General features: G+C 42.4%; 1 protein-coding gene across 3 annotated transcripts; it reads left to right on the top strand.

The window, feature by feature from the left end:
* Nucleotides 1–17659: 17659 nt before the first annotated feature.
* Nucleotides 17660–52269, top strand: PIK3CG (phosphatidylinositol-4,5-bisphosphate 3-kinase catalytic subunit gamma). Of its 3 annotated transcripts, none has more exons than XM_027123895.1 (11): nucleotides 17660–17726; nucleotides 19888–21894; nucleotides 24967–25032; nucleotides 25145–25370; nucleotides 26865–26968; nucleotides 29417–29563; nucleotides 30964–31054; nucleotides 31977–32107; nucleotides 33087–33198; nucleotides 34394–34551; nucleotides 50291–52269. In XM_027123895.1, the coding sequence occupies exons 1-11, from the start codon at nucleotides 17682–17684 to the stop codon at nucleotides 50567–50569; spliced, it is 3366 nt and encodes a 1121-aa protein (XP_026979696.1). In that variant the 5' UTR covers nucleotides 17660–17681; the 3' UTR covers nucleotides 50570–52269. The 3 variants fall into 3 exon arrangements, with proteins under 3 accessions (XP_026979696.1, XP_026979697.1, XP_026979698.1); XM_027123896.1 differs by having other exon boundaries at nucleotides 17672–17802; XM_027123897.1 differs by lacking the exon at nucleotides 17660–17726 and adding an exon at nucleotides 17861–18168.
* The last annotated feature ends 19820 nt before the right edge of the window (nucleotides 52270–72089 follow it).

Consider the following 72089-nt stretch of genomic DNA (forward strand, 5'->3'; position numbering starts at 1 on the left):
CTCATCCCCTGCATCGGCAGGCGGACTCTCAGCCACTGTGCCACCAGGGAAGCCCCTCCCTATTGTTTTGTAAGATTATAAAACTACACATGGTGCACACACACAGAGGTTGAAACCAAGCAGGACCCGCGGGGCCTTCCCTGGGACAAACCCCTGTGTCCCCTGCCTCTTGTCTGTTGAAAAGCTTTAGCCTCCTAAAGCTTTTCTTCCCTGATTTCTAAAAGTACGTTATCAGAGAAGTAAGAAAATGCGGAAACAAAGGAAAATAAGCAGGACAAAATAATAATAATTTAGCCATAAAAAAAGAGTCAAGGGCTTCCCTGGTGGCACAGTGGTTGAGAGTCCGCCTGCTGATGCAGGGGACACGGTTTGTGCCCCGGTCCGGGAAGATCCCACATGCCGCAGAGCGGCGGGGCCCGTGAGCCGTGGCCGCTGAGCCTGCCCGTCCGGAGCCTGTGCTCCGCAACGGGAGAGGCCACAACAGTGAGAGGCCCGCGTATCGCAAAAAAAAAAAGCAAAAAAGTCAAGGACCTTTAGTTCCTCCTCAAGGACTATAGATAATATTCTGAGCCACGTTCTTTGAGCTGTTAGGCAGGTACTGAAGCCCCCACCAGGTGGAAGAAGTTAACTGTATGCTGCCCACAAGCATGTAGACCCCAGACTGGTTTGAGCCAGAAAACTGATAATTGAGATTTGCTAAACATCCCCCTGTTACCTCATACCAGTCAATCAGAGGAATGTCCACGAGCTGATCAGGCACCCTGTGACCCTCTCCCTCACACTGTGTTGAAAACTCTTCCCTGAAAGCCATCAGAGAGTTCTGCTCCTTTGAGCATAAGCTGCCCGTTCTCCTTTTGGCCCCAGTTTGGACGCCTTGCAATAAATGCTGTACTTTCCTTCATCCCAACCTGGTATCAGTAGATTGGCTTTATTGTGCGTGGGCAAGTGGACCCAAGTTTGAGTCAACAACAGGAAGATGCAAAATAATGTGGGGCAACATTTCCCAAAATGTACTGCCGAGAACAGTAGTTTCTGCAGAATTTTAATAAATTTTACTTGAAAAAACATTTTAATGTCAAATATATTTTGGAAATTCTGGGTTGTTTACAAGGTACGGGAATATATTTATAGACCATGATTCTGTTGTGCAAAGAAAAAAAGGTATCTCGTTCCTATAACTGAATTATTTTGCCTTTGAGCGTCTACTTCCACCAACAGGGAAAAACTAACTTGCCAATTAAAGTCCCTCAGTCTTATCAATTGTAAAAAGTCTCCTTTGGGTAAATATTTAGTTAACTCGAAGCTCAAACTCCCTATCAGAGAGTCTCTCCTCTTGAAGAGTCTCACCATCTCTCACATCCCAAATGGTTTATGGGCACATGGAAGTGCCCTTATCCTCACCACAGAGGAAGGGCAGGGAGGGCATGCTGCCCTGTGCTGGCCTCTGGGGTCCCCTCTGGCCTTTGCTGAGATGGACCCAGCTGTCCACCAGAATCAACTGGAGAGATTGTTAGAAATGCACATTCCCAGGTCCTTTCTCTGGAAGTTTGGGTTCACGGAGACTGGAGTGAAACTAAGAACCCACATTTTGAACAAGTCTCCCAGAGGGTTCTGATGTTTTCTGACCCTTGGAAAACACTAGCATAGCCCTGTTTCCTGCCAAGTTTTGAACTTCCTGCTGTCCTGTAAAATAGGAAGGTCTCATAACCTACTGCCTCACACTAAGGTGGATGCAGATGGTTTAGTATTGTCATCATCTCTGCTATCGTGAGGCATTTTGGAGCAGAGGATATAAGGCATCCATGGTGAATCTTGGCACTGGTGGCTAATAGACTGATATTGCAATTTAAATATGGTAATCATAGAATTTTTAAAGTAGAATTGAGGAAACAAAAGAAGAAGAAGAGCCTCTGGTATGAATTCCAGTTATTTCAATACCATTAAGAAGGAGGAGGTTCTAAGAAAAGCCACACAAAATCTCTGAGGAGAAAGAGGAACAGTAGCTTAAAAAAAGACAGAATTATATGAAATCTACTTTTACTAAAATCTACATTGAAACCTCTGATGATTATATCTTATTTTAAAACAGCTAGAAATAGAAATCAGCTACTTTTTGTCTATAACTGTGTAGCTTAAACATTAGATAAAATGTTTGCTCTTTCTCTGATATTTTATATAATAAAGAAGTTTAGGGGGACCTCCCTGGTGGCGCAGTGGTTAAGAATCCTCCTGCCAATGCAGGGGACACGGGTTCGAGCCCTGGTCCGGGAAGATCCCACATGCTGCGGAGCAACTAAGCCCATGTCCCACAACTACTGAGCCCACGCTCTAGAGCCTGTGACCCACAACTACTGAGTCCGCGTGCCACAACTGCTGAAGCCTGCACACCTAGAGCCCACGCCCCGCAACAAGAAAAGCCACTTCACTGAGAAGCCCGTGCACTGCAACAAAGAGTAGCCCTCGCTCGCTGCAACTAGAGAAAGCCCATGTGCAGCAACAAGGACCCAACGCAGCCAAAAATAAATAAATTAGTTAATTAAAAAAAAAAAATTGGGGGACTTCCCTGGTGGTGCAGTGGTAAAGAATCGCCTTCCAATGTAGGGCACGTGGGTTCGATCCCTGGTCGGGGAACTAAGATCCCACATGCCGCGGGGCAGCTAAGCCCCTGCTCCACAACTATCGAGCTCGTGTGCCTCAACGAGACAGCCCACACGTGCCGCAAAATACAGAGTCCACGCGCTCTGAAGCCCGTGTGCCATAACAAAAGATTCTGCATGCCTCAAAGAAGATCCCGTGTGCCGCAACTAAGACCCAACACAGCCAAAAAAATAAGGAAAATAAATAAATAAAAACTAAAAAATGAAGTTTATAGCATCACTTTTGAAGCATTTTAAAATTAAATATTGTATTTTAATGAATAGGACTGGTTCATACCACTTAATGTTGATATCAACAAAGTCTTCCACCCAAAGCAAGTTTAGATTTCAAACCCCATAGGGTGATGTTTAACCTTTTAAAATCTGATGCAAAATCTTATGTCAGCCTATTTTTTCAAGAAGAGCCTTTACCTGATGTAACAGTCAGAACATACTAGGTTGGACTACAGTTACAAACCACTCCGAGATTTCAGCAGCTTGACTCACCACGAGGGAACTGGAGAGTTCTGCTGATCCCAGTCTTTCAGGGGCCGGGTTGACAAGGTTCCATCTCGACATGGGCTTCCAAGTTCTCCACAGCACAGGGAAGGAAACATGGCAACCTGTGACACACTTCTGCCCACATTCCATTGGTCAAAGCAAATCAGTGATCATCCTAACTTCAAAGGGGGTGGGGAATATCATCTTACCGGCCGCCTCCTAGGAGACTGGAGCGTTTGTCACCAGCCCGACTGACTATCACATCTGCTTTTGCCTTTTACCTCCTTTGGACCTTTGTGCCGCATAACAATCTACACTATCTATCCCCCTGTTTGGGACCCATATTATCAATCCAACAAATTTATATTGTCAATCCAATGACAACAGAGCATTTCATTCTTTTAGAACCACAGTATTCAAGCAAGGTCTCTGTTGTTTCTTGAAACCACCATCCTTAGTACAGCTCATTTTGTCAGGGCAAGGGTGCTGCGTGTAAGTTTAAAGAAAGAGAAGCTGGTAGCCCCACTGTGGCAGAGGTGACTTGTTCACCAAAGACTGATGACCCTCCCTCCACCACATAGGATAGAGTTGCTGAGTTGCAACAGGGCCTGTATTTCTCAGACCCTTGCAATAGGTGGGGTTACATGACTGAGTTCTGACCAATGAAATGGAGATGGAAATGCCATTTACCACTTTCAGGTCCAACCCATAAACATGCCCCATCCACTGCTCTCATCTTCTGGCTGGATGTTGATGCTTGAGGCGACCTAGAAAGCCCCATGTTGGAGATGGCAGAGCCTTCAGCCTGGTCTTCAAATGACTACACGACCCAGACCTTCCACCAATCACCCACCCTGTTGACGATACATATAAACTTTTTATTAAAAATAGTTTTCTTTTTCAAGTTTATGAAAATGAACTTTTATTATGAGAAGTAAACTCTAATAGTGATGGGGTAGTAGGATAAATGGACAAAACGCTACTCCAAAAATGTGAATTTTTTGCTTGGCCTTGACAATGACAAAGTCAGCTAATATAATTCCTTAGCTTTCTACTAATCTCTCCCCAGTCACCTCTGTGTATCCTCTGGATTACTGCCCTGTCTGATTAGAAGAGAATTTCCCAGCGAGTGAAGAAGGAACTGAATTATTATAGAGGAATTTGGAGACAGCAAGAGAGAGAATTGCCAGTTTCTGGTTCTGTAAAAGCCTTTAGTTATCACTAACCACTCAACATAGAAACAAGATATAATCACAACATCAATGACTGCCTAAGGCTGATGGGTCATATCCTAAGTGTCTCATGATAGAAATCATTCATAATGCATGAAATTAGATATACGATAGCACTTAAATTTTATCATGCTCATCAAAGCCCTATCATCTCCAATATATTGTGGCAAACATAGTGCTATGGCTTGGCCAAACCTACTTTCTTTCCCCCCGGGCACACGGATAGGCTGTATGTCCCAGCCACCCTTCGTGTTAGGTGGCTCACATGACAGAGTGCTGGCCCATGGAACGTGGGCACAAGAGATGCGGGCCATTCTCAGACCCAGTGGAGGACTCAAGACCCAAGGCGAGAGCACAGCCATGAGCTGGAAGGAGCTGGGTCCTGAACGAATACTTAGAATAGCACCTGCCCCACCCAGCCAGCTTGGGGCTATGATGTGAGAAAGAAAGAAACCACTGAGATTTTGTTATAGCGACTAGCACAGTTATCATACCCACATGGATACATCAGGACTGCTGCATTTGCATCAGAGAACCATGGGAAAGGTTAAAACTGAACGGGATGCTGTGTAATCAAGTAATCCTCAATAAAGCTGTTAATCGAAAGAAGAAAGACCAGGGGCCCCTAAAGATGTACTCTAACCCTGCCCCTCCCCCGACCCTGTTAAATATGGCTCTTCCCAATTGTTTTAACACCTTCTCCAGAATGTTTCTTGCCAGGGCCAGGGCAAGAGTACCATGACTTGGCCACAACTCACCCTCTCTTGGCCTCTTCTCCCATTCTGGACTACTTGAAGAAATGTCATTCTTCTGAGCTTTGACTGCCATATATTATTCCTTCTGCCGGACGGCTCTCACCCCCCACCTCTGCCTGTGAGCTCTACCCATTCTGCCTACCACCCCGAATGAGGCCTTCCCTTTGGAAGGCTTGGTTGGAAAAGACAGGCTCCTGCTGCCAACTGCTATTACCCTTTTCCTGTGCAGCTCTGAGGGTCCAGCTCATGTTCCCCGCTGCAGGATGATGACAGGTGGACATCCTGTCTGCCTGCTAGGTTGCAAGCTCCTTGCAGACAGAAATCCACGTGCCAGCATTTGGTTAACATTCGATAATAAATGTTGAATGAACGCATGAACAAATGGCAATGAACGCACAAGTCAATGAATAATTAAGTGGAATTCCACACAGCAGCTTGGATCAGAGACCCCTTTCCCTCCAAATGAGTCCACATGGGACCATGTTTCCTTTATGACATTCTGCCCCGCCCGAGGGCCCTCCACTATATAAAAAGATGGAGTGTTTGGGCAGAGGTCACTGCTTTGAGAGGCAGACACGATGGTCCAGCACCGGCCTCCAGCTGAAATATCAAGATTCAGATAGAGAGGAGTCTGCAAGAATGTGGAGAAAAAAGAAGGAAATAAACCCCCAGTAATTAAGAAAACAGGAGAAGTCACTTAAACTTTATACATTTTTAAGTAAAAATAATTTTGGTAAGTACTAATTTTTGAACTTTTACTGATGTATAACACACATACAGAGAAGTGACCAGCTTGGGGACAGTTTACAAATTGGTCACACCATGCATCCAGCACCTCATCAAGAAACAGACCATTATCAGCAGCACAGAAGCCCCTCCCCCTCGAGTCAGTAAATACTATTTTAAAAGAAAAGGAAGGAAGGAAGGAAGGAAGGAGAGAGGGGAGGGGTGGCCAGGCATCCACTTTAAAAGAAAAGGAGAAATGCTGCGGCGGGCAGGCGGGGAGCCTAGGGGACGCTCGGCGGGGGGTGGGGGGGCGGCGGGACTCACGGCCTCACTGAGATACACCCATCAGGGCTTCTCCCAATCTGCTGAAAACTGTCGTGGCATTAAACATACCCACAACATGGGTAACTGCAGCAAAAGCTGGCTGAGCTTTGGAAGGAAGAGGATTCCTCCCAGGTACAGAGCAATGGAACGCGTGCCACCGTGTCCCTAGCCAGGAAGAAGCTGGCTCGGGACCCACGCCCCCAAACCCTTCCCACCCCCAGTCCGTGCCCCTGCACCCTTTCTCTAAACCTGGAGAGGCAGGGCACCCTCTGTGCTTCCTTCCAGCGGGATGTGACCCCTGCCAGACTCTATGCCAGGATCCAGGGCTTTGGAAGGAACAACATCCTGTATAATGGCCAGAGAAGCAGCTTCTATTGATAGTTGGTCACCTCTGGAGCCTCAGGACCAGGGCTTTGAGAGCAGGCTCCAACCAAGCCGGTCTACTAAGTCTTCCCCTCTCCTAGGACTCTGTGCTCTGCCCTTGAACAGGAAAAATCCCAGGAATGAAGGAACCGTCCCTGGCTTAGAAACTTCACTCCCTGTTTATTGCAAACAGCTTTGTCTCTGTCAGGATCATGGGACGTGTCTAAGAGGTAGACAGAGAAGAGGTAGGTGATTGGACAGGTGTGTAGGCAGACAGATTAAAATTATAGACAGTCTGCTGGTAATTCAGAAGGCAGAGTCCCAGGGATGGGTCTGGGTATCCATTATATGGGAGGATTTCTTGCTCACAAGGATGTGGTACAGGCAGTTTTCAGTCTTATATTTCTGTCACAATTAATAAGGGAACAACAAAGAGAACTAATAAACTGGATCAGGCAAAGGGGCTATAAAGGGAATATTTCTCAAGCATTGTATTGAACAGTTCCTTATAATTAACATTAGTCAAACTGGGGTCCTTCCCAAGTTCCATACTCTACACACCATTATCCTCGCAAGTTTTCTGTGCTGAGGTTTTAAGAGCAGGTAGATTACAGGGCTTTGGGTTAGGAGTTTCCATGGGAGGGAGGGGATGCCTGGGTTTCTGCTGATCTGGGAGGCTTCAGGGGTATCATCCAATATCCCTGTTTCTTCCTGCAAATTCAAGGGAATCCACTGACTTTCCAAGAAGAGATATTCTGTGCAGATTATCTAATCCACAAATAGTTACTGAGGCCATCACTTTGCATGTGCCAAGCACTATGTTAGGCCTGGGGAATTCCGTGGTGAACAGAGCGCTCACAGACCCCAAGAACTCACAACCTCATGGAGGAGGCAGCCCGGTAAACAGCTGTCACCCCGGAGAAGCGCTATGACAATGACCTCTTAGCAGCTGTGGGACCTGCGGCAAGCCACTGAACTCCCCTGTGCCTTACTTTCAACATCTGCCCGTGGGCGTCATAGTAATGCCCTTTTCCTTGGAATGTTGTGAGAATTAAATGAATTAATATTAAAGTGCTTAGAATAATATAAGACACGTGGAAAGAGCTACGGAAGAGTTTGTTCTTGGTAGTGTTGATGTTACTGTTACTTCTGTGGTGATCACAAATGGAGGAAAGCTTTCCTAACCCTAATCTAGAAAGCCCTCCCAGGGGAGGTTATGCAAACTGCATACAGTGGTCTGTCGGTATCCTCAGGGCACTGGTTCCAGGACCCCAGCAGATACCGCACTCCAGGGATGCTCAAGTCCCTTAGAGAAAATGGCGTAGAACAGTCGATAGACTCTAAGGGATGGATCATAAAGGGTCTGATGCATCACGCCAAGGAATGTGGGCTTCTAAAAATCAATTTACAGAAAAATCTTTTCTGGAAATTTGTCAAGCGCTTACTAAACTTTATCAGCCAAGTTGAGCTGAACAAGGAAACCGAGAAAAGTGCCCTCAGTGGTCGATTTCTGATAATAAGAATGGAATGTCCCCACAAGCACCAGGATCTGACTGTAGATCCCTGGGGTTGCACTGACTGTGACTGATTTCCTGTGGCTTCTTTTCTCTAAACTTTTACTATGATTTTTAATCACAGTCTCAATTTCAGTGCTTGTGATTGGTCTGTTCCTATTTTCTCTTTCTTCCTGGTTCAGTCTCAGAAGGTTGTGCTTTTCTAAGAATTTGTCCATTTCTTCCAGGTTGTCCATTTTATTGGCATATAGTTGCTTGTAGTAATCTCTCAGGATCCTTTGTATTTCTGCAGTGTCAGTTGTTACTTCTCCTTTTTCATTTCTAATTCTGTTGATTCGTCTTCCCCCTTTTTTTCTTGATGAGCCTGGCTAACGGTTTATCAGTTTTGTTTATCTTCTCAAAGAATCATCTTTTAGTTTTATTGATCTTTGCTATCATTTCCTTCATTTCAAACATCTGAGGCTGAACTAAAAAATATGAAAAGATGGATTCCAATCCTTTGTCAAGCTGCACGATACCCACATGTCTGAGTCAGATAGCTACTCTACCCAGGAACAATAACCAATAACAGCTTCCCAACAAGTGTGCCTCAAAGGCAACCCAGGCCCTTGGAGATACAGGCATTGTCTCATGCTTTGAGAAACCTCTTCACTTTATCCCAGTGTCACAGTCAGTTCTGGCTGCTATAACAAAGTCCCACAGACTGAGTGGCTATCAACAACAAATTTATTTCTCACAGTCCTGAAGGCTAAGAATCTGAGATGAGGGCACCAAAATGGCTGGGTTCTAGTGAGGGTCCTCTTCTGGGTTGCAGACTGCTATATTCTCCTTGTGTCCTCACAGGGCAGCAACACAGCAAGAGAGCTCTTTGGGGACCCTTTTATAAGGGCACAACCCTCATGACCTAATCACCTCCCAAAGGCCCCCCCCCTCCTAATAGCACCACATTGCGGGGTTAGGATTTCAGCATACAAATTGGGAGTTGGGGGGACACAAACATTTAATCCACTGCACCCAGTGTACCACACAAATGTTGTTACTATTTACATGTGCCAAGACATGAAATAAGTTTGAGAACACAGGCCTGCCTTCCTATGTCTTTCCCATATCTCCCAATGCTGTCTTTCAAAAACCCTCCAGCTCAGGGAACTGATCAGTTCACTGTCCCTCAAATACTTTTTGGCTTGAAGACTTTCCCCGCTGATTCCTCTTGCCTTAAATCCTGGACCTCCCCTTGCATATTTAAAATGCTTGAAATCCCACCCCAAGTGACCTCCTCCAGTAAACTATTGTATTATGTAAGGACCGTTACATAATACACTTTCAAAACCACTAGGCCTATACATACTATCACATTGTACATTATTGTTTTCATCTGCATATGTTGTCTCTCTAACTAGACCACAAATACTTTCTCTGAAGGCTGTCACAAAGCAGACTTCCTCATAGCAAATAATTCATTCTTCATCTGTTTCTAGACTGTTGTCACCTCTTACTCTGTTCTTATTTTCTAATCTGTTTTATCTCATTGTTCCCATGATGGTTGGATGTGATAAAGATGGTCAGGCTATTTGATTGCATTATTTTCAGTCAAAATGTTGTGTATGTCTACTACATGGAAAACATGGTGCTGGATGTATGGAGATTTCCAGAAGAGAAAAAAAGAAGAAAAGAGAAAAACACAGCAATAAAACAAGATAGTGATAAGGCTGAGGGGGTTTCTAACCTGAAAAATCTGGGGATACAAGAGGCCCCAACTAGTAAAGAATTCTTCTGCATGGAGGAAACATCCACATACAGGAATGAGAATCTGGCCATTATTTCTCCCCTGAAACATTTACTACATATAGTCAAATTTTAGTGGCTATATTAGGATTTGGGGAAGAGCAGGGTACTTAATCTCAAACCACCAAAAAAGCATGAAGTATCTGCAAGCTTAGTCATAGAACAGACAATCTTTGCATAATTGGACTTAGCTAAGTAGTTCCTACAGAGGCAAGGAGACCCAAGAGCTGGAGTCTAGCATTTCTGAAATAATTAGTGTGTGTGTGTATGTGGTGTCTGGTTGGGACTTGGCCTCCTGGGTGTGACAGAGCCAGGGCAGGGAAGGAATCTGTTGAATGATCTGTGGAACAGAGCTGGCCAAGCTCATGGTCCTGTGGTCAGCCCTACCAGCCCCAAACTCCCACCCAGCCCACCTATCCCTCCCATTCTGGGTGAAGTACAGCTTGGCAAACTTCTAAGGTGTGGCTCCCTAGTCCCTCCCTTGAATCAACCAAGAATGCCAACTCTGAGGCTTCTAAAGCCGCCAGTTTCCTGAGCGTGTATTCCTATATACTTTGGGAAACTGGTAAGATCGCTCTAAATATTTGGGAGGGAGGCAGCCTTTGAGTTAAATAGTTTGCCTGCTGATGTCAACTATTACAGCACTGTTTGTAGAAGGCTAAAATCCAAGAGGACTACTGTGAAAGGAAATAGATCAGATGAGACAATCATTTATCTTGATGTCAGAATAACTGAGAGGAACTCTTAATTATCCATCTCCAAGAAACCAGTGAGGCCAAGGCCATTCTCCCTGTTGTCCCTGGGCCTCAGCCGGAGTTCATAAGAGCCTAGGTTGGAGGATGAACTCTAGTATAGGAAATCCTGGGATGGAGGAGAGGGGATACTGGTTCAGGATCCAGAAGGAACAGAGGTCACCTGGGAGATACAGAGCTGCTGTAAAAGTGATGGAGGATGGCTTTTCTATGGATTCTCTACTCGCCTGGGAATCAGGATCCCATCTCCCAGTGACCCTCTGGCTGACAGTGGGGCAGTGCTCAGCCCCCAATCCCCGGGACACCAAGAAACCTCCTTCTATTTTGTCTGCAGTCAATCATTGCTCTCAGTAAGTCTCCACCCCTGGCAGACACACAAACACATGCACACTGTACTTTCAGTCTGAGCCAGTGATATTTTGGAGACCAAATGCTTTGAAAAAATAGAGAACTGTCTCACCAGCCTAAGGAAGTGAACTTCCAGACTTTGTATTTGAAAACGTTCAGCTTCATAACTCAATCCCCTGGATCACTAGGTTTCTCTTCCCTTATCCCTCTGTTACAGGGATGAATAAGGAGTCACGTGCACTCCCATGAGGGAAAATTAATTGATGGGCTTTGCAGGACTAATGGGTTTAATTTGGCTCTTTAAAAATCTTCCCACACCCTCCCCATAAGGATAACAGCTGATCTTTCAGCAAAAACTCTGCAAGCCAGAAGGGAGTGGCATGACATATTTAAACTGATGAAAGGAAAAAACCTACAACCAAGATCACCGTACCCAGCAAGGATCTCATTCAGATTCAACGGAGAAATTAAAATCTTTACAGACAAGCAAAAGTGAAGAGAATTCAGCACCACCAAACCAGTTTTACAACAAATGCTAAAGGAACTTCTCTAGGCAGGAAACAAGAGAAGGAAAAGACCTACAAAAACAAACCTCAAACAATAAAGAGAATGGTAATAGGAACGATATATCAATAACTACCTTAAATGTAAATGGATTAAATGCTCCATCCAAAAGACATAGACTGGCTCAATGGATACAAACCAAGACCCATATATACGCTGTCTACAAGAGACCCACTTCAGACGTAGGGACACATACAGACTGAAAGTGAGGGGATGGAAAAAGATAGTCCATGAAAATGGAAATCAAGAGAAAGCTGGAGTAGCTATACTCATATCAGATAAAATAGACTTTAAAACAAAGATTGTTACAAGAGACAAAGAAGGACACTACATAATGATCAAGGGATCAATCCAAGAAGAAGATATAACAATGGTAAATATTTATGCACCCAACATACGAGCACTTCAATATATAAGGCAAATGCTAACAGCCATAAAATGGCAAATCGACAGAAACACAATAATAGTAAGGGACTTTAACACCCCACTTTTGCCAATGGACAGATCATACAAAATGAAAATAAATAAGGAAACACAAGCTTTAAATGACAAATTAAACAAGATGGACTTAACTGATATTTATAGGACATTCCATCCAAAAACAACAGAATACACTTTCTTCTCAAGTGCTCAAGGAACATTCTCCAGAGTAGATCATATCTTGGGTCACAAATCAAGCCTCAGTAAATTTAAGAATATTGAAGTCGTATCAAGTATCTTTTCCAACTACAACTCTATGAGACTAGATATCAATTACAGGAAAAAAAAACTGTAAAAAATACAAACACATGGAGGCTAAACAATACACTACTTAATAACCAAGAGATCGCTGAAGAAATCAAAGAGGAAATAAAAAAATACCTAGAAACAAATGACAAAGAAAACACAATGACCCAAAACCTATGGGATGCAGCAAAAACAGTTCTAAGAGGGAAGTTTACAGCAATACAATCCTACCTCAAGAAACAAGAAAACTCTCAAACAACCTAACCTTACCCCTAAAGCAATTAGAGAAAGAACAACAACAACAAAAAAAACCCCAATGTTAGCAGAAGGAAAGAAATCATAAAGATGAGATCAGAAATAAATGAAAACAAAATGAAGGAAACAAGAGCAAAGATCAATAAAAATAAAAGCTGGTTCTCTGAGAAGATAAACAAAATTGATTTTCTTGACTCATCAAGAAAAAAAGGGAGAAGACTCAAATCACCAGAATTAGAAATGAAAAAGGAGAAGTAACAACTGACACTGCAGAAATACAAGGCATCATGAGAGATTACTACAAGCAACTATATGCCAATAAAATGGACAACCTGGAAGAAATGGACAAATTCTTAGAAAAGCACAACCTTCTGAGACTGAACCAGGAAGAAAGAGAAAATAGGAACAGACCAATCACAAGCACTGACGTCGAGACTGTGATTAAAAATCTTCCAACAAACCAAAGCCAAGGACCAGATGGCTTCACAGGTGAATTCTATCAAACATTTAGAGAAGAGCTAACACCTATCCTTCTCAAACTCTTCCAAAATACAGCAGAAGGAGGAACACTCCCAAACTTATTCTAAGAGGCCACCATCACCCTGATACCAAAACCAGACAAAGATGTCACAAAGAAAGAGAACTACAGGTCAATATCACTGATGAACATAGATGCAAAAATCCTCAACAAAACAGCAGCAAACAGAATCTAAGAGCACATTAAAAGGATCATACACCATGATCAAGTGGGGTTTATCCCAGGAATGCAAGGATTCTTCAATACACGCAAATCAATCAATGTGATACACCATATTAACAAACTGAAGGAGAAAAACCATATGATCATCTCAATAGATGCAGAGAAAGCTTTCGACAAAATTCAACACCCATTTATGATAAAAACCCTCCAGAAAGTAGGCATAGAGGGAAATTTCCTCAACATAATAAAGGCCATATATGACAAACCTACAGCCAACATCGTTCTCAATGGTGAAAAACTGAAACCATTTCCTCTAAGATCAGGAACAAGACAAGGTTCTCCACTCTCAGAACTATTATTCAACATAGTTTTGGAAGTTTTAGTCACCGCAATCAGAGAAGAAAAGGAAATAAAAGGAATCCAAATCGGAAAAGAAGAAGTAAAACTGTCACTGTTTGCAGATGACATGATACTATACGCAGAGAAGCCTAAAGAGGCTACCAGAAAACTACTAGGACTAATCAATGAATTTGGTAAAGTAGCAGGATACAAAACTAATTCACAGAAATCTCTTGCATTCCTAAACACTAACGATGAAAAATATGAAAGAGAAGTTAAGGAAACACTCCCATTTACCACTGCAACTAAACGAATAAAATACCTAGGAATAAACCTACCTAAGGAGACAAACGATCTGTATGCAGAAAACTGTAAGACACTGATGAAAGAAATTAAAGATGATACAAACAGATGGAGAGATATACCATGTTCTTGGATTGGAAGAATCAACATTATGAAAATGACTCTACTACCCAAAGCAATCTACAGATTCAATGCAATCCCTATCAAACTCCCACTGGCATTTTTCACAGAAGTAGAACAAAAAATTTCACAATTTTTATAGAAACACAAAAGATCCCAAATAGCCAAAGCAATCTTGAGAACGAAAAACGGAGCTGGAGGAATCAGGCTCCCTGACTTCAGACTATACTACAAAGCTACAGTAATCAAGACAGTATGGTACTGGCACAAAAACAGAAATACAGTCAATGGAACAAGATAGAAAGCGAAGAGATAAACCCACGCACATTCGGTCACCTTTTTTTTTTTTTTTTAAACAAAACAAAACATTTTTATCTGGTCCATTGGAGCCTGAGTCTGGAAACACCCATGGAGAATCATCCTACAGGGATGGTACTGACAATTGATAAAATAGCCTCTGTGTCAGAAGAGCTGCCATATGTACAGGGTTAAAAATACCCACAGCTCAGAGTAGAAGGAGGAATATAAAGAAGGCCCAAAGGGGAGTCTAGTGCTCTTGGGTGCTTCTTCAGGTGTAAACCCACCCCCCCGCAAGCCCCATGGGAAGCAAGAGGCCATAGATTTGGCCACCTGCTGCCTAGGGGCTGCAGGGCAGTGAGGCCAGGTGGCCCAGGAAGCCGGCCTCAGTCATCCTGGGGCAGACACAGAACTCAGGGCTGAGCAGCCACAGGGAGGACGCTGGGCTTCTGAGGTGGGGCAGGGCTGGGAGGGGCTACACCCTGCATGTGCCTGGACAGGGCTGGCCAAGGAGTTCTCCTGGACTCTGTTTCTCCCAGCAGAGGTCAGGTGATGCTGAGGACAAACCCCCTCACCAAGCACAGGGCTGGGCCCAGGCTCAGGTCCACCTGACCCGCTGCCACAACCCCAGCCTGGGGCATGGCTTCGATCCTGGCTGGCGCTCCAGGAATAGCAGAGTGTCCCTCCCCACCCCTGCTTGAGCCCACAGTCACCAGGCACCTGCCTCCTGGGACACTGCTGGGACTCCAGGAACCCCTGCTTGCCTCATGAGGGCTTGGGGGGAGATGGGACCTAGGGGCAAACTGGGGAGAAAAGGCCCCTGACCTCGTGCCCCACAAAGGGGGCGTTCCCTGTTCTCACCTGGAGTTCTGGCCTCTGACCTTCCCAAGAGGGTGGTCCTTGCTCTCATTCTGGGGTCCTGGCCTCTGACCCCCCAAAAAAGGGATTGTCCCTGTTCTCACCTGGGGTCCTGGCCTGACCCCACAAGGTGCGGGGGTGGTCCCTGCTCACCTCAGGGGCCTGGCCTCTGACCCCCCAGATTTGGTTTTGTGAATGGAGCTCTTGGCTGCCTCACCCAGGCAGGAGGCCCCAGGCCATGGGAAGGGGCCGTCTTACCTTGGCCCTGGCAGTCTGAGCCAGACCTCAAGGTGGGCTGGTCAGAGGAGCTGGCACACAGCTCCCTCGAGCTAGAGGCCGCTTCGAGGTATTCTGCTTGGTGGCTACGAGGCCCTGGGTAGGAGGGAGGGCCGGAAGGAAGGCCCAGGAGAAGCTGCGCCATGCCGCTGGCACTCCCGGGGTGGGGATCCTGAGATTCTGGTTCAAGCATCCTGTGTTGGGGTCTCCCTCGTAAAGTGTGTATGGGGGCAGGCAGGGTGGTCACAGCGGCCAGGGCCCATGGAGGCCAGTGACCTTGGGCGTGAATGGGGGGCTGTGGCTGCCCTCGGAGGCCGTCCAGTCACTGAGGGAGACCTGGGCCGCCTTGCAGTGCACCAGGCGGTGGGTGATGGAGAAGCCGGCACACTGTCCTGGGTGCACAGGCTGCCACGCGTGGACACCACGTTGAAGCTGTCTGAGCAGTAGCATTGCACGTGCAGGTAAGACTTGGGGTGCTGGTTCTCCACCACCATGATGAGCCCCACCGAGCCGTGCGTCAGGTCACCTTATCTTTGATAAAGGAGGCAAGACTATACAATGGAGAAAAGACAGCCTCTTCAATAAGTGGTGCTGGGAAAACTGGACAGCTACATGTAAAAGAATGAAATTAGAACACTCCCTAACACTATACACAAAAATAAACTCAAAATGGATTAGAGACCTAAAAGTAAGGCCAGACACTATAAAACTCTTAGAGGGAAACATAGGCAGAACACTCTATGACATACATCACAACAGGATCCTTTTTGACCCACCTCCTACAGAAATGGAAATAAAAACAAACAAATGGGACCTAATGAAATGTAAAAGCTTTTGCACAGCAAAGGAAACCATAAAGAAGACGTAAAGACAACCCTCAGAATGGGAGAAAACAGTTGCAGACGGAGCAACTGACAAAGGATTCATCTCCAAAATATACAAGCAGCTCGTGCAGCTCAATATCAAACAAACAAACCAACCAACCAATACAAGTTTGGGCAGAAGACCTAAATAGACATTTCTCCAAAGAAGATATACAGATTGCCAACAAACACATGAAAGAATGCTCAACATCACTAATCATTAGAGAAATGCAAATCAAAACTACAAAGAGGTATCACCTCACACCAATCAGAATGGCCATCATTAAAAAATCTAGAAACAATAAATGCTACAGAGGGTGTGGAGAAAAGGGAACCCTCTTGCACTGTTGGTGGGAATGTAAATTGATACAGCCACTATGGAGAACAGTATGGAGGTTCCTTAAAAGACTAAAAATACGACCCAGCAATCCCACTACTGGGCATATATCCTGAGAAAACCATAATTCAAAAAGAGTCATGTACTACAATGTTCATTGCAGCACTATTTAAAGTAGCCAGGACATGGAAGCAACCCAAGTGTCCATCAGCAGATGAATGGATAAAGAAGATGTGGCACATATATACAATGGAATATTACTCAGCCATAAAAAGAAACGAAATTGAGTTATTTGTGGTGAGGTGGATGGACCTAGAGTCTGTCATACAGAGTGAAGTTAAGTCAGAAAGAGAAAAAGAAATACCGTACGCTAACACATATATGGAATGTTAAAAAAAAAAAAAGGTTTTGATGAACCTGGGGCAGGACAGGAATAAAGATGCAGACATAGAGAATGGACTTGAGGTCACGGGGTGAGGAAGGGTAAGCTGGGATGAAGTGAGAGAGTGTCATGGACATATGTACACTACCAAATGTAAAATAGATAGCTAGTGGGAAGCAGCTGCATCACACGGGGAATCAGCTCGGTGCTTTGTGAGCACCTAGAGGCGTGGGTTAGGGAGGGTGGGAAGGAGATGCAAGAGGGAGGGGATATGGGGATATACGTATGCATATAGCTGATTGACTTTGTTATACAGCAGAGACTAACACAACATTGTAAAGCAATTATACTCCAATAAAGATGTTTTAAAAAAATAAAAATATAAGTAAAAATCTTCCCACCGGGTTGTTTCTCTAATATTGTGGCTATGAGGCCTTTCCTTCTACTGTGAACCAGCCAGAAAGACATTTTGTGTGTTTGTGTCTCATGAATGTATTTTTGATTTAGCTCTACATCATTTTAATTCATTTCCACTCTCACACTTTTTACAAAATTAGTTCAAAGAGTAAAAAATATATAGTCAACTTAGCTCATGTTCGTGCTGGGCTGTGTGTGCTTCAACAGGAAGTGCATTTCTGACACTTTTTAAATGAGCAATCACACGTATAATCAACTTGGTTAAAACTTCCTTCCTGGTAACTGCAACACTTCCTCTGCATCTGGATATGAAGGGAGACCCAGAAAAGCGGAAGAGTTTAGAAGCACACTGGGTAGGTTTGAATTTGTTTTGTTTTCAGAAATTAAACAAATGATCCTTCAACATCATCACCTCCGCTGCTTTATCAGGTATTGCTTCCTTCTATTTTTTGCCCTTTGTTGGGTCTGACTCGGCATAGTGACACTTCCTTCTCAGCCAGAAGATTTGTATCTGGAACTGTTGTCGTTCATCTGATGATACTGCCACTGAATGTCTGTTTCATTGTCTAGTCCAACCCTTGTGTGTGGATATCCACAAGGTTCCGGCAATAGCTTTGCAGGTGCATCGGTCCTTTTTTGTTTTTGTTTGGGAGGAAGAGGGAGGGCACGGGGGGCTGTGTCAGCAGCCTTCACGTTCTTACAAGTGCACTCTTCGCGATTAGTGTACTGAACAGTGTTTCTAACATCTTCTCGTAAAAGGAGAAAGCTTCACAGCCTCAACCATGAAGGAAAGCAGTGAGTATTGAGTCAGCCAGTTTTCTTCTGCACCTCGTATCTTGTAAGTCTACTTGATGTCATGGAGGCAGAAGTGATTGCTGTGTATTTGCATGTTGCCTAAATTTGGACCTATTTTATTTCAAGTTAGTGCCAATATTCACATAACTTACAGTTCTCTTCTTTGTTATTATGTAAAGTAGCAAAAGAGCAAATAGTGAAGGTCTTAAGCTGTAAGAGACAGTCCTTTGGGACAGTTGATTTCATGTGTTTACTAAGTGTAACTTCATAATATTTTAAGAGAGGGACTACTGACTTTAAAAGTAAGTTTAAGCCAAGTACAGAAGTCTGGATCTAATGAAACCTGCCTTTCTTACCCTTTAATCAAACTCTCCTTTCTGGTATGTGTCAAATGGTCCACTATTTCTTAAGGAAATAAGTATATATGAGTGTCACTAACATTAGTCCTTTAAGAAGTAAATAATATTTTCTGAAACATTAATTTTTGTTTCACTAGTTGATTCTTATTTAGAACATCTTACAAAATATTAAAGGATACTAAATAGTAAAGTCAAAATACCTTACTCATATGTCAATTTTAAGATGTTTAGCATTTCAATCATTATTTGAAGAGTTTCTTACTGCAATAAGTCACATTTATACTTAAATGCTTTGTGAAGGTACAGTGGATAAATTGTTGAGAATAAATTGGTGAATTCTCGTTATAGAGATGAAAATATTAGAGCAAAAAGAAGTTAAATAATCGATTGGGGCCCAAAAGCAGGTCCTTCCTTCCATCCTGTGGTTTCTCCAGAGGCAGATGGGATGAACTGGTTACAAAGTTAAAATTATCTGAATGTTCATATTTGGAAAGTACAGCCCTGGGGACTCCCCTAAGATACTGCCCTAACGGAGCAGTGACAGCCACGATGCTTACACATTTCATGATTCACAGTTTTAAATATCTGCAAATGTTCTTGAGCGCAACTTCACCAATTCTGATCTTTCTGAGTTTTATCAATGAAATGACTACCTCTCCTAACAAGAAAGAAAAAAACGAAAAGAAAACAAAAGCAGGAAGTTGACTAGGGAGCAGATACCTGATCCAGAAAGTTTGAAAAGGGACTGAGAGGCCAGTTGGGTAAGGTGTCTGGGTCCCCTAGGAGACAAATGAGACTAAACGAAGAGGAAATAAGTCAAAGGCCTCTTTTCAGAGGGGGGTTTTCAGCACCTCACATTGCACCTTATAAACCAGGACATGATCCTTTAACTGGATAATCTGACTCATCCATGCAATTCAGTATGCTTAACAACAGTTACCACTGAGAACTACTACAGCAGGTCAGACACAGTGCTAGATCAGTGCTTTACCTCGCTCTTTTAAAATTCAATTTTCAAACGCAATGAAAGCAGAGAGAATGATTAATGAATCCACATCTACCCATGGCCCATACTCAACAAGTATATTACCTCATTTAACTGTCACCTTACTTACCCCTCTGAGGTACTGCTAACCCCATTTGACAGACAGGAAACAGGCTCAGAGATTATTTAAAGGGCTCATCCCCCAGATTCTAAGTGTTGGGGACCAGGATTCCTGGGCCCCGACTCCAAAGCCCCGGTATCCTCGTGCGCACGTCCTTGTCATTCGTCTACACCTTCTCCTTCTGCCAGCTTGCGGGAAACCATAAAGGGCAAGTACCTGCCCTGTGACCGAGCCCTCTGTTTCTCTGCTCCCAGGTCGCAGAGGGCATGGAGCTGGAGAACCATGAACAGCACGTGGTGCTGAGAGAGGACAACCGCCGCAGGCGCCGGAGGATGAAGCCACGCAGCGCGGCGGCCAGCCTGTCCTCCATGGAGCTCATCCCCATTGAGTTTGTGCTGCCCACCAGCCAGCGCAACACCAAGACCCCCGAAACGGCGCTGCTGCACGTGGCTGGCCACGGCAACGTGGAGCAGATGAAGGCCCAGGTGTGGCTGCGCGCGCTGGAGACCAGCGTGGCCGCCGACTTCTACCACCGGCTCAGCCCCGACCACTTCCTCCTGCTCTACCAGAAGAAGGGGCAGTGGTACGAGATCTACGACAAGTACCAGGTGGTGCAGACCCTGGACTGCCTGCGCTACTGGAAGGTGCTGCACCGGAGCCCCGGGCAGATCCACGTGGTGCAGAGGCTCGCGCCCTCGGAGGAGACACTGGCCTTCCAGCGCCAGCTCACGGCCCTCATTGGCTACGACGTCACCGACGTCAGCAACGTGCACGACGACGAGCTGGAGTTCACACGCCGCCGCCTGGTGAGCCCGCGCATGGCCGAGGTGGCCGGCCGCGACACCAAGCTCTACGCCATGCACCCCTGGGTGACGTCCAAGCCCCTCCCCGAGTACCTGCTGAAGAAGATCACCAACAACTACATCTTCATTGTCATTCATCGCAGCACCACCAGCCAGACCATCAAGGTCTCAGCCGATGACACCCCGGGCACCATCCTCCAGAGCTTCTTTACCAAGATGGCCAAGAAGAAGTCCCTGATGGATATCCCTGAAAGCCAGAACGAACAGGACTTTGTGCTGCGCGTCTGTGGCCGGGATGAGTACCTGGTGGGTGAGACGCCCATCAGAAACTTCCAGTGGGTGAGGCAGTGCCTCAAGAACGGGGAAGAGATTCACCTGGTGCTTGACACTCCGCCGGACCCAGCCCTGGACGAGGTGAGGAAGGAAGAGTGGCCGCTGGTGGACGACTGCACAGGAGTCACCGGCTACCACGAGCAGCTGACCATCCACGGGAAGGACCACGAGAGCGTGTTCACCGTGTCCCTGTGGGACTGTGACCGCAAGTTCAGGGTAAAAGTCAGAGGCATTGATATCCCTGTCCTGCCCCGGAACGCGGACCTCACGGTTTTTGTGGAGGCAAACATCCAGTATGGGCAGCAAGTCCTTTGCCAAAGGAGAACCAGCCCCAAACCCTTCACGGAGGAGGTGCTGTGGAATGTGTGGCTTGAGTTCAGTATCAAGATCAAAGACTTACCCAAAGGGGCTCTGCTGAACCTCCAGATCTACTGCGGCAAAGCTCCAGCTCTGTCTGGTAAGGCCTCTGCGGAGACTCCCAGTCCCGAGTCCAGAGGCAAAGCTCAGCTTCTGTATTACGTGAACCTGCTGCTCATAGACCACCGGTTCCTCCTGCGCCACGGGGAGTACGTGCTCCACATGTGGCAGCTATCCGGGAAGGCGGAAGACCATGGCAGCATCAATGCTGACAAGCTCACGTCTGCCACCAACCCGGACAAGGAGAACTCAATGTCCATCTCCATTCTTCTGGACAATTACTGTCACCCCATAGCCTTGCCTAAGCATCGGCCCACCCCTGACCCGGAAGGGGACCGGGTTCGAGCAGAAATGCCCAATCAGCTTCGGAAGCAACTAGAGGCGATCATAGCCACTGATCCCCTTAACCCTCTCACAGCCGAAGACAAAGAGTTGCTCTGGCATTTCAGATATGAAAGTCTGAAGGATCCCAAAGCGTATCCTAAGCTCTTTAGCTCAGTGAAATGGGGACAGCAAGAAATTGTGGCCAAAACATATCAACTGTTAGCCAGAAGGGAGGTCTGGGATCAAAGTGCTTTGGATGTTGGATTAACAATGCAACTCCTGGACTGCAACTTTTCAGATGAAAACGTAAGAGCCATTGCAGTTCAGAAACTGGAGAGCTTGGAAGACGATGACGTGCTACATTACCTGCTGCAGCTGGTCCAGGTAGGGGGATGCACTCATCTCAAGGGGTTTATCTGCATATGCACAGGTGCCCCATTCAGCTGTCTTCCAATGCCCCTTGTCTAGAGAGTCACGATCAGTCAAAGGAGATCTAATGAAACTACCTCAAAAAGTAGTAAACTGTTCCACTTACTTTTTTACTGTCTTTGAGGGCTTGTTGACAAGCATTTTGATGACATTAATATTTCTGCTTTTTAGGAGAACCGTTCCTGTGGGAATACTTTGTTCTCATTTACTGTATCAATGATAGACTTGACTTATCGAATGCTCCCTTGTGCCAAGGCTGCAGGTGACCTACATGCTTTTCGTGTATTATCACATTTAACTCTCCCAACAACGATGATAGAGGTCAAGTTAATATTTGCATTTTATATATCAGGAAACTGAGGCACAGAGAGGCTAAGTAATGTGCCCAAGGTCACGTACTTTGAAAGTCAAATTCAAACCCAGGAGGTCTGACTCCCGGCCCTGCTCTTTTCACTGCGTCCCACTATCTGGCATCAACCCAGCAGTGTCAGGATAGTGTGTCCTAGAGGGAAAACGTCATACTCTCTGATTGTCTTTGTCACAATTCATAGAGTAACATCTCATATCTGCATGGGACCTTGAAAGCCCCTCTCTTTAGATAGGTCTGGTACTGTGTGTCCACTGCTCTCCACATGCCTTTCCCTGGGGTCCAGAGAGACTAAATCATTTGCTAAACCCTCGACTAAATTATCAAGGGTTTCCTTAAAGAAAGGAGGAAGAGTTCTCTTGCTCACGATAGCCATTCTCAAATTATATTGTGCTGCTTGACAAGAGGAAGGAAAGGACTTGGAAGGGAATTCAATTTTAGAGAGCAGAAGTGTTCATTCATGAATTCAACAGCACAGACTGAATGCTTCCTCAGTTCTGGTTGCTGGATATAGAGCAGTGATCAAAACAGGGCTGGACTCTGCCCTAGTGTAGCTTGTGGTGCATGAAGACCGACACCAAATGAGTACACATACAGGCAGATATTGAGTAACACGTTGTGACAGACACTTTGGGGAAAAGCTACAGAGTGTTATGAGAAAAGAGTCAGGGGTTCTGGGGACACTTGATTGAGACTGAGGAAGCCAGGGACAGTTCTGAGTAGGTGATGTTTGATCTGAGATGGTTAGGATTAGCCAGGCTGACTGGTGGACACCAAACTGTCTAATCATTATCTATATTTATAGGAAGTTTCTGAAGTTTTCTGATGCGAATTTTGGATACTCTCAACTTTGAATCTTCACCTTCCCCTTAGGCAGATACTTGAAACGTTATATTTGGCCTTTGCTTTCATCTATCAAATAGAACCGATATTTTTATCTTCCATGAGTTCAGAGGCTGGCATAAACGCTACTGAAAATTTTAGAAAAATCAAAGTCTCCTCAGTTTTCTAGCTCTCCATGACAAAAAGAACATGAAACAAATTTGCACGAGATCTGTTCCAAGTCCCAAGGCGATCATGAATTATTTTCCACTGTCATTTTCACAAGTAAACTTTGCAGAGTTGGAAAATGAATAGTGTTCTTCTTGGAAATGTTTAAATGAAAGAGGTCAATAAGTAATATTAACATTGAATCTGTGGTCCTAAATTTGAAGAAGTAGTCATTTGTAAAACTATTTGAGACACTGCAGATATGGCCAAATGACTCATTCGTTCCTAATTAAAATGGTCTCCTGGTTGAGATCTTCATCATCTTTACAGAAGTGAAACACAAAGAATGTCAGAAAGACTCACGTTTGGGTTAGAAACTTAACATTTCTGAAGTGACTACTGGTGGCTAACTAGCCACAGGCTCAGAATGAAGAGCTTAGCTGCAGCTACCGCGGCACCAATGAGAGCACACCTCACCTTTGAAAGCATGGGGATAACTGAAATATTATCCAGTTAGGATTGTTCTGATCATTTCCAAACTGAAAAACCAGAGTAAGGATTGGAAATCATACCCAAACGCCCCCAGGCCCTAAAACATAAAGTGGAATGGGAATATCTCTTATTTCTTAGGAAAACAGGATAGACCGTATTTATTTATAAAGGAGATACTCTGAGATATTTAATTTTAAACCTCTCTTTATGCTTATACATGACATCTACCCTATAATTTTACATGTGCATGTCTAATAATCAATTTTTGTGAGTCTTACTGCTTTTAAAATGATGAACTATTGCAGACTTGCAGAAAAGTAGAGAACGGTGTAACAAATACCCATGCACCCACCAGGATTTAATTCTTTTTTATTTTTAATTGGCTAGGCTGCAGCGGGCGGGGGTGGGGGTGGGGGGCGAGCTGGGGACAGCCACCCACCTGGGCCCTGTTCTCGGTCCAGCCCCTATTTTTCACTTTTCATTGGTTCTTTTTCCTCAGTCACAGAGCTGCCACCTATGTGACTATCTCTGTTATTAGCCAAGTGATGTGAAAACTACTACACACTGCTGAACCTGAGGAACCAGATAAAACAAGAGATTTTCAGACCAATAGCCCTGTATGCACTGCGTCATGGCAGGGAGTAATGACCAGTTGCAGTAAGAACCTGGGAGGCAGCACAGTGATTTGCCAGTGAGAGGCCAACCACACAACTTGAGAAGAGAAGCTATAGGATTTTTAGGATCTCCACATCTAACAAACATTTCTCTCCCTGCATGTACAATATCCCCACTGTCTATTTTCTTTCCAACAACCTTTCTTCCCTTCCACCTTTATAGATGTGTTATAGCCATCTCCATCTTTCCCTTCTATCTTTCCAACAAATCAGGTAAGCCTTCATGGGAACAAAAGCCCTCACCTCTTCACCTCTGAAGTCATCAAAAGCACGTGATTGTAAGTCAGGAGTTCTGGCTTCCAATCCTGGTCCTTCCGCAAGTGGTTCACCCTGGCCCAAACTGTCCTTGAAAAGAAAGGATTGAACTTAAGTGACTGCTCAGATTCTCGTCGCCCTATCCATACAAACCCACTAAGGCAGAGCACCAGTTTTTCTCCCTTTCCTGTTTCCCGATTAATCAATGGAGAATGCAATCCCACAAATGCCAATGTGTTCTTCCTTTAGGCTGTGAAATTTGAACCATACCATGACAGTGCCCTTGCCAGATTTCTGCTGAAGCGCGGTTTAAGAGTAAGTACTTCCATTTTGATAAGAGCGTGACGTTTAAAAAGTTACAGAGAATTGGCTGATAGATCTAGAGCGTTAGTCGTAATAATGGCAACCTTCTTGGTTTCATCCTCAGAACAAACGAATTGGTCACTTCTTATTTTGGTTCTTGAGAAGTGAGATCGCCCAGTCCAGACACTATCAGCAGAGGTTTGCAGTGATCCTGGAAGCCTATCTGAGGGGCTGCGGCACGGCCATGCTGCATGACTTCACCCAGCAAGTCCAAGTAATTGACATGTTACAAAAGGTCACCATGGATATTAAATCGCTCTCTGCAGAAAAGTATGACGTCAGTTCCCAAGGTACGGTGGCTCTGTTCTCTTGGTTCTCTTTCCAAATGCCTTTGTCTCCAAATGCCATCGTTCCTGTGATCCTTCTTCCTTCTGGAACGCAAGTCGCACCTTCCTCAAGGTAGCCAAGGATACATTTTTTAATCTTCTGTCTTCATGGAGTCAGCAAATTTAAAGTTCCCCCTTTACAAGTTAATATTTTTTAAAACTACATATATATTTTAATGATGTATGTATGATAATAGATGTTAAACTCTTTGAAAACTTAAAACAGCATTATGCAGATGTAAGATGTATTTTTTAAGAGCAACTATGCACACATACAAAAAAGATTAGTTATTTCCAAATATCTTTTCTTCCCCATCTTTCAATACATGCGTCTAATTTTCAAGTCCTCAGTCTTTTAAAGTAATGAATTATTGAGAAGTTATTTTAAATTTTTTGTGTATATGTATACATATACATCATATATAGCTATATGTACATATATATTTTTTTATGTATGTACTTTCTATAAAAACATATATATCACCTCCTCTGTGTTCCAATGTTGTCGTCTTATCCCTAAGAAATCCTGTCCCTCAGCCCCTGCTTTAGGAAAGTTAATCACTCTTTATCTGTATTCCCATAGGTTTTGGTTGTTACTGCATTAAATTAAACTCATTAACACATCTTTCTGGTCTGTTAAACTGTATGAGCCTTGAAGCTAGGAATTATCTCTTATTCACGTTTGTATATCTCGATCCACCACTATGGCTCATAATGGACACTCACAAACATACTCAGCGAGTATTTTAAACTTCTGAATATTTTGACTTGCCATTTTTGCCTTTGAATCTTTTCCAATAAACCAATAATGGTCTCTTCTAAAGATAATAATGGTAATAATAATCTTGCTTTTATTTTTATTGTAAGAAAGAAAGAGCAACATTTGTACCAGCCTCCAGTCTGTCTGGTACCCAGGCAGTAATTTTATTCTTTTTTAACATCTTTATTGGGAATAGGCAGTAATTTTTAATTTACGTATTTTGCCTTCACAATTTTGAGACTATCATATTGCCTCCACACAACCTAACTTCCTCTTCTGAAAAGAATTTCCCAAACCCTAACCGAATTCCATTTAATATGGTCTTCCGATACCTGTTTCCCAAATCAGATGGCAGTTTAAAGCTTCACACGTTGGAAAGAAAACTACAGTAATTCCTTACCATTATCCATAAAGCATCCTTCTCCCTCTGACTGTCTGGGTATCCCATATATATTCAGATATTTCTGTCCCCTGTTGTAATGTGTGTACGTGGCTCTGTTGCTCCCAGGAAGCCTGACTTACCCTGCCACCCTCAATGGTTAGTTCCTCAAAGACAGAAACCTACCCCCTCTTCTTCTGTTCCTCACCCTACCAAATATATAGAATGTTGTCAATACCTGCGGCCTCAGGAAATGTTAGAGATGATATTGGTGATTTCTTGAACTCATGTAACTCTTGTGTGCATTTGACAATTACAGTTATTTCCCAACTTAAGCAAAAGCTTGAAATCCTACAGAATTTGAATCTCCCCCAAAGCTTCAGAGTTCCATATGACCCTGGACTGAAAGCAGGAGCCCTGGTGGTAGGTATCGCGTTGATGTCTCTCCCTGGTCTTTATGTCTTGACGATGGCTCTGCCTGCTTTCCTGGGCCTAGTGGATAAAAGCTGACGTTTATAGAGAGACAGGGAAGGTGGAAAGTCCCCAGATGGGCTTCCATCAAGCCCTTCCCTAATTGCTAGATACTAAAAACCTCAACACCAGGCAATCTTCCATCCATTTTGTTTTAAATCAGCTTTCTTGAGAAAACATTTGTATACAATAAAATGTATCCATTGCAAGTGTACAGTTCAAGGAGTTTTGCCAAACGTATACAACCATATCACCACAATGAAGATATAGAATATTTCCATAGAAATTTATAGAAAAAATTCTTTCATATCCCTTTGCAGTTAGTCCTTTCGTCCTTCCATCCTCCATCCCGGATGACGGATTTGTCTTCTATCGTGTAATTTTGCCCTTTCTAGAATGTCATGAAGTGGAATCATACAGTATGTAGTTTTTGTATATGGATTCTTTTACTTAGCATAATGCTCTGAAGATCCATCCATGTTGCTGTGTGTCTCGGTGGTCTGTCCCTTTTTATGACTGAGTAATATTCCCTTATGTGGTTATACCACAATTTGTTTTCCATTCACCTTTTGAGTAAATATTTAACAGTGAGATAGTTGGGTCAGATGGGACGTGTGTGTTTATAAGATACTGCCAAACTGGTTTTCCATTTTATAATGGCAACCGTGCCATTTTATATTCCCACCACAATGTGTGCAAGTTCTGATTGTTCCACATCCTAGAGAACACTTGTTATCATCAGTCTTCTTAATTTTAGCCATTCAAATGGGTATGAAGTGGTACTTCACTGTTGTTTTCATTTGCATTTCCCTAGTGATGCTGAGCATCTTTTCATGTGCTTTTGATAAGTTTCCATCTTCTTTTGAGAAGTTTCTATTCATATCTTCCATTCACTTTTAATTTAGGTTACCACCTTCTTCTTATTTATGAGTTATTTATATATTCTGGATACAAATCCTTTATCAGGCATATAGTTTACAAATATTTTCTCCCAGTCTGCGGCAGAAGGTTTTAATTCTGATTAAGTCCAATTTATCACTTTTTCTTTTATGCTTCATGAATTTCGTGGCCTAAGAAATATTTGCTTCATCCAGTAACCAGGGGTGAACCTCCACCTCCTCCACCAAGGGGTATTTGGTAACATCCAGAGACATATTTTGTTTTTGTTTTTGTTTTTTGCGGTACGCGGGCCTCTCACTGTTGTGGCCTCTCCCGTTGCGGAGCACAGGCTCCGGACGCGCAGGCTCAGCGGCCATGGCTCACGGGCCCAGCCACTCCGCGGCATGCGGGATCTTCCCGGACCGGGTCACGAATCCGTGTCCCCTGCATCGGCAGGCGGCCTCTCAACCACTGCGCCACCAGGGAAGCCCGAGAGACATTTTTGATTGTTACAACTGGGAGAATGCTACTAGCATCCAGTGGGTAGAGCCCAGGGGTGCTGCTAAGTATCCTACGATACACAGGACAGTCCCCGCTGCAACGAACAGTTATCCAGCCCCAAATGTCAGCAGTGCCAAAGGTGAGAAACACTGCCTAATTCAATGTAGCAAATATTTTTTCCTAGAAGTTTTAATCTCACATTTAAGTCTTTGATCCATGTTTAATTTTATATACAATTAGCAGTAAACTCGCTCTCTAGCAAAAGCACACACTATCCACTGTCCTTTTGAAGTCAGAAATTGGTAGGAATAATGATATATTAATACAGCTTCAAATTGTGTTTGTTTTTTTTTTTTAAAGACCACGTCACATTTTTGATCCTTGGTGAATTCACTTTTGGCTAAAACTCCTAAGATTTTCTCTTTTTGAATGAGTGGCTGCTAAACCACCTTTCTCCCACCTTGAATTTATTTCGACGTATGGGGGTTGGGGGGAGGGGACAGGCATTGTGCCGGAGTGCTAGAGTCTCATCTATTGCTGTTAAATTTCATCTTGTTACATTTGGCCTGGAATTAGACTGCATCTGATTTTTGACAACCATTTTTAGACACTATGGTAGCAATAGAACTCTTTTTTTTTTTTCAAACTAATTCTTAGAGGGAGGCCAGATATGTATAGACAAATAACAGCACAACTGCTCTTTGTCAGAGGGGACAAGAGTCCTACGGGAGGGGGGTATACGGAGGATGGGATATGCCACACCTCTTAGGCACCTCCACAGATGCTTAGGGTTCCTTGCAACACACTTTGAGAATCACTGGTTTAAGTGTTGTAACTTGCTCTCACTAGCATTTTTGGATTTGGTGAAAATGCCTTCTGCATTTTTACCCAAATCATTGAAAATCCTTTTCCAACTGGGACTTTGTCCTAGATGTTTACAGAGATGCTTTGCAAGAGGGTGTGCATCTCCACAATGTGTCTTCAATTGTGTGTGGGAAACATGTGGCTGTCTTCTTACAGATTGAAAAATGTAAAGTGATGGCCTCCAAGAAAAAGCCCCTGTGGCTTGAGTTTAAATGTGCCGACCCTACAGCTCTGTCAAATGAAACAATTGGAATTATCTTTAAACACGGCGACGATCTGCGCCAGGACATGCTGATTTTACAGGTGCGCTGCTGTTAAGGAATTTTTTTTCAGCTATCTGAAACAAGAATTCTGTACTAGATCTAAAAAAATGCCTTCTACTGACCCTGTTCCATTCTCCTATTTTGTATGATGAACAGTGATCAAAGGTGACATAATAGAGTTTTCACTGGGGGAATATAGCCGTGGACCATTAGATACGAAATCTAGTGAGCCTCACAGTTCTGTCCATTCCTGAGGAGATGCATACCCAGCATTCCCAAATAGCCAGATGCACTTCCCTGCCCTAACCTCTTTCTTATACAACGCATTCCTAGTGTGGCAACATGGAATAGAAACCTATTTTACCCCCAAGTATCCACTTTATTCATAGCCACAGACATAGCCACACACTCTCAGATGCTCTCCTTAGATACATCACCTTTGGTACACATCCACATACACAAACTGAAGTGAATGATGTGATAGGAAGGAGGGAGAAGGTGAACAGGTAGGTGACTGGAGAATTTATGCAGTTACGTAACAAGAGTGAACAGATTACTAGAACAGAAGATGGATGGTGAAGGTATCAATGCTGATCATTTTCATATTATCTAACATAAACTTTAGCTTTGCAGATTTGTAAAGTAATATTCTCTATACCCTAGTTTAATACTGTAGAAGTAACACCGTTTCTAATATTTCATGTGATTTATTTAAAATAGGCAAACCATGGAATCTAAAATATGATACAAATGAACTTATTGACAAAACAGAAATAAACTCACAGACATAGAGAACAAACTTACGGTTACCACAGGGGAAAGGGTAGGGGGGATAAATGAGGAGTTTGGGATTAACAGATACACACGACTATATATAAAATAGATTAACAACAAGGACCTACTGTACAGCACAGGGAATTCTACTCAATATCTTGTAATAACCTATAATGGAAAAGAATCTGAAAAAGAATGGGAAAAGTAATCATACCCACACTAGGGGGTTAATAAAAAGGATCAACATAAAACAGTCCTCGGTGAATGTCAGCTACCATTATCATCGCCGTTACTGTTGCCTTGGTTGTAGCCCAAGAGTGCCTTATGGATAAAAATGTGTAAAGATGTTAGAGTGGAACTTTTTCTATTGTGGTAAAATACACATAACTAGGAACATTTGAATAATAGATAAATCATGGCTAAAACCTACGCCCAGAGAAATCCAACTATTCTCTTCCCCAAGGTGCCTCTCAGGGACCGAAATTAACAGGCTCCCGAGGAAGGGAAACATTAGAGTACCAGGTTGATAAATAAAAGTACATTTGTTACTTACATATTTTATGTTCACTTCAATATTTTGTGTTACCAGAGAAGACTGTTGTTGTTTTTAACAGAGAAGAATAATACATATTTATAATGGAAACGTTTTTGTGTTTTGATGCCCAGATTCTACGAATCATGGAGTCCATTTGGGAGACTGAATCTTTGGATCTGTGCCTCCTGCCATATGGTTGCATTTCAACTGGCGACAAAATAGGTACGTGGGGACCTCAGAAGATGAATATACTGCTCATCTCATTTTAAAAGACCGCCATCCCATGGGACTTCCCTGGCAGTCCAGTGGTTAAGACTTTGCACTTCCACTGCAGGGGGCACAGGTTCGATCCCTGGTTGAGGAACTAAGATCCTGCATGCCAAGCGGCCATCATCCCTTCAGTGTTGGCATTTAATAACAGAAAATTTACAATCATAATACATATAAAAAGGAAGAAGATGTTCCAAGGCTGGTGCACGTGACTCAGTTTAATACGGACATGTTGAAAATATATGAATGCCTGATTCAACTCCTTGTGACTGACTGTACATGGAGGTGATTTTAGTGAGAACTTGTTCCTTCCTCTTGACTTCTCCACCGCTAAATTTTCACTCGTTTCATTGCACAGTAAACTTCTCTCTCACAAATAACATTTCAAAGTAGATGGAAAGATCTGTCACTTGTTTCACCATCCCAGACTTTACATTATCAAAGCTATTCCATACTCTCCTCTTAGGTGCTTTTACAGACATTTCACATTTTAATTTCAGTCAAACCGATTTTTAGCCAAGTTTCCAATTTGAGAAGTAGAGAACATCATTCCCATTTGACCCTGAAATTTAAAAAAGGAAAAGGCAAAGGTTGCCAAGGGAAGAAGGATGTGTTCGGCACATTAATGCTTTTGCTTATTCAAAACCAACCCTTTCCTCTTTTCATCCAGGGATAGTGAAAGCAGGTCCCACACAACTTCCCTATCCGCCTCCTTTTCTTTCTCTTCCTCCTAAGAAAACCACCAGCACAAACGTGGAAAATAACCCTGTGGTTAAGAAAGCTCTCTGCCCTCCACTCAACAAAGACACAGCCATTCCTCCTCCGGGTCAGGCACTCAGCCCCAGTTCACATCAGACTCTGCATCTTCCCGCAGGAATGATCGAGATCGTGAAAGACGCCACGACGATCGCCAAGATTCAGCAAAGCACAGTGGGCAACACGGGCGCCTTTAAAGATGAAGTGCTGAATCACTGGCTCAAAGAGAAATGCCCTATTGAAGAAAAGGTGGGCTCCTGCTTCTCCCTACTCTGAAGGCTCCTGACAAGTTATCATGATACAGCAGAATAATGACATGTTTTTAAGGGGTCTACCAGTGCCATGCCTCCTGACTCACTGGTGAAGCACCTTCCTCCTGCGCTCCTTGGGGTTTAAGCAATTTCCCCTGGTGACACAGCAGATCTGTGCAAAACAGAGGTGCTCACTCAGACCTCGCTGAGCATTTGCTTCTCCTTTGATTATCAGGCCTGCTTTGCATAAAATTTGGTTCTGGGAAATAACTTGTTAGCATTTTTTATGACCATCTATTTCTGTCGTTCAGCAGAAAAATTTAGTTACCACAGATAAACTCTTTACTACCTGGAAACACTACAGACCCTAAAAAGTAATTTATAATTTACCACTGCACCCTAATTTAAATGGTAAATTACGGATGCTCAAAATGTCACTTCCATTCCTCGGAAGTACATCCGCTGAGTCCTTCACAAGCTGTTCAGCTGCTGGTTAAAATTCTGTTGTAGAGGATTAGCACTTCTCATTTGCGTGGGTAGCAGTCTTTCGGGGAGGAAATATAATTAGTAGCATTTATTAGTCTGTTAAAATGTGGATTTGTGAACCCGTGCGTACTTTTAAGTGGTCACAAGCAAAACATATGTTCACCAACGAAGGAGGAATCATTACAGGTTCTGTATTGGCGTTGGCAAGTGATGCATGGAAAGGCAGTGAACCCTTTGATTAAAGTACTGTTGTCCTTTGACTGTCGTTTCCTCCTCATGCTACTGTGATTCATTGTATCTTCACCTAACATGTAAGTAGAGCAATGAGAAAGTTGGCTCCTAATAGATAGAACATTAATGATATGAGGTACCACTAACTTGCTCTCTGAAAATGATTCCCAGAACAGTGTCTTTTTGGGAGTCCTTTGTAACAGACTCATGCTGCTCTTTGTAGTTGGGACACAACTAATATTTGGTTGCATTTTAACTAGTTTCAGGCAGCGGTGGAGAGATTCGTTTATTCCTGTGCTGGCTACTGTGTGGCAACCTTTGTTCTTGGAATAGGTGACAGACACAATGACAATATTATGATCTCAGAGACAGGTGAGTTTATTTTTTATAGAGTAATGTTTTTTGATTGTGGTAAGATATGCATAACATAAAAGTTACCCTTTTAACCAGTTTTAAGTGTGTACTCTAGTGGCATTAACTGCACTCACATTGTTGTACAACCGTCACCACCATCCATCTTCAGAACTTTTTCATCTTCCCCAATGGGACCTCTGTACCCACTAAACACTAACCCCCCATCCCTGCCTTCCCCAGCACAGAGTAATTTTTAAATGGAGCTCAAGGTTGGAGCAAAGATCTAGAGGTCATTATTGTATAGCGACACAGAGGCTGTGACCACCCTACAGAGGACCCAGGAGTGAGTAACAGAAGAAGATGCAGCAAAGGAGAATTAAGAAGGACAAGCCAGACAGGAGCTAGAAAGCTAGGAAGGTGGGCGTGATCAACAGTGCCAGATGGTGCAGAGAAGCAACAAACAGAGTCACCTTTTCTTGATACCCTCCAATCTGAAATGCCGTGCCTTCCTCACTGGGTCACTGTCCATTCTGACAGTGGTCAGTACTGGCTGCATACCATGACATTTTCCTCTAAGAAATCTGGACCAATTTAAGAGTAGAGTCTGGAAAAAACACCATATCGGGGTAAATCGCTAACTCTCTGTGGGAATCAAGAGATAATGCATTTATGGAACATTCATACGATAGAGAGCTCTGTAAATGAGAAGAGAGGAAGGGAATTGTGGTGGTGATGGTGACAGTGGTAGAAATTGACCCAAAGGAGATTCAAAATGATTTATTTCTAGCCTGCTACTCAAAAATAAAAGGTGACTGCCCCTCCCCCAAACAGAGCAAAACATCAGTCTCTCCTGAGTTACAGAAAGAGCCTAACAGAGCCTTGGGCATAATGATGACAGATAAGCCAGAGAGTTTTGGTTTATATTTGTAAGAATAATTCTGAGACAAGAATTTTTTTAATGGTGTTTGGCTGTCATTGAAAGAACACCAGAAGGATATCAAAACTACGCTTGTTTCGAAGAGTGCTTTGTGGCCACTACTACACACACCTGCTAAGACAAAATACATCACAAGCAAAGAGTAAAAATAGCTCTCCCACCCAAGATAGCTCATTTTCAGGCAACTTCAAAATATTTCAAGAAGTGAACAAACCAGGGTGTTGTTTGCAAGTGCTGAGGCCAGTATAATGACGTCAGACATTTTCTTCTCTTAAGGAAATCTGTTTCATATCGACTTTGGGCACATTCTTGGGAATTACAAAAGTTTCCTGGGCATTAATAAAGAGAGAGTACCATTTGTGCTAACTCCAGACTTCCTGTTTGTGATGGGGACTTCTGGAAAGAAGACGAGTCGACACTTCCAGAAATTTCAGGTAATTGGCCTCCCTCTCGACCACCTACTGGGAACATCAACCAGATGGTGCCTGCAGCCCTCAACTCTGCCCACCCGCTTCGGGTGTGACCCACCCCCTGCCCCCAGTCGCCTCTGTTCCTTCCCCAAGTGCAAAATGATGCTTCTCAGTAAGCCCCTCTCCTAAAACCAGACAGCAAATAGAAGAATTCCATAATCAGTGAGACTGGCAAATATAGAACAGCAGGATGACACAGCCCTGAAGGACAGGGCTTTAAGGAAGAGCTCCTGGCAGGCAGGTTTAGCCTTTGAATATTTACCTAATCAAGACGTTGCCTAGAAGATGCAAATTTTACGTATATTTTTCAGGACTCGCCAATGATGGTGAGCTTCTCTTGATTTTTGCTCCAGGTGTGTATTTATCAGTTACTGACACAGGAAATGCTTGCTTGTCTCTTTTTGTAGAGGAGGGTCCCTTCTCTCATTTGAAACCTCGTCAGCTCAACTACAGGTTGTCCTGAGAGCCCTGGCTTGTCCCACCTCACCTGTCCACCAGCTCCTCCACTGGTCTCCCAACTCCCTGGGTGGGGGGCGTCCACATTCGGCTTTCTCTTTCTATTCCTTCCTGGTCTGCGTTCACTTTTGACTATCAAATGGTATTTCAAATACCCAAGGAGTAAAATGTTCACTGTTGCAAATTTAATAACTGTGAATGAACGTAACTCAGAAAAGTCACTGCTACCGCAATATACCTATTTTAGAGCCATATGAACACAAAACAGATCAGTCGAGGCAACAAGTGATTACTTTATGTGCACATTGGTCTCAGGCTCCCTTTAAATAGCCCCCTCCCTTAGCGCCTCTGAAACATGGTTTGATTTGTACCAGCATTTCAGGACTGACTCTTCCTCCTGCGTGTCTACTTGAGGACCATGTTAGCCTTGAGAGATGACATGCGCCTTGACCTTCAGTGGAACAGGAACTGGGATGTATTGTTTTGAAACCTATCTGTGCTTGTTTGTTCTCCTGGCTGATTTTCGATGTGGTGGTTACCACACTTCCCCTCTCACAGCTCCAGGGGTGGTTGTCAGAGAAACTGAGATCTCTGTGGCCAGATGGTCTTAGGATTTTTAGTGTGTTTTTCTGCGTAAACTCAACTGGGTTTCAGACTATTTCCAGGGATTTGACACGTTTCAGTCCTGTGTTCCTTTAAGGTTAAAAGTCACACATTGTGACAATTTCCTGGAAGAGAAAAATGGTTACATACACACACACACACACACACACACACACACACACACACACACAAACCTGGAAGAGTTTTACCATTTAAAGGGGAGGTGGGAAATACTAAATTCTCCTCTCATGGAGGTGGGGTTCATCTCCTTTGAACAAACACAGCAGCAATAGTGCCATTTGAACATTCAGGCAGACACGAGGTCTTTTTGGCCAGTGGTTTTCTCCAGAACGACTGCCCATCTGTCCTGTTGTTGACAACATTCCCATAGACCCTATAGTACCCGTGACACTCCTAAAATCCCAGCAGTACTTCTCCTGTAGTCTTTTTTGTTGTCATTTTAAGTTTCAAAATATTCTTTAATGAAAAGATTGGGGTTTGGGGAGGCCCCCCAGAGGTTGCCTCCCCATCTGGGCAGCTTCCGCCCAAAGCAACAACTCTTTGCAGGGAGTCTGTCCTCTCCGTCTGGGAGCATTTCTCCATCCTTTTTGTGACCAAAGCTTGTTTCTTTAGCATTTAGAACCTCTTTCACTAAAGCAACATCTAGGCAGCATGTGTACTGCCAAAAACACCCCTTGGTAAATTTTATTGTACTTATATATGTCTATGCTTTACAGTGTTGGCATACGCTTTGATTGAATGTACGGACTTTAGCCTTCAACACAGATCAGCCCGGCACTGTAGTTGAAAGGATGGGCTTCAGAGCAGATCAGCTTGAGCTTGAATCCTGGCTCTGCTGCTTAATCGCTATGGATGTGATGCAAATTGCTTATCCTTTCAGAACCTTGGTTTCCTCATCTGTGCGGTGGGAATTCTAAGGCCCACTGCATGTGGGGGTTTTTTTAGGGATTTTTTATGTGAAATATGTAGAAAGCTTGGCCTAGTGCCTAGTCCACAGCAGGAACTCTATCAACGGAGCTTCCACCGTCATATCCATCACAGGGGGTCCTCAGACTTTGAAAACCTTTAGGTTGAGAAGCCCTCTATGAAATGAGACCTCAAGCAGGTCTGTAATACATAAAACACAACGAAGTAGCATTGTTCCCGTGGAAGAGCAAGTGAGGGGTTCAGGCTCTTTCTCCCCCACCTGCCCCCTTATCTGCTGGTCTCCAAGCCTTTCCCACCCTCCTCAGTCACATCAGGAAAAAGGCTGAACACGTATACATATATGTGTACAATGCTACATCTGCAGAATTTCTAAAGTTTCTAGCTTGACAAAGATGAGCAGCGAGTTTTTTCATCTTTTGACTCAGATCTGCTGACAGTTTTTTGTTTTTTGTGTTTTTTTTTTACATACTACTAAGCCTTCCAGAAGATATTCTGTTTCTTCGTCTTGTGCTCTCTTTTTGAGATGAAGTCCTTCAAGGTCAGGGAGCGCGTCTCTCAACTCCCTAAATAGCATCCCAGTATCTTGTATAACAAAGCTGCCATTTCTAGGTAGGCTGGAAGATGTTGTTTGAATGAAAGGTATCCTCGTTTCCAGCAACGCTAATTTTGCATTGATAAGGTTCATGAATGCACGCAGCATATTTGAATCACCTGTTGGGAAGGGTGGAGAAGAGACAGGCCACTTTTTGTTGAGCATGAGGGGAGCCTTCTCCACAGAGACTTAAAAACCTACCCAGCTCGTGGTAAGAGGATAGCGTCAGGGGAACTGAAACAGGAAAGTGTGACTCTGTCCCGCCTCCCTCTTCTTTCCAAGGTAGCTCGGTTAGCCTAGGACCAGATTCATGAGCTATTTCTAAAGAGGGCAGAGTTCACAAACAAGCCATGATAAGACAACAAGACATAAAAGCAAAGCCTACTATTTGAACCCAAGATTATCTGTTTGCCTTTGGAACAGCATCCCGCACACAGGGTGCTAAACAGACATATCGCAATGATGATGATTTTGATAAATCAATTCTCTATAGAAAAAAAATCTCTCCCTTACTAAAGAGAGAAAAAATTAAACAATGGTTTTCCCACTGGTCATGTATTTTAGAACCACTTTATTTGAAATGTCCCTGACCAATTATAGAACACACTCACATGCAAATACATTGATATCATTGGCAAATGAAATTTGGCTTCTCATTTACTTTTATGTAAGAACGTGGGGGTTTTTTTCCCTCAATTTTAAAAGTAGCAAATGCTTCCTTTAAAAAACAAAGCCAGCAAAATATTAAAACTATCAGGATATAAAATACCCACTATCCCAACTTCCAAAAATAACACGGTCAACATTTTAGTGGTTTTCCTTCATTCTGTAAATATCTGGTCTTTTACCTAAATAAGCTCTTTCATCAGTGGTATCACTGTAGCTTTAAATGTTCAAACTCTGTACTTCTCACTTGTTGTTTTGATTAGGAAAGGAATGAAGAGGGGACATCATAATTGGAAAAACTCTGAATTTGAGTTTGAATCTGACTTCTAATCCCATTTCAACCACTATCACCTTAAAGACCAAATTAATCAGAATTTGGTTAAAAACTGAACTTAAACAGCAGACACAATGTTACTCCCTTACTTTAAACCATTTAGTGGCTTCTCATCTCGTTTTGAATCATATCTGAACATCTAAGCTCACCCTACAAGCCCCTGCCCCCTCTAGCCTCTCCCCATGGCACCAGCCTTCCTTCTCTCACTGGGTCAGGGCGGCCTTCCTCTGCACCTGCCCCCAGTCCGGGCTTCCTCCCTGGAACGCCCTTCACTGCCCTCTGCCCAAATGTCATCCCTCAGAGCCCTCTTCTAGATGAGGCCCCTCATGTTATCCTGGCCACAGCGCGCCGCGTGTTGCCTTCAGAGCATCCGTCACAGCAGGTAGTTCTCGGCACCATCTGCCGCTTGTCTCTCCCTTCCCAGAGGCAGCTCTGGGCAGCAGGGCCATGTCTGACCTGCATCCCGCACATGGGTCCTGAGACCTAGGATGCCCTCAGTAGGTACCAGTCGGTAGAGGAGCAATTCCTGCCCCGGGGAGGAGATGAATGAGACTAGAGAGCCCCTCTGGTTTCTTCCTTCCCCACAATACATCGTATTCTGTGAGTTTATGAAGTGGTAACTCACACACAGATTGACAAGCTGCCATTGCATGGCTGTTAGTTAATAAGCCTTCAAGATGCGGTTAAATGCCACACATCCAGAGAGGAAGTAAGTCTAATTATGAAATCTAATGTTTTGGTAAATAATACAGACCTGTGTCACCTGGTGCCTAGTCATATTTGTGTGGCGGTTTCCTTAGTGACATAAACATTACTTGTTTTTCCCCAGTCAGAGCAGTAGTCATGCCGATGCGGCATTCAGGATAAACCTATAGTGTACATTCAACATAGGACAGTCTGCAAGGAGTGTGAAACTTGGCCTTGTAGAAGCAAGCAAGCATTTTGAAGATGTTCTTTGCACACAGTAGGAACTAAGCAAATGTGTGTTGTCGGATGGAGCTGAAGAAATCAGGGGAGGCAAGTAACCCCTTCGCATGCACAGCTCTGCACAGTAGGCGGCGATGAGCGTATTTAAAAGGCACTTGCCCCTAGATGTCACTCTTTTTTTTTTTTGGTAGTCTTTCAGTTTTTTGGGTTTCTATTAATTTTTTTTTTACATCTTTATTGGAGTATAATTGCTTTACAATGGTGCGTTAGTTTCTGCTTCACAACAAAATGAATCAGTTATACATATACATATGTTCCCATATCTCTTCCCGCTTGCATCTCCCTCCCCTCCACCCTCCCTATCTCACCCCTCTAGGTGGTCACAAAGCACCGAGCTGATCTCCCTGTGCTGTGCGGCTGCTTCCCACTAGCTATCTACCTTACGTTTGGTAATGTATATATTTCCATGCCTCTCTCTCACTTTGTCACAGCTTACCTTTCCCCCTCCGCAATCCTCAAGTCCGTTCTCTAGTAGGTCTGTGTCTTTATTCCTGTCTTACCCCAAGGTTCTTCATGACATTTTTTTCCTTAAATTCCATATATATGTGTTAGCATACAGTATTTGTCTTTCTCCTTCTGACTTACTTCACTCTGTATGACAGACTCTAGGTCTATCCACCTCATTAAAAAATACCTCAATTTCGTTTCTTTTTATGGCTGAGTAATATTCCATTGTATATATGTGCCACATCTTCTTTATCCATTTATCTGATGATGGACACTTAGGTTGCTTCCATCTCCTGGCTATTGTAAATAGAGCTGCAATGAACGTTTTGGTACATGACTCTTTTTGAATTATGGTTTTCTCAGGGTATATGCCCAGTAGTGGGATTGCTGGGTCATATGGTAGTTCTATTTGTAGTTTTTTAAGGAACCCCCATACTGTTCTCCATAGTGGCTGTACCAATTCACATTCCCACCAGCAGTGCAAGAGTGTTCCCTTTTCTCCACACCCTCTCCAGCATTTATTGTTTCTAGATTTTTTGATGATGGCCATTCTGACTGGTGTGAGATTATATCTCATTGTAGTTTTGATTTGCATTTCTCTAATGATTAATGATGTTGAGCATTTTTTCATGTGTTTGTTGGCAGTCTGTATATCTTCTTTGGAGAAATGTCTATTTAGGTCTTCTACCCATTTTTGGATTGGGTTGTTTGTTTTTTTGTTATTAAGCTGCATGAGCTTCTTATAAATTTTGGAGATTAATCCTTTGTCAGTTGCTTCATTTGCAAATATTTTCTCACATTCTGAGGGCTGTCTTTTGGCCTTTTGGTTTCCTTTGCTGTGCAAAAGCTTTGAAGTTTCATTAGGTCCCATTTGTTTATTTTTGTTTTTATTTCCATTTCTCTAGGAGGTGGGTGAAAAAGGATCTTGCTGTGATTTATGTCATAGAGTGTTCTGCCTATGTTTTCCTCTAAGAGTTTTATAGTGTCTGGCCTTACATTTAGGTCTTTAATCCATTTTGAGTTTATTTTTGTGTATGGTGTTAGGGAGTGTTCTAATCTCATACTTTTACATGTAGCTGTCCAGTTTTCCCAGCACTACTTATTGAAGAGGCTGTCCTTTCTCCACTTTACATTCCTGCCTCCTTTATCAAAGATAAGGTGACCATATGTGCGTGGGTTTATCTCTGGGCTTTCTATACCGTTCCATTGATCTATCTTTCTGTTTTTGTGCCAGTACCATACTGTCTTGATTATTGTAGTTTTGTTGTATAGTCTGAAGTCAGGGAGCCTGATTCCTCCAGCTCCGTTTTTCGTTCTCAAGATTGCTTTGGCTATTCGGGGTCTTTTGTGTTTCCATACAAATTGTGAAATTTTTTGTTCTAGTTCTGTGAAAAATGCCAGTGGTAATTTGATAGGGATTGCATTGAATCTGTAGATTGGGTAGTAGAGTCATTTTCACAATGTTGATTCTTCCAATCCAAGAACATGGTATATCTCTCCATCTATTTGTATCATCTTTAATTTCTTTCATCAATGTCTTATAATTTTCTGCATACAAGCCTTTTGTCTCCTTAGGTAGGTTTATTCCTAGATATTTTACTCTGTTTGTTGCAATGGTAAATGGGAGTGTTTTCTTGATTTCACTTTCAGATTTTTCATCATTTGTGTATAGGAATGCCAGAGATTTCTGTGCATTAATTTTGTATCCTGCTACTTTACCAAATTCATTGATTAGCTCTAGTTTTCTGGTAGCATCTTTAGGATTCTCTATGTATAGTATCATGTCATCTGCAAACAGTGACAGCTTTACTTCTTCTTTTCCGATTTGGATTCCTTTTATTTCCTTTTCTTCTCTGATTGCTGTGGTTAAAACTTCCAAAACTATGTTGAGTAAGAGTGGTGAGAGTGGGCAACCTTGTCTTGTTCCTGATCTTACTGGAAATGCTTTCAGTTTTTCACCACTGAGGACAATGTTGGCTGTGGGTTTGTCATATATGGCCTTTATTATGTTGAGGAAAGTTCCCTCTACGCCTACTTTCTGCAGGGTTTTTATCATAAATGGGTGTTGAATTTTGTCAAAAGCTTTCTCTGCATCTGTTGAGATGATCATATGATTTTTGTCCTTCAATTTGTTAATATGGTGTATCACATTGATTGATTTGCGTGTATTGAAGAATCCTTGCATTCCGGGAATGAACCCCACTTGATCATGGTGTATGATCCTTTTAATGTGCTGCTGGATTCTGTTTGCTAGTATTTTGTTGAGGATTTTTGCATCTATGTTCATCAGTGATGTCACTCTTAAGAAGGGTTTGATAGAAGTCTGGAGCCCCTACACGGTGTTGCTTTAATCTAGGAGGCCAGTTTCATCAGCCCCAGCCGGGTCACCACCATGGGCAGGGTTGTCCCCAAGCCAGGACGTCCCCAGGCCCCTCATCCAGCAGGCTCAGCCCTGCCCCCAGTCTCTACACAGAGTCCTGGCTCGGGTTCCGACGAACCTACATTCAGAGTCCATCTCTGCAGTGGTCTCGCTCTCACCTCAGATGCCAGGCTGTTGTAACTACTTCTGCCTCAGTTCCTCCTATTAACCTATTAACCCTGCCTGTTAACCTGCCCCTAGGCCTGAGGCCCTGCTGCCTCCTGCCGTTCGCCTTGCTGGAGACTCCCGTGCTCTCCCTAACCCAGACACGGGGACCGGGGGGCCACGGAGACTTTACCTCTGACACTCTTCTGTGGTACTCCCCAGTCCTAGGCTCTGACTGCCCTTACTCGCCTGCACGTGTATATACCTCCAACTGCCTGTACCTGGCGCCTGCCTGGCTGGGCTTTCTCAGCCTCCTGCCCCATCCTGTTTGAGTCACCAGACCCTGTTTGTCCCTATCCAACACGGCACAGCCAATTCAACACACAACTACCTCAGAGGTAGTCGACATGAGCCCAGGGAAGGCTCATGTCTTTACAGTTGAATTCCCTTCAGATATGACTGTTCCCTAATTCACCCTGATTTTTTTTTTTTTCTTGAGGCACGCGGGCCTCTCACTGCTGTGGCCTCTCCCGCTGCGGAGCACAGGCTCCGGATGCACAGGCTCCGGACGCACAGGCTCATCGCCCATGGCTCACGGGCCCAGCCGCTCCGCGGCATGTGGGATCCTCCCAGACCGGGGCACGAACCCGTGTCCCCTGCATCGGCAGGCGGACTCCCAACCACTGCACCACCACGGAAGCCCTTCACCGATTTTAAAGCAATGAATCTTGCCCCACATTGACCTTGACTTCGGCACGTGAAGCATTCATTCGTCCTGCATTTGCGGATTATCTATGGTGTGGCAGACACACTGCTGGGCCCAGGTGACGCGAGCAGGGGCGTGGCCCCAGAGCTCAGCCAAAGAGATGCGCACATAGCTCTGTAGTGCAGATTTCACCAACGGTTTGTGGAGGGAGCAGTGATTCCTGTCCTGGAAGGTAGAAGAGGGCCGTGGAGTGAAGGGAATGTTTTTATCCGGGGCCTTAAGGTCCGAGTTCATCTTCATTTTTCCTGGCAGATGCAGGAAGTCAGAAAGGAGAACATGAGTGAGGGCATGACGTTAGGATTTAGTATCAGTATTTTAGGAACAAAGAGTACAGTCGTCCAGAATGGATGGAACCTAGGTATACGTGGGCGTGTGGAGTGGAATTTGAGGCGAGAAGGGAAATTTGGATCCAATTTGAAGCAGTGCATGGGCTGCATTAGGGGGTAGAGAGCCAAGCAAAAAAGTCACTTGGAGCTCAAATGATTAATCACAAATTAATGTAATGAAGGCCTATTATAAGCCAACAGGGAGATGAGTTTGTTGAATTGTTCCTAATATATTGAGTTGTTAAAGGATTTGCATCCTCTTGGGATTTACATCCTGGCCCACTAACGAGGTCGAGCTCAGCCTCCTGTATTCCAGTACTGAAGGCTCCAGTACTTCCTCCTCTCTCCACACTCTCCATCAGAAGATGCCTTCAGAGAAGTGTCCGCATCAGCCATGGGTAGAAGCCTGCATATGTCGGCGTGATTTCTCTGCCAGCTGCAGTCTTGCGTGGGCTTGTAGAATTGTTAGGACTTAGATAAGCTTGCCAAATTTTATCACTTTTCTGGAAAACATATGAGCACAAGACTGGAAACGTGGCCTTGGACTGGATTTGTGCCTTAATCCACCAGCATGCGGTGTCACTCGGTTCCTAAGATTAGACCCCTGTTACTTTTAAACATTTATCGAGATTAACCTTCTAACTGGCATCCTTCTCACAGTGTTTAGTTTCTCTTAGAGAATTGTTTTGTCTTGTAACAGAATATTATCGAGGACATTATTCACCACGTTACAAAGTGTACTTTTTATAAAGATCCTCTTGCAAAAGTTCTATCAGGTCTTAGAAAAGTTGTGCTTCTCCTAAACAAATAGATTTTTTAAATCTTCTGAACATCGGATGAAGTAACTGATTCGATTTCCCTTTTGGATGAAGATACATTTGAAGGCCACCCTTAGCAAGAATATAGGATGTGTGATGTATAGCTTTAGTCTCTTTTCCAAACCCATTGTGGATCCCTTTACTTTTTCTACCCACTTCTAATTAATGTTACTGTGACTTTTTTTTTTTTTTTTTTTCCGGTACGCGGGCCTCTCACTGTTGTGGCCTCTCCCGTTGCGGAGCACAGCCTCCAGATGCACAGGCTCAGCGGCCATGGCTCACGGGCCCAGCCACTCCGTGGCATGTGGGATCTTCCCGGACTGGGGCACGAATCTGTGTCCCCTGCATCGGCAGGCGGACTCTCAACCACTGCGCCACCAGGGAAGCCCTGTTACTGTGACTTTTGTGTATCCAAATATTGCACCTTCAACCCTTTTTGGAACAAGGCACAAATAAACACACACACATACATACAGTCTGTTTAGAACAGTTGACTAAAGTAGAACCGTTTAATTGTACCCTTAGGTTTCTAATGAGCTTCTAGCTAAACACTTGAGAAGATGGCAGTACAGCCCTTCCCCCTGGTAGGCAGAGCTAGTCTGGGAATCATTTCTAAGTCCTTAAAGATGGCAATCCTAAGTCAAACTCCACAAATGCACGTCCGAGTGTTGGACACACTCTTCTTTCAGATTTACCAGATTCCAGCATTACTAGGTCCTAACCATTGACCTTCTCTGTTTTGCCAAAATAACTTCTAAAGGCATTGCTTAGCCAACTCATTGATTTTTATTAAAAAAATGAAATTCTCTTTGATAAATCTTATTTTTTCTCCCCTGTCTCTGAGGAAGGAGACAGGGGAGAAAAACTAATAGTAATAGTAATGCGGCAGACAGAGGCTGCATTATTATTTAGGAAAAGTAGGTGGCTGAGGACATTTCTTCTCATTGATGAGTGTATGTGAGTGTTGTCTCTCCCTCCTCTCAGCCTGGATTCTTTTTCTGGAGTTTCTGTTTTATGGCCCTGAGGTTACTTCCTTATTTTTGTAGCTGTGTACAGTAATATTTCACTTCCACTTTGTTTCTAGATGAGAATGGAGGCGTTTGGTTTTAAGAAAAAGTAGGACTATTCCACATGACCTTGGACTGTCTAAAGCAGCCACAGTTCATTGGTGGTTAAAAAATTAATAGACTATGCATAGAGAGGACTTTGTTTTCAGTATAGTAAACTGATAAGTTGGGACAGTGAACGAATCAAGTCAAAGTGTTGACCCTGAAATGGTAATAGTTTCCTTTGTTCTTAAGACTTAGGAGAGGGGTAGCTCTGTAAAAAGCAACCTTTCCTTTGGTACTGGTTGCTGCAATTAAGGCATTTGAATCAACTCTGAAATAAAGAGCAGATTGCCTACTATATAGGCTCAATCTACTTATTAGCTACTAATGGGTAGTGGTCCAGCCAATGACAGTAACAATGTTACACTGTTCCCCACATTCACACTAGTTAACAAGTATCTTAAACCAAGTCCTGGACATCAGGTTCTTCCTTTCCCCCTTCTTCTCTGCTCCATAGTACAGAGCCTCAACCGGCAGCTGAGAAGGACAGGATGAGGTTGCATGTGGTCAGTGACCGGCAGCCCCGGCAGAAGGGAAAATTCTGTTGCTACAGCCAGTAACTTCTGTGTTCTGTGCTTCCCCCCGAGCTCCCCAAGCCATATCCCCACAGCCCCTCAAACCACAGGCCTCTGCTGAGGCAGCACAGTCAGGAAGCTCAGACAGACCCTATGGCTGAGTCCAAGGGCAGAAATGAAACCCCTGGGGCTTGAGCAGGCAGAGCAAGGGCCCACCTGGGCCCCTCCTAGCGAGAGAACCATCTGCTATGTAGCCAGTGTGCAATATGCTTCCACCATCCCCCTCACCTCCTGGGGCCAGCGTCAAGACACCCCCTCCATTGACTCTGGTGGGAGTGGGGCTCATCTCTGTCCTGCCCTGGCCCAGCCCACCCCTAGGTCTCTGCTGTCTGAGGGGACTTTTTGGACAGGTGGTCTAGATGGCAAGGTGACCTCCTCAGTGATGAGAAGTGTGTGACTTCTTACACTGTCAATAATAATAGCCAACCCTTTACATAGCCCTTGAATCTCACCACAATCCCGTGACACAGGTACTGCTGCTATTATTATTCTGATTTTAAGATGAGGAAACCAAGGTCCAGAGAGGTTAAGTAACTTCTCTGATGACAACCAGCTTGTCGATAATAAAGCCACGAGTTGAGTCCAGGCAGTGAGGTGTGACTGCGTGCTTGTAACCCCTGCTCCACACACCTTTAAGCAAAAGATAATTAAGTCTGTACCACGTCTCTAAGTCTGCACCGCCGAACAGAATTTACACAGTGTGTCTGACCAGTATGGAGCGTATGGTTAAATTTGGAGGTGAAATTTCGTTCTCACAGAAGTGACCCTTGGGTGTGAAAATTAGAATTAACCGAATAAATTCAAGCCAGCAGAAATTCTTTATATAGGAGAGGTGGCCTTGGAGAACAACAGGACAGTTTCTTCCCTTTTATATGTCTCTCTGTGGCTACAGCGATTGGTGAATCGGGGCATTGCCACTTAAATGTTTACTGAGCACCCATGGATTGGTGTTATAATGACTTGACCCCAGATTAATTTTCCTCCTCAAAATGTTCTTGTTAAAGAGTTTGACCACACAGTGGGCTCAGACCGCAGGGGATCTGCCCGGAGCCCCCAGTGTACAGAAGGCTAGAAAATAATTAAAAATCAGAATGTCCTCTAATTCAAAATCGAAAGGCATCCCCCTATCTGCCCTTGTGCAAATTGTGCGAGTTGGCCAATTAATGAGACTGTTGCCTGGGGTGAAGTCTGCCCCTAGCCTGTGTAATTGCCAAGAAATGAGAGAGACCTCAGTGGGTCCTAGGGATGAGCAAAAGAAAATGATTTCCGGACGTAAGTGGAATCATTAAGAATGCAAGGGCGCTAATGCACCACAGCCGCTTCCAGGGCGCAAGAGTTGCCTGGACCAAGGCAGGAACAGCCCAAAGAGTGCTGAGTCTCCTGCTCTGTGGTAAGTAAGCAGGGAGGAGATGCAGAGTTCATCTCCCCTCCAGGTAGGGAAGGGAGAGGACTAACATTTACTGAATGCTCCTTATGTACCACCCTCTATGTTGAGCATTTTATATATATTGTTTGACTTAAAAAATGCCAGAATAGTCCATGGGGTTTTGTACCTGGACAGGGTGATACGTACACAATCCAGTCTTGACATACAGAATGACACAGGCCTGACCCCCACTATCATTGGGGTTACCCTGCCACGTGCAGGTGACACAGACAAGATCATCTAAAAGCAAAATCACTATTAAATTTTTGACTGGTAAACTTATATTCTTTATTCCTATGTAAGTATTTTGTGTCCATTTACCAAAATGGGATTGTACTGCATGTGGTGTTTCATACCTGCTTTTTAAAACTCGCTTTTACATGCTTATTAAATACTCTTCTACAGGATAATTCTAGTAGTTACAGAGCTATGTAGGTACTTTCATAAACCCTTTTTATCGATCTCCGAGTGTAGGATATTTAAGTTGCTTTCAAGTTTCCACAATGTTAAACAATGTTCTAATGAACATTCTTGTACATAAATCACTGCAAAATTATCTAAATTTTTTAAAGGTAAATTCCTAGCCTGGAAATTGCTGGGTAAAAGGATTCTGACATTTTTTAAGTCAAGCTTATTGAAGCATAATTCAGAGAGAACGGAATTCAGCCTTTTCAGGTGTACAGTGCTTTGAATTTTGACAAAGTTATGTAACCACCACCACAATTAAGTTATATAACATTTATAAGTATTTTAAAGCTTTTGATGCATGTTGTCAGTCATCTGCTAGGAAAAGTATACCATCTACCATCTAGTCCCATCTACCATCAGGCTATGAAAGGTGAACATTAGAGATTATCCTTAAACATTTAAAAAAAAAAAAAAGATTTTCCAATTTGGTATGTGAATGTTTCCATCTCATGTTCAGTTACATTTATTTGATTACTAATGAGGTTGCATATTTTTTCATATGTTTGCTATCTGGTTTTATGTCTTATAGTATGATATACTATATCTTTGGCCTACATTTCTAGCCCACTGTTTATCTCTTTCTTATTGCTTTGTAAGAGCTATCGGGGGCTAGGGATGAAGAAGTGATCTGTCATGTTGCAAATGTTTTCTGTTGTCATTTGCCTCTTTTAATATTGTTTATAGCTTTTTTTTCTCAAAAATTTGAAGTTTCCGTAATCTATCTTTTCCTTATGGATTCCACCTTGGAAATCAGCTTCAGAAAGTCCTTCCTTTCTCATTCCATGATTATTTAAATATTTTCCCTTCTTTTGAATTTATTTTGGTATATCACATGGGAGAAACTTTATTTTCCCCTCAAATTATGAGCCAGTTGTACCACCCCTGGTGATCAAATAATCTTTTCCCCCACTAATCTGAGTCACCTTTATTATATATTTAATATGTACTTAGATATGTCTCTGAACTTTCCATTGTGTTCCACAAAATTTCTTATCTTTTTTGGAGAAGAATAGGTACTATATCACACAGTTTTAAATATTGTAGTTTTATAATGTGCTTTAATATCTAGGACGGCAAGCACTGTTTTTCGTTACTATACTTTTTCAGAATGTTCTCTCAGGCCCTAAGTATCCCAGATGAACTTAAAAATATATCTGGGTTTAAATATCCAATAGGAATTTTTATTCAATTTCATTATATTTATAGATTAATCTGAGAAAAATTTTTGTCTTTATAGTAGTTTTATCACTGAGGAACATGCCATGTCACTCAACATGTTCAAGTTTTCTTTTACTTACTTCAGTAAATGTTTACAGTTTTTAAAAAATGGGTTCTGCATGTTTTGTGTATCTCAGGAATTTATGTATCTCAGGTGTTTATCTCAGGAATCATGGGGGTTTTGTTACCGTTATTCACAGCATCCTTCTTTTTACTTTCTAACTGGTGGCTCCTACTTATAGCATCCTATTTATTAATTTTATAAAAAGCTAGTTTAATAAAAACTAGTTACAATAGTATTTTAATTTTCTTCCCCTTCAGTGTTCCTAGAAGACAATGGTTATTTGTAAATACTAATGATTTTACCTTCACTCTTCTGATCTTATACATTTCTTTTTCCCAGACTCATTATTCAGAATGATTGTGACTGGTAATTTCAGATCATTCTTCACGTCATTTCATTTTTGTCACATGTTAAACTACATGTTACTTTTCTAAAAATCAAAAGTGTGTTTTTATCCAGTACCTTACGATGAACTACTCTTGCAAGTTTCTGATAAACCCTAGTTGCCTATGGAGTGTTATTCTCTTAACATTTTACTCAGTATTTTATTTGAAATATTTAAACCTGTAATCATTCATTTCAGTTTTCTTTAATATGCCATCTTCGCCAAATTATGATATTAAGGTTGGACTATTCTGATTTTGTAAAATTGGGAACCTTGCAACTTTTTCTTCATGTTGGAACAATTTAATTGGCATGAGCATGCCTGTTGCTTCAGAAGAGGGCTTAACTCACCTGTCACCTACTCCAAGGCTTTTAGAGAAGGCACCAGCCATAGCATTGTTGAAAGCCCTCTCTCACTCACTATTCAGAATTTATTTTAAATTTCCAAAGGTCATTCAACAATTTTGAGAGTCAGACAATGAAAAACTAATTCATCTGTTTTCTTCGTATAGGACACATTGGAAAATAAAGATGAAAACTACCTAAATCTCAAACACCACATTTCCATCCCTTCTTTGGATTCCGTTAGCTCTTGGCAAACATTATTTATGCTTACATAAAGTTATGTGATGCCTGGCTGGTGTTCAAAAACTGACTCATTCCTCTTCAGGGACTACAGAAATTTCCACCCTCATTTGCCTAGAAAAGAGATGGAAGTAAAAAAGAGTAAGAAATAAGATGAAACTTACTGTATCAGTTAGTTTTCCTTGAGCACACCCTGGGTGTATGCAACCAAACTACATTTCTTCAGAGATTATAAAAGCAGTCTGTGTTCTCAAGTTTTTCATCTGAGGCAGGGGACCTGCCTTGCTTGTGATGATTTCCTCTCAGGGACAGGATAATGTCATGTAAATTGCAAACCATCCTGCTGGTCTTCAGCCTACTTCGATGCCATAACAACAGTTAACAGTGTTTTCTTTCCCTTTATCCAGGATGTCTGCGTCAAGGCTTACCTAGCCCTTCGTCATCACACAAACCTACTGATCATCCTCTTCTCCATGATGTTGATGACAGGAATGCCCCAGTTAACCAGCAAAGAAGATATCGAATACATTCGGGACGCCCTGACAGTGGGGAAGAGCGAGGAGGATGCTAAAAAGTATTTTCTAGATCAGATTGAAGTTTGCAGAGACAAAGGATGGACTGTGCAGTTTAACTGGTTCCTACATCTTGTTCTTGGCATCAAACAAGGGGAGAAACATTCTGCCTAATACTTTGGGCTAGAATTTAAAAGCTTTAGATCTGTACGGCGGTCATCAAACTTGATTTAAAATGTCCTAGGACATTATGAAAGCTGCCACTTGAGAAATATAGCTCTTTCTCTAGCTGAACTCTTCACTGGAGAAAAATATTGGCACGTCTGACTGTTTAGGTGATGTTCAATTTCAGCCTTATTTGCAGGTTTGTTTTTTTCTCATTTGTCTCCATGATGTTGGAGAACATTCTAAGTTTAAACAGCCTAATTCCTCCCTCATTGTGGCTGATCTTTTGACTATCATACTATTGAGTACTTCTGGAAATTCTTTAGAGTAATTGGTAACATCTCTTTTCATCTGGGCTTCTTCTCAATTTGGGTTATCCTTGTGTTTCTCAAACTCTTTTCAGAAGAAAAAAATATGATCATTGTAACCTTTGTCTCATTCCGTAAATGACACTTCCGAACAGCCCCTCCATGGCTGCAGATGTTAGCGATGGGCTAAAAGTAAGCAAAGCGAGCTAGTCTTTTCAGGGTCTTTTGTAGTTAGGTTCTCTTACCACTGAGACTCACAAACACAAAATGGAACATCTGAACCTTTGTGCCCTGGCCCTTCTCCGCTGGTCTGGTTCCAGGGTTAAGAAGAGCAAAATTTGTCTCAACTCTGCCCACAGAGCAAACTTTCAAGTGCAATTATGATAGCCTGCTCAGCACAGAAACAGGAAATAACTGAAGGGACTCATTTGGGGCCTTTATATTTCCCCCCCACACTGCCTCTCTTCTTCTTCACTTTCCACATTCTCACAGCTCTTTATGCAGAGTTGTGAAAGCTTCAAGAATACCTTCACCCTAGAACTCAAAATTAGTTGAAAAGAATTTCTCCTCTAGGGATACTAGAATTTTAGGTACTTATTTGTAAAGATGTTTGCTGGAGTTTTTTAAAAGTACATTATTAAAGGAGACATTCCTGAAATTATGGATGTTTCCAAATGCCTTCATTTCAAATTTTGGTCTCAGCAGTTTTTTCTTTCTTTTTTAATGGAAGAAGATATTTAATACCTAAAACAGTTCTCCAAGTTAGGAAGAACACTACTTGCCCTAAGCATCTTGCAGTTTAAAGGACTTCTACACTCCAACACATTCTTCACATTTTCTAAAAATAATTCAAATGTCTTCTTTAAAATCTATTTTCATCTCTTAAATATTTTCTATTTATTGGAAGTGTTAACAGAGAAAGATCATTAAATTATTTATAAAATATCTTAAAATGACCTATAGTTCATACTTGACCTAGAAATAACTCTGTTAATGGTGTCTATGTTTTAAGTTTAATGAGATATAAATATATATTTAATTTTTAAGTTTTCTAAATAGATACCTGTTGGACTTTGGTGTAGCCCAAACCTTGCCTTTTGAGTATGCAAAAGCCCAGTGGTTCTTAACTCTGGCTGCAAATCAGAATCACCAGGGTTACTTTAAAAATGTACCCTGCCTGAGCACCCACCTCGGCTTGTAATCCATTAGTTTGGGATGAGGCCCAGACATCAGTGTTTGCCTAAGTACTCCAGGCGATTCTAATATGCAAGCAGGGTTCAAAAGCCCTGCACGACCCTTGAAGGTGCAGGTGACACTGCTTCCTTTTCTACTGATCCTTTTCCCAGCTCCTAAGGTATCCAGAAAAAGCTCCTCTTCCTTGACAACTCATCCTTTTAAAATCACACTTATCACTCTGTACAGAGGACCATGCCTGTAATGAAATATTTATTCCTCTGTGTTAATGGAGAATAGACATTTTGTAGCATTTTTAAACCAACTATTCCCCACCATTCTTTTTTTTTTTTTTTTTTTTTTTGCGGTACACTGGGCCTCTCACTGTTGTGGCCTCTCCTGTTGCGGAGCACAGGCTCCGGACGCGCAGGCTCAGCGGCCATGGCTCACGGGCCCAGCCGCTCCACGGCATATGGGATCTTCCCGGACTGGGGCACGAACCCGTGTCCCCTGCATCGGCAGGCAGACTCTCAACCACTGTGCCACCAGGGAAGCCCCCCACCATTCTTTTGAAGAACAAAAGGAATGATGCTTTCTCATTCAGAAGAGGATGTTTCTTTGTTCTTATATAGCACAGTCAAGCTCAGACCTTGCACGAATTCCACTTGTTATTTGAGTTGCTCAAGAAATCATCTCAATGACAGAAGAATGACAGAGGATTGTATTTATATTTAACCTATTGGTGCATGTGTGTACAAATTTGCTCTTCCAAAGAACAAGTTCTTTTGTTACGCTGTTTTGTATATATATGTGTCACATTGGGGTTGATTCTTCCCTATTCCAGTGAAGGTACAATTTTAACTCTGTAGACATACAAATAAACAAAAATCCCCTTTGTGTGCTTCCTTCATCATCCCCAATGACCCACAACTTCTGTATCTTTGAAAATGTGCTAGAACCTGGGTCATCTTGCTATCGGGAGGAGATGTTGGGGAACTGCGCCTACTCTATCTTCAGTGCCAGATGAAAACAGAGATCACAAGTCAGATGGTTCAGGTCAAAGCAGCTTATATGTGTATCCAGGATGGGTTACATAATTTGCAAACCCAGGGCAAAATGAAAACACAGGGGCCGTGGTTCACAAATCATTACAAAATTCAAGACAGCAACAGCAGAGAACTAAACCTTCTGAGCGTGCGTCACTACCCAGCTCACAAGCCCATGGAGCTGACACTGGGCACGTGTGAACAATGGCTTTGGTGCTCAGCTTACATTTAGACCACACCTGTGTGAGTGCAGGTTAACGTTCCAGATCAAAATGTTGCTTCTGCTCTAATTGAAATACCTCATCTCTACGGCTGTACGTGAAGTCCTAAAACACAGGCCCATGGCTTTGGAACTGGAACTATGGCCACTAAAGGAAAGCAAAGGGGATACTGTAGCCCTAGTCCCACATGACTGCATTTGACTGGCTTTGGTGATTCTTCGGTGAGAGTAGGGGGAAGTGGAAACTGCAATAAAATATATCAACTCCTAGAGCAAACTCTTAATTTTAAAAAATTAACTTTGTTAAATATATCATTTACAAGAGTCGAATTATTTTTTAAAGAAAGGTTAGATGTCGGAATTCTGTACAATTTGGAGGCTGTTAGTGCTATATAAATGGAAATTAGTTATTTTTGGAAATGAGTCTGAAATATAATTTAGAAAGTAAGTTTCTGCAGCAAATCCTGGCCTTTATGTGGTAAGTGAGGCTCTCTTTGACTTGTGAGATAAATTGTCAATTATATTTTACTATGTAAAGAAAAAAGAAATTTGGATTTTTAAAGTTTCTGCTGTATTATTTTCTGTTTAATCCAACCGAATAATTCCGGTCATGAAATCTGGTTCTAGTCTGGGTGCTTGTCTGCATTTGCCAAAAACTCATCTTCAGGACAGATGCTGGGGAACTAAAGCACACACCTTAGCTTAAGTGAGCCCAGAGAGCTAGCCACTCCCTCTTCCGGACAGTCTCATCCTCCCCACTTGCATTTATATTTTCATTGCAAATTGTTAAATGTAAATTTAAATAAAAGAAGGAATCTGATATTGTGTGTTTTCTGCATACATTTTTCAATGTCTGAAGGTTCAGATATTCCTAAAATTCAAATTTTCTTTCAAGGAATCTTTACTGAGTGCCCACTACTTACTAGACACTGTGTGATGTATTGGATATGACCAACGATATCCAATACTAGACCAACCCAGTCCCAGTCCTTAAAAAGTTTATAATTTGCTGGTGAGAGTAGACACTTCATGATGGGGGTTGCTGTGGGTTACATTGCGTCCCCCCAAAACATATGTTGAAGTCCTAACCCCTGGTATCTGTGAATGTGACCTTGTTTGGAAATAAGGTCTACAGATGTAATCAAATTAAGATGAAGTGGGCCTTACATATACCTGGACAAAACTGTAATTCAAAAAGATACATGAACCCCTATGTCCATATCAGCACTATTTACAATAGCCAAAACATGGAAACAACCTAAATGTCCATCGACAGATGAATGGATAAAAAAGATATGGCACATGTATACAATGGAATACTACTCAGCCACAAAAAATGAAATAAGGCCATTTGCAGCAACATGGCTGCAACTAGAGATTCTCATACTAAGCGAAGTAAGTCAGACAGAGAAAGACAAATACTGTATTATATCACTTATATGTGGGACCTAAAACATGACACAAATGAACTTACCTATGAAAAAGACTCACAGACATAGAGAACAGACTTGTGGTTGCCAAGGAGGAGGGGGGTAGGGGAGGGGTGGACTGGAAATTTGGGATTAGCAGATGCAAACTATTATATATAGAATGGATAAACAATAAGGTCCTACTGTATAGCACAGGGAACTATATTCAGTATCCTGTGATAAACCATAATGGAAAAGAATATTAAAAAAAGAATGTAAAAATTTTTTAAATAAAAATAAAAAAGATGAGGTGGGGGCTTCCCTGGTGGCACAGTGGTTGTGAGTCCGCCTGCCGAGGCAGGGGACACAGGTTCGTGCCCCGGTCTGGGAAGATTCCACATGCCGCAGAGCGGCTGGGCCCATGAACCATGGCCGCTGAGCCTGCGCGTCCGGAGCCTGTGCTCCGCAACGGCAGAGGCCACAGCAGTGAGAGGCCCGCGTACTGCAAAGAAAATAAAAAAAAGATGAGGTGGGCCCTAATCCATTATGAGTGGTATACTTAACAGAAGGGAAGGAAGAATGCCTTGTGACGGAGGTAGAGATTATAATCATGTGTCTACAAGCCCCAGGAACTCCTGGGGCTACCAGAAGGTAGAACAGGAAAGGAAGCCTCCTCCCCTAGAAGCTTCCAAGGGAGCATGGCCCTGCCAATGCCTTGGTTTCAAACTTTCTAGCCTCCAGAGCTGTGAGAGAATACATATCTATTGTTTTAAGCCATTCAGTTGGTGATTCTTTGTTATGGTATCCCTAGAAAACTAATACAGTGTCAATAATGAAAATTTTTGTGGGGGTTTTTTGGGGGTTAGGGGATCACACAGTTTAGGTAAGTAAAACTGTTTGATATTTTCTGCTGTTACCAACAAGATTGAATTGTGAGCAAAATACATAACAGAGTGCTAATATTCTTAATATATTAAAAATTTATAATAATTCAGTAAGTAAAAGATAAATACCTCATTGGAAAATATTCAATTCACACACAGAAAATGCATTGTGGCCATTAAGCATATGACAGCAGACCCCAAATCACTGTTGATTAAACAAATGCAAATTAAAACCTAAGTTCCTCTTCCCCATTAGATAAGCAAATATTGGTAATGCCCAGAGTTCGTGATACTTTGAAAGAGCAGTCTATCACACTGTTGAAAGCAGAGTATGTTGGTAAATTCATGCCTGGTATTTTGTCAAAATTTAGAAAATGAAGAAGGTATCTATTCTCTGAGCCAGCAAGTCCACATCCAAGAATTTATCCTTCAGAAATTCTTGGACAAGTACGCAAAGACTTATGGATAAAAACAGTTGCCTGCACTCTTTGTAATAACCAAAAATTGGAAACAACTGAAAAGTCCCTCCTCAATAGCACACTGATTAAATCATATCCATATGCTGGACTGCAGTGAAGCCCTTGAAAAGGCAGATCAAAATCTATTGACATCCAGGTACATCTATGACCTGCTGAGGAGTGAAACAAGGTGGTTACAGGACAGTGTTACATCAAAGTTACGTTCAAGCTAACATGTAGGTTTGCACATGCATTAAAGGCTGGGGGATATACTCACACCAAACGGTTAGTAGTGATTTTTTTTTTTTACCTTGCATTCATTTTTTCTCTTGCATTTTGGGGAATTTGACTTTCTATTAGTTGAATTTCTTAACAAGGGATGAAAAATTAAGTCTTTCAGTTTTGGGGAAAAAATGCAGTCTGCATGATAACCTTATCCTTTAGCTTACATGGAGCCTCATTAAAAGCTCAGAAAATTTTGTTTCTCAGAGGGAAAATAATCACGTAAAGTCAATAATTATCAAGCACTGACATCAAAGCTGTTGTTGGAATTTCTTGGCATCAAGACAACAATGGCGAAGTCTCCTGTCTTACAGGACCCTGCCTGATTGTGATCTGTTTACGCTAAGGCTGTCAGTGCTTTTGGAGGGGGGCCTCCAGCGCTGCTCTCTTCAATCATTAAGCAATGCTTTGCCCGGCTCAGTTCTTCTCAGCTCTTCAAACCTGTGCAGCCCGTGTGGCCATGCTGAGCTCTCTAGCTCATGGTTAAGGCTCCCCTTGGAGGTGCAAACTGCCTCATTTTCACTTCTCATGAATGTCAGATTTTTTTTTCCTACATGTTTGCTTATTAGTGCAGCTTAAATCTCACTACCTGCTGCTTTGGTAAGAATTTTCTCTTCTGGGAGCTGGGCTCTGAGTCTGAGTTCACCATGCACGGGTTGATCTAACTTGGAGGATGTAATGGGGATGGGGACCTGCCAAGGAACATAAAATCCCCTTGCAGCACCTCAGAAGCACTCCTCTGTGTTTCACAGCAGATGGCCAGTCATCGGAGAAGTTTTATACTCAGAGAATGAAACTCAGAATTCTTTTGATTACACTGAAGAGGTAAAATAGGTCCCTACTGTCTGCAGAGATGCACCCACCATTACCTCCACCGTTTCCAGCCACGTGCAAGGTCTGTGGCTGAACAGCACCTCCCTTCGCCAGTTGTACAACACCAGCTGTTAGGGACCAGTCGGGCCTCCCACCCAGCAGCTTGCCTTTGCATCATCACCAAGCACCTGTGCTACAAAACAACCGGCCTGTGGCTACTGAGGGCTTCCACTGGGGAAATCCCATGTCCACAAACCACTGCCAAACCCCTGACCTCTCTCCAAATCATGGTTCTGGAAACCAGAGAAGATAATTATTGGAAGCACCTCCTTGCTTAGACAATCATTCTTTTTTTTTTTTTTTTTGCGGTACGTGGGCCTCTCACCGTCGTGGCCTCTCCCGTTGCGGAGCACAGGCTCCGGACGCGCAGACTCAGCGGCCATGGCCCACAAGCCCAGCTGCTCCGCGGCATGTGGGATCCTCCCGGACCGGGGCACGAACCCGTGTCCCCTGCACCGGCAGGCCGACTCCCAACCACTGCGCCACCAGGGAAGCCCTAGGCAATCATTCTTCACGGTGACAGAGAATATTCTGCAGGTTTCGTTGGGTAGATGTTTTTGACTCCCTTAATCTATGGAGACTGAAAGGAGTCTGAGCCTTGAGAGCTCCTAGTGGAAATGCTGGACGATTAGCCAGTACCTTGGCGGTAATCCTTTTGAGAGTCTGTGCCAGATGTTGCAGGAGAAGTCTGGAGTAGGTGCGGCAGTAAAGAGAGTAGTTAAGTGGCTTTGGCATTAGACCATTCCAAATTCAAGCACTGATTGTCACTTGAAAAAACTGTCTAATCTCTCTAAATGTCAGCCCTCTCCTCTGTAAACTGGGAGGACAGCAGTACCTCATTTGCAGGATTACTGTGCAGATGAAATGAAATAATGAAAGTGAAGCATTAAGTAGAGTGTCTGGCTCTACATTACTGTTATTGCTCAATAAGTGAAAGCTGCCCTTTCTCTGCTCCTTTTCAAGGAAGGCTGAAGAATCTTGAGAAATCGAAATGAAAAGTTCAATTGGCATCATCCTTGGAGTAAATACTCCTCAGGAGTATTTACAGTGATGGAAATCTTAACAACTTTCTAAGTATGGTGTCTTCCGAGTAGGACTTCAAAGGAGAAATAATTTCTATTCTATGCCAACATCAGATACCAAGGAAATCTAAATAGCATCTTTCTCTGATGAGTTATTCTAATCAATGGAACTTAGTCCCTGGGTTCTTCTGAACCTAAAGCGAGTCAGACCAACTGGAATCAACTGGCAAGGCTACTAATTCCTAGTTACCTTTTTCCACCAGCTTTATTGAAGATTAATTTACATAAAATAAAATTTACCACGTTAAATGTGCAATTTGATGAGTTTTGACAAATGTATATACCCATGTATCTACCACCACAATCAAAATACAGAACCGTTCCATCATTCGAATGTTCTCTCATGCTTCTTCGTAGTCAATACCTCCCATCTCTCCACTGAAATGTTTCTATCACTAGTTTTGTCTTTCTAGAATTTCATATAAATGGAAACATACAGTATGTGGTCTTCTGTGCCTGGCTTCTTCCACATAGCATAATGCTTTTGAAATTTATCTATATTGCCTAATAAAATATAATTTAGGAAGGCTCAATTTCTGGACCGATTTTGAAGTTCACTCTAGAGTCAAAGAAACCCACAAAACTCCCTCTCCCTGCAAACCAGCTTTCCTCCGGTTGGTTGAGCAGTAACTAAGCAGGGCTGCCTCTCAGCTCTCCTCTGGTTTGATGGTCTAGTTTAAACCTCCAGCACCTCTGAGGTCCAATTAAATTGCATTAAAGGTTACGACTGGGGCTTCCCTGGTGGTGCAGTGGTTGAGAGTCCGCCTGCCGATGCAGGGGACACGGGTTCGTGCCCCGGTCCAGGAGGATCCCACACGCCGTGGAGCGGCTGGGCCTGTGACCCATGGCCGCGGGGCCTGAGCATCTGGAACCTGTGCTCCGCAACGGGAGAGGCCACAACAGTGAGAGGCCCGCGTACTGCAAAAAACAAAAACAAAAACAAAAACGTTACGACTGGCTCAGCTTTGGTCAGGTGTCCACCTCAGGGCCAATCAGTTATGATTAGGGATGTGGGGGTCACATGGTGAAAACGTGGCTGCCAAGATTTATCCCTACTACACTGGAAACAAGGGCAGGGTAACAGGCTAAGTTTCTGAAAGTCTTTGGCCATGAATGGAGATATGTAGGTATAGAAACATCTTGGTCAAGTTTTCTGATTTTCTTGCTTGAATATATCTTTGCATATTAAAAAACATACATAAAGACATTCTATTGTATTCACATTTTCTACATAGCCTAATATAGGATCTAACTGGTAGGACACAACTGCTGAATGCAAACATCACTATCATTAATTAGTAGCCATCACAATAACAGGGAAGAAAGGCAATTCAACCAAGTCAAGTTAATCTTCTCTATCTTTCACCGCACAGATGAACCCAGGTCATTTACTTCTCTCAAGCTAAGTATGCAGCTGACATTTAGTGAAGGAAGCATAAAGAACGATTTCTGACTATGTGGGTGTGTTTCATGCAAACACTCTTCTTCGGCAGCTTCTGACTTCAAACGAGAACTCCAAGCACCAGCAGGCACGTTTAGTGCTCAGTATATTTAAGAAAAAAAGAATGGAAGTTATATTGTTTCCCTGGAAACCTTTTCTAAAGAAACTTGCACATGCACCTTTTCAAGAAGCAGGTGCTGCAAACTGGGAATTCTCCCCCTGACCCCTTGCCCACGCCATCTATTAAAGGGTCAAGTCCAGGGCTTCTCAGCTGTAGCTCTAGGAGCAGTGACTGGGCTTATTTGCTTAAGGTTATGTAGTATCAAGACTTTCTTTACCGACTGGTTCTATGAGAAAGATTCTCCCAGGTAGCTTTTGGCATCTTTTGAAGCATTTGCCAGCTCTGGCTTACCAAAGGGAAGTGGAAGAAGTCCTATAGTGTATATCAGAATGGGCGGTGGGGATTCCTCAGGCAACAGGAGGAGATAGCTCACTGATTATCATTAGTTATTCGAATTCGAATTCCCAATGCTCTCATGTTCAGATTAGATAAAAATGGCCTGGAAAAGAGCCATGCATATTTGGTGTCAGTTCCAGGACCTTTTTCAATAGCTATGATCTTATAGAGCTCTTGGGTAGAGTTACAAAGACAAACCCAACCTATCAGATCTTGCATAATTTTAGGAAATTATTGATACGTTGATTCCCAAAGTGCCACAGGACAAGGTTGAGGACGATTCCTACTTGGCTCGAAGGGATATAATGTGAACCAGGAGACTTACATAAGTAAGTCCTCCCACTGTAGCACTTCACCGTCCTCTTCCTGTTTCCTCCCCTTCCCACCTTCATAACAACCAGGGCTGTTATCTGGAAGAAATCAGCCTGCCTCTTTAACCTTTTCCTCTAATTTAGGGATGCTTATCTTGGGAGGTCCATGTTATTTCTTCTTTGGAAACTCTTGACATCTTAAGGCATCAGCTCAGTATCTCGGTTTCAGGGTCCTCCCCCATGTCCAACATCAACAGAACAAATGAAAAGCAAGCAAATCACACAGGGAAAGAGGGTATCATTCTAAGATATGGAAGAGACAGCATGACTCTAATAGGTCAGGAGTACAACTATAACAGTGACTAGTTGTGGAGAGACAAGAGAAAGAACTGTTAGCCAGAACAGCACTTACTCCAGACCCCTTATTAAGCAAGGCCTCCAAAACAATAGCCCCATTTCCACCTGAAGTCATCCTCACCACTCAGGATGCCATGAGGTCAAGGCTGAATGTATCCAACTGACTTTCACGATAATGTCCTTTTCTCTTTCAACGTGATTATCAAACACGTATGTGCCAGGATCCATGGAAAATCTTCGGAATTCAGAATTAATAACAGACAATTCCTTCAGAGACAGAGTAATTAGGTCTCCTGCCTGTATCTTTTCCTGGCTCACATCTAGGAAAAAAATCACATCACCTAATGAATCTGGATAAAGTAGTATGTAGGAAAAACTTTCTTGCAGCAACTTGGCTTTTCAAATATTCTAAAACACAAGAGCTCAAGTTCTTCAAATGTTTATCACTGATGAATGATTGTTACCCTTCCCAGCCTTTGCTCTTCTTAGAAGGAAAATAGAGCCAGCAACCCAAATTAACATAGGATTTGTGCAAGGAAGAGCCACCATCAGCTCACCTGCAAAATTCAATAAAGGCTCATCATTTTCTTAGCAGCCCTGCCCTCTAAGTTCAATCCTCTGTTTCTGCGAATCACTAGTGAAATATGCTATTGATTCATAACTAAAAGCTGCATTCCCTTTTTCTCAGATTTCCTGGAACTCTCTTAAAATTTTATATTTATCTCAGTGAAATATGTAGGGCATATTTTGAAGTTTTGGAATATTTTGCCTTTACCAAGTATGTCAATTGACTCGAGAATACTTTGAATTTACACAGTTTTGGATAGAAAAACTGCAGAACAGAATCAAAGATTTCAGAATGTCTAATTAATTGGACTAAATAATCAAACGGCTGATATTGTGACAACTAGAATTACTAGGATCTAAATGTATTCAGATTTTTAAAAATTATCTCATGAACTTTCCTTAGACAACCACAAAATACACCACAGACACCAGCAGATCTAACATCCATGAGTTCAATTACTGATGGGTAACTCTAAAGATCTATGGTATGTATTAACTGATTTTTTTTTTTTGTAGGAAAGCAACTTTGAACCCAAGCTGTGAGGCTCATATAAGGAGGCGAGGCATTCAGCTAATGAGCGAGTCTTTCTGACCCATCACATCCACATCTCTACAATCCTTTTGGGTGTCCATCAAAAGCGTATACAAGTGTGATGTAGCGTCACTTGTTTGTTGCTTTGTATGTTTAGTAGTTGTCTATGTTATGCTTTTACAGTCCATTTACAGTTGTCTGTGTTATGCTTTTAAAGTCCATTTATTCACTTGTGCAACAAAAATTAGTATGAGTTAGTCATTGGGGATTCTGCAGTGAACAAATACAGGGCAAGTCCCTGTTCTCATGGACCTGCATCGTATGGTAGAGATAAAAAGTAAACAAATGAGGTAATTACAGATTGTAATGTGTCATTAAGGAAATAAGCAAGGTGATTTGTTACCAAGTAAATGCAGCAGGACAACCATATATAGATGGGTCAGGAAGGGCCTTGTGGGGAATTAACATCAGAGTCAAGACTTGAAGTAAGAGAATTAGGACGCCAGCCCTTAGTTAATTATCAGCTGTTGCTGGAGAAAATTAAGTACCTGTAGAAATAGATGAAGCCATTCACCTATTCCAGGGGTACTTGAGCGTCAGAAACCATCTATGGGATGAATACAATATGTTTAAATGACTGCATTGTGCATCTGCTTTTTGATGACATATTTCAGTCGTTAGGATAAAACAAAGACACTGCTTGGGCTATAATGTGTTATTTCATTAGCACAGTCTACTTAGAACAAAAAATAAATCTTGCAGCTATTTGTACTACCAGCATAAGTTTACCTTACAGAAAAGTAAATTAAATGTACAAAATTCAAATGTATTTCTATACATTTGCAATAAACAACCTGAAAAAGAAATAAAGAAAAAATTTGATTTATAATAACATCCAAAGGAATAAAGCACTTAGGAATAAATTTAACAAGTAGTGCAAAACTTATACTCTGAAAACTATAAAAACATTATTAAGGGCTTCCCTGGTGGCGCAGTGATTGAGCGTCCGCCTGCCGATGCAGGGGACATGGGTTCGTGCCCCGGTCTGGGAGGATCCCACATGCCGTGGAGCGGCTGGGTCCGTGAGCCACGGCCACTGAGCCTGTGCGTCCGGAGCCTGTGCTCCGCAACGGGAGAGGCCACAACAGTGAGAGGCCCGTGTACCGCAAAAAAAAAAAAAAAAAAAAATTATTAAAAGAAATTAAAGAATACCTAAATAAATGGAGAAGCATCCATGCTCATGGATCAGAAGATAACATTGTTAAGGTGGCGATACTCCCCAAACTGTTCTACAGAATCAAGACAATGTTCAGGAAAATCCCAGCTGGCTCTGTTGTAGAAATTGACAAGCTGATTCTAATTATGGAAATGCAAGGGATTCAGAATAGCTAAAACAATTCCAAAAGAGAAAAACAAGGCTGGAAGACTTAACATTTCTCAATTTCAAAACTTAACTACAGAGGTACGGTAATCAATACCATGTGATACTGACATAAGAATAATCACATAGCTCAACGGACTAGAATTAAGAGTCCAGTTTAAGAATGAGCAAAGGATATGAATAGATAGTTCTCTAAAGAAAATATGAAATAGTCAATAAGCACATGAAAAGATGCTCAACATCATTAGCCATCAGGGAAATGTAAATCAAACACTCAATGAAATACCATTTCCTACCCACTAGGACAGTTAATCAAAAAGAAAATAATGAGGGCTTCCCTGGTGGCGCAGTGGTTGGGAGTCCGCCTGCCGATGCAGGGGACACGGTTCGTGCCCCGGTCCGGGAAGATCCCACATGCCGCGGAGCGGCGGGGCCCGTGAGCCATGGCCGCTGAGCCTGCGCGTCCGGAGCCTGTGCTCCGCAACGGGAGAGGCCACAACAGTGAGAGGCCTGCGTACCGCAAAAAAAACAAAAAGAGAGAATAATGAGCGTTGCTGAGGATGTGGAGGAATTGAAACCCTCATACACTACTGGTGGGAATGTAAAATGGCACAGCTGCTTTGCAAAACAGTCTGATGGTTCCTCAAAAGATTAAACATCAAGTTCCTATATGACCCAGCAATTCCACTCTTAGTTATATATCAAGAGGAATGAAAACTATGTCCACATAAAAACTAGTACAAAATGTTCATAACAGCATTATTCATAACAGGCAAAAATTAGAAACACAGAATTCACCACTTGATGAATGGATTAAAACGTGGTGTACAACTGAATACTATTCAGCAACAAAAAGAATAAAGTACTCTTATGCTACAGCATGGATGAACCTTGAAAACATCATACCAAGTTTATGTGAAACAAGCCAGTCACAAAAGGCACATATTGTATGATTTCGTTTATGTTAAATGTCCAGATTTGGCAAATCTATAGACAGAAAGTAGATTGGTGGTTACCCAGGCCTGGGGCAGGGCGTGGTAGGGGAGTGACTATCCGTGGTTATGGGGTTTCTTTTTGAGGCGATGAAAATGTACTAAAATTGGTTGCAATGATGGTTACACAACTCTGTTGCTATACTTTAAATGGGTGAATTAATTGTATGGTATGTAAATTATATCTCAATAAAACTTTTATATTTAAAAATGGTAAATCAAAGAGAATGTTTGTATGTGTATAACTGAGACACTTTGCTGTACAGCAGAGACCGGCACAACATTGGAAATCAACTATACTTCAATAAAAATAGATAGATAGATAAATGCAAATTGGAGATAATACCAGGAAGATCAATGCTCCTATCATTGAAACTTAAGATCAGAAGAGTCAACAATTTACTAAGTCAGCTTACCTATCTTGTTTTCAGGTGTGACCTCTGTGTAATGACACTAGATGAAAATCTGTTCTGTTTACTGGCCCTTAAGAAAAAAAGCACACACGAGGTGCCTCAATAAACCACTCCAGTTCTGACAGCAACTCCAGGAACCAACAGAGTCTTCCCTAAGGCCAACCTCACATTAGATTTTAGACTAACATTAATCTCTTTCTATTCTAGAACGACGACTCTGGTACTAACATATTATGCTTCTGTTCTGTTGGTCTCATCTTGGGCTTGGTTCTTTACTGCAAAGTCTGAGCAAAAGTCTCACATCTTATTGATAATTTAGGACAAGAGTGATGCTGTACAAATGAGTTACTTGCTCTCTGCTTTCACTCCTCCCTGTTATTTCTAAAACGAGATGATCTGACCCTATCAATTTCAAGGGATACTGTGGCAAACGAACTGCAAACGAAAGGAAAATTATCACCTACTAGAAACAGCGTCATCTTAAAAAATGATATATTGATTACTATTTTACAGCTTTGCCAAACTCAAAAGGTCCTTTTCTTCTTTCCATGGGTGCTTTTAAGTGCCTTAATTTAACGTTATTAACTTCTCTTTGCCAGATGCCTTTAGTATCAGCAGGTTTTAAGACACCACAGTCTTCCGAAAATCTGAAACCAGTGACTGGCGAGTGTGAGGAAAGGGGCTGAAAAAATAACTTTTCCTGCGGGAGGCGAGTTCTCTAAGAATTTAGAAAAGAGAAAGAGAAGAGTGGCGGATAAAAAGCAATATGAGACTTTTAATTTGGGGTTCTATCAGTTTTCCTTCTACCCAGCATATTTAGATGGTAGCCTGCCCTCAGGTTATACTTCATATTCATTGTCTCCAAAGCTGTCCTAGAGTGTTTTGGCTGAGGCATTCCTCATCTAGAAAAGTTTCATCATGGAATAACTATAATTCATTTTAATGCAGTAAGAGCTTGCCACACTAAGATAGCCATTTCTCAGGCTTCCCTGGTGGTGCATTGCTTGAGAGTCTGCCTGCCGATGCAGGGAACGCGGGTTCGTGCCCCGGTCCGGGAAGATCCCACATGAAAAAAAGATAGCCCTTTCTCCAGATAATGTTGTCCTTAATTTGTGCTTTTTTTCAGATGCTTATGCTCATGGAATCCTAGTTTCCTTAAAATTGTGAAACTTTTGTCTTTAAATGAAATTCCATTTCGGCACAATGATTAGTGAATACATTATGTCGCTGGGGGGGTTAAGAAGATGACTTAGATACAACTCTCGAGGATCTTTTTAGAGTCTAATGAGGGGATAAAGGGCACAAATAACTTGGACACAAGGCAGAGCATGACAAGTGTCAGCCATCAGCATGGGTATTCAGTTGATAATTTTCCTACAGCTTTCCTTCCGTGTTTAATTCCCGGAGCTGCTAAGAATTTGAATAAAATGCAAATATTAAACAATCATCCCAATATGAGATCTTCTACACACTATTATACATCATTTTCTCCAGTTTGCTGTCCTGGTTAAAAACAACACTCAAGCCCTCTGGTACTCCAGCACTTTGATCTCTTTTCATGGGGAGATTTGCATCCTCTAAAAGAACAAACCACGATAAGTCAGCAGAGCAGAGGAAGCTTTCAAAAGTAAGCCAGAGACTCTAGTAGAAAACTGTTTAACTCTCTGTGAGCTTAAAAGATCCAGGTGTTTTTAGATTCCCTCAACACTTGGATCGTTCTTTAGATAGCTTCTGTAAAAACACAGGTAATACTAACACCTTAATATCCACCAATGTCATGCATAAATATTTGAGACTTTCACAAACGCAAAACTCCAACTCCCTTTATGCGCCACAGAATTAATGGAATGTTCTCTCAAAGCAAACAGTGAGGTTTCTCTCTGGCAGAATTATAGAAAAACCTTTTCTTTTAGACGATGGTTATAAAGGCTCTTAATACTCTGGGTGTGAATGCCATCTATTTGTAGCATGTGTCATATCCATTATATTTTCTCATTTTCCTCTAATGCTTCAACTACTAATGCTGCAACCTAATATCATATCCACTATTAAACCTGAGAGTTTAGTCTTGGATAGGCCAACCAGATAAAGCTCGCTAATAAGTTTGACTGCCCAGCAGTTCTAGTGAACCTGTTAAATAGTTGTGCCATGGCAAAACACCCTGATCCCATATGAATTCACCTATGTCTCCTATAAGGCAGGTTGATTCTGCCCCCAAGAAGTTTTACTGAAGTTTATTTGCTCATATTCAAAATCCCTAAGTAGACATGGATTTCTTTTCCAAGAGCAGACAATAAAATACAAATAAAATCAAAACAAGCAAACAAACAAAAAGAGAAAGCACTCCCCAAATGATGTAATTCAGAGGATGTACCAAATATATCAGCCATGATGCCTGTCCCACCACAGTCCAAGCTAAGGAGCTCTGCTTTGCTCCAAGAGACTGTGACCTCACCCGAAGATGGTTGAATATGAGCCAGTCCATAGCTTGGCTAATGACACATGAGGTATCCTGGCACGGAAAGTTGATGAAGATGAATCCTTGTCTTGAAATTTTTAAACTAAGAAATACTGAGGAGGGTATAAGGGCCTCACCCTCTCGGTTTCTCATGTCCATAATGGAAATGATAATAATATTAGTATTCACAACATAGCAGAGATTAATCAATAATAGTAAAGCACTTGGAACAAGACCTGGCACTTAATAAGCATGTAATAAATGCACTGTCATCATCATCATCGTCATGAGTGGCTGTCTTCTATTCAGAAAACCTTGCATGAGAACGCATATGTAACAATACGTGTGTAATAAGCTGAAAAATGAAAGGAATGAGGGATGACTAGCCCTACCAGATACGAAAATTTAAAAAAAAATAAAGCTACTTTAAGTAAAATATGGGATTCATGTAGAAAGAGGCAGAGAAAAATTTTTCCTGAAATTGACCCAAATATATATGGAAATTTAGTGTATGATAAAGGTGGCATTTCAAATTAGTTAGGAAAAAATGTTATTATTAATAACTATTTTTAGAACAATTCAGCAGTTATGTGGAAAAAAGTAAAATAAAATCTGTAACTCACCCCTTATATCAAAATAGATTCTAGATAGGTCAGCGATTTAAATATAAAAAATGAAAGTAATAGAAAGAAATATGGATGAATATTTTTACAGTACTGGGAGATGCTTTTCTAGGATGAAAAAAAATTCTGACAGCATTAAAAAACTACTGACTATAATTAAAAGCAAATGGGGGGAAAGTTAGAAGCAAATGTTTGGTGGAAAAATCATGAAGCCAACAGACAAATAGAAATATTTGCAACACAAGTGAAAGTCTAAGGCCTAATTTCTATAAAATACAAAAAGCTCTTAAAAATCAGTAAGAAAGGAGTTGACCTTTCAATAGAAAAATGCACTAAGGGCATACAAATGACTAATAAATATAGGGAAAATATTTAATTTCTTTATAATTCAATAAATATAAATTTTAAACAAAATTAAATATCAACATAAGTTATCAGATCAGCTAAGACTTCATTTATAACAATCAGCATTGAGAAGGTGGGAGAAACTCTTTGATTCACTGCTAGTGGGGGTAATTTGATCATATATTTTCAATTAGAAATGTACCTTCCCCTTTATCCAGCAACTGTATTTCTACAGACTTGGAGAAAAATACAAGAGTATGTATAAAGATGTTCATTGCAACATTGTTCTTAAGAACAAAATACTGGAAACAGTCTAAATGCCTGTTAATAAGGCACTGGTTAAATAAATTCCATGCTGTAGAATACTATACAGTCATTAATAAAACCAAGGGTAGATGTATATATTGCCTTTACTGACACAGAAAACACCCAAGATTTATTTTGAGTGGAAAAAACAAAATGACAGAAGAGAATGTTGAATATGAGTCCATTTAAGCATTTCAATATCAATATAAACATGCATTATAATATTGCATATAAATATGCAATATAAGTATGCTCCATTTATGTATTCATATGTACATAAAATACATACATATTAAAATACATGAATGAGGCACATTATGCCTATATCTATAAGTAGCAGTAGTACTAGTAGTAGTGGTGTGTGTGTGGCGGTAGTATTTGTATACACTTCAAGAGTGTCTGTGTAGTATCCCCAACTCCTAATCTCTGGGGAGTGGGGTGGTGGGTGGGAAGCAAGGCACTCAGAAAGGAAAGCAAGAACCTTTACGTTTTACTCTTATATTACACATTCCTGTGCTGTTAGAATATTTTTATACTGAATGCTTATTATTTTTATAATTTTAAAAACTCAAAGAAATTCATTTTTTTAATCCTGCTGTGGCTCCTTTTGGGGAAAAAAATAAAGCCCGAACTCCTTAGCCCACCAAAGGCTGCCATGATTTGTTTCTTATCCGCCCCTCCCTTTCAGCCTATAATCTCCTATAATCAGAACTGCCTTGCCCTTCCTCTTTTGCTCCCCTCACCCCCTTGGGGATAATTTGCCCGTCCGCTCTCAGATCCACTCCCCGCCCTTCTCCCTTTGCTCTGTCACAGGAAACTACATTTCCCAAGCTCCCTTGCCCTTCAGCTTCCGGTTGAGTTGGCCAGCAGGAGTCCTGGCAGGAGCTGGGAAGAAGCCAGGGTATCTCTCCCTCTCTCTCGGCTCAGATCTTCATCTGACTGTATCGCCAGCTGCCGTGGGACATGGTCTTCCATGGACCTAGCATCTGTAGGCAGGTCTACTCTGATTGCTGCTCCCACAAGATGGTACCAGATCCCAGGCTCTGATAACATCACTCTTTGTCCCTCCAGCCCGATTGGAGGTAGCAGCTTCCTGCTGTTGATAAACTTAGAGCTGTCTCTGTTGGTGAGACAACAGAGGTGGTGAGACCTCTTAGCTCTTCCATTGGCCATGGAACCAATTTTCTGCATTAAATTTTCTCCTTTTGAGACACCTCAGGTGCTGTGTGTTTTCCGGACTGAGAACGATGCCCTATTCCCTCTTCCTACGGTAATAAAAAGCTAACACAGTCTGTTGTACCTAACTGCAATAAGCACAGTAAGTACTCCAGTACCTCTGGGCTTTTGTTCAAGTCTTTCCCTCAGCCTGGAATGTCATTCTTTCCCTTGTCTTTCTGTCAAAACCTTACTCATTCCCTAAAGCTCAGCTCCAAGCCCGTCTTCTCCAAGAATCCTCCTCTACGTCTCACACATATTCACCCCCTGCCTGCTCTCCAGCCACATGTAGAGAGCAAATGGATTATCCCAATGCACTTTGTGTCAAGTATTGAATAAAATACTCTAGTGACAGGTGACATCTTAGGCCAATCAGGTAACACCTTACTGGCCATTGGGTTATCATTTTTTTCTGTTTTGAAAAGCTGAGACGTAGTCACCTCATCATAGAGCCTTCCCTAACCACCCTATAAATTAATACATCCTTTTCTGGGGAATCATAATTGCCAGTAAATTCCAGAGTCCTTTGTTTGGTTTTATTTTTTCAATGAGCTCACTTTTGCATCTAGGTGCCTTTTAATACCTGTTTTCTCTTCAGTTTGGTAATAAATGGCTCCACATCCTTGCTCCAGTTCAATGAAAGTTCTTTTTAAAGGCAGTGCCGGCCGAAGTGTAGTCACGTGTATACTGTCCCAGCGTGTAGGTGCATTTGCAGAAGCCGACCCCCAGGGGTCAGAATGAACAAACTAGATGTGGACTCAGGGGTTTGATCATTAGCTCAAGAACCCTCAGCTCTGTTTCCCTGGAGAGTAATCACTTATCAGTTGTGAGAGAATTGGGGCTTTCCCCAAATAATTTCTTGCTCATCATCACCTGGTGATATAGGAGTAGGTCTGAATGACAGAGAGAAGACAATGTCAAAATCATGGTGAGTAAGCTAATGAATGTTTTGTATATTGCAGAAAAACATTGCTGATCAGGGGCTTCCCTGGTGGCGCAGTGGTTGAGAGTCCAATTACTGATGCGGGGGATGCGGGTTTGAGCCCCGGTCCGGGAGGACCCTGCATGCCGCGGAGCGGCTGGGCCCATGGGCCGTGGCTGCTGGGCCTGTGCGTCCAGGAGCCTGTGCTCCACGGCGGGAGAGGCCACGGCAGTGAGGGGCCCGTGTATCGCAAAAAAAGCAAAACAAAAACAAAAAACATTCCTGATCTGACAATTTTGATGACTATTTTAAGTCTTCCCTAATCCTTTAGCAAAGAAGAATGTTCCTTTCGGCTTTGCCAACTTAGACCAAATAGGCCCTCTATTCACACCGACAGAATTCTTCCTCCTTGTTACAAAACCACAATATGTATATTTTCAGGGGAAAAGTTTCATTATATAAATTTAAATTATAATTGATAAACACTCTTCAGAAAACCATTTTCACAGATGCACATTTTTATCTGACCTCAGTTTATAGAGTGTAGCAAAGGCAAACAGTTGAGAAATGCTTAATGTTTAAAGTATTTATGGCATTAAAATTTCAGATTAACACTTAATCCCTCGGTGGATATTCCTATCAGGAGAGTTGCTTCTTTAGATTAGAGTGGAAAATTACTCCCTTAGGAGGGAACAAAAGTCCCAGAGTTCCCTGTGTCCCCGTCGACTTCACTTTTGCCCACAGAAGGACAAAGAACTGCAAAGGGCCCTATGCATGGAGAACAGCCAGGTTCGCGGCACCAACGTTAACCCAACTTGCATCCGAGTTCCAGCCACCCCACTACCATCCTTGGATATTATCAGCATTGCAAAACCCTCTAATCATCTATCCCTTTCCCCACTCTCCTCCTCAAGCCCAAGTTCCCACTATTCGCCTCCTTCTTAAGACCTACTGTTGGCTGTCATTCCTTGTTTGATGGTAAACAAACACTTTTATTATTCAAAGATATTCCCCACACTCTAGGTCCTCTGCTATCCTTGCAGAGAAGGAAACTCCGCTCTCCACTCTCGCAGAGGCTCCCACTTTTCTGCAGTCATCTGGGGTAGAAGCTGTGCTGTATTTTCAAGGTCCGCTTGTGTGCAGAATCCTACCATTTCCACTTCCAAATTTTAATACTGCCTTTAGTCTCTCATTGTCATTCTTGACTCTGACCTCACTACACATTCACCTCAAACTCAGTCACTTGTGTCACCACTTCTTTCTGGAGCACTTTGCAGAAGACCATACATAAACCACCTTAGTCTCCTAATACCTTGAGCTCTCAAGACCACAACTTGAGTTTAATTATTCCCTAGAATTTCTGTTGTTTAAGCCACCCAGTCTGTGCTATTTTGTTATGGTAGCCCAAGCAGACTGAGACAACACCCAGTATTAACCTGGGCTCTATATTTGAACTTTTATATTTGAACTTTTA

Source organism: Aethalodelphis obliquidens, unplaced genomic scaffold (assembly GCF_003676395.1).
Source record: "Aethalodelphis obliquidens isolate GAN/ISIS:26980383/991018 unplaced genomic scaffold, ASM367639v1 scaffold27, whole genome shotgun sequence".
Taxonomy (NCBI): Eukaryota; Metazoa; Chordata; class Mammalia; order Artiodactyla; family Delphinidae; genus Aethalodelphis; species Aethalodelphis obliquidens.

Bases quoted from the DNA above. Each gene is read 5' to 3' on its own strand.
- PIK3CG (XM_027123895.1), top strand. From the start codon at position 17,682: ATGAAGGGAGACCCAGAAAAGCGGAAGAGTTTAGAAGCACACTGG. The intron at 17,727-19,887 runs GTAGGTTTGAAT...CTCTGCTCCCAG, and splicing joins AGAGTTTAGAAGCACACTGG to GTCGCAGAGGGCATGGAGCT. The intron at 25,033-25,144 runs GTAAGTACTTCC...TTTCATCCTCAG, and splicing joins TGCTGAAGCGCGGTTTAAGA to AACAAACGAATTGGTCACTT.